At 39.7% G+C, this 72089-nt stretch overlaps 1 protein-coding gene across 1 annotated transcript; it reads right to left on the reverse strand.

Annotated features, from left to right (window-relative positions):
- Nucleotides 1-47265: 47265 nt before the first annotated feature.
- On the reverse strand, nucleotides 47266-48438 carry LOC149165640 (uncharacterized). The gene has a single exon (XM_089429892.1). It carries the CDS (start codon nucleotides 48436-48438, stop codon nucleotides 47266-47268), a length of 1173 nt encoding a protein of 390 aa, XP_089286018.1.
- Nucleotides 48439-72089: the final 23651 nt, after the last annotated feature.

The raw sequence follows: 72089 nt of genomic DNA on the forward strand, positions 1-72089 counted from the left end.
TTGGGGGCGCTCAGAGCGCAGTTGCAGGCATTACAAGTGCAACCTCCAGGAATGATGACACCGAACCTTGTAGAAGGTGCATTCGCAGTTGAGCAGATGGTACGCGCCCGCACAATAAACACTTTGGTGTTACCAGCAGGCGCCGTCCTAGCAGAGGCCGAAGGTGACATGAGGGGTCGGGGGTTGAATTTTGCCACCCTTCCTAAAGAGACCCTATACCAGCTGCAGGATGGGTAACCACTGAGCTCCACACTCGGGAAGGCCACGCCCTCCAGGTCTTAATGGAGCAAAAGGGAAATCTGGAGCAAATCAGTCTACAACGTGACGATTGGTTACACACAACCAAGGATTGGAATAGGCCATGAAGGTGGTTTGTAGCAGTGTAGCAGAACTAGCTATGCTAGCGGAACTCCCAGCAGCTGACAAGATTCATCACATTGCGACAGGATTCCGTAGGGCCCAAGAGGAGGCTACGAAAGTCCAGTTGGAGTTGAACTTACAGATCGCGGAGCTGAGGCTGAAGGCGCAGCCCTCTACACCCTTGGAAGTCAGAGAGCAGTGCCACCACGTAATTCAAGCAGGGTGGGAAGTGATAGAGCGCACTGTACAGGACTGCACAGGATTTTTGGATCAGTGCCTTCCTATGCTCACATCACTACAAGAAGACCCAACGTTGTAGCAGGTAGAGATAGAAGCACAGGAGTTGTAGTAGGCTTATGACAATGTCTGAGGAACCGCACAAACGATCGCCCTCACTCAGTGCTTGGCCAAGATGAGGGAGGCCCAGGCTCTGAAAGAACAGGTGGACGCTGTACGCCAGAAAGAAGCAGGGCTTAAAGCCCGCATCCAACCCTGGCTCAAGGAAGCATTCACGGTCACCGTTGCGATTGAGGGGAAGCTAGCCCAGATACAGGACGCATATGCGCTAAGGCAAGAAGGTGCCTCCGACAATGCCTCAGAAAATTGCGCACAATTGATACAACGGACAATGGAAGAATGTGTGGCAAATGTCAGCGTAGCGCAAATGTTGCTGGATGGACTCCGAGCAAAGATCATTGCACTAGCCGAGTGACTCGGGACGAGTCACGATGATTGTATTGGGGGTTTGTTGGGTAGCGAATCCCCCGTGTAACGATTTTGGGGCTTAAAGCCCACAATTTTTGGTAATGGTAATGTAAAGGTTCCACAAAGTGCGCGGAGCGCGAATTTTAATGGGTCAAGTCAAAAGGTTGTCTGCCTAAAATATTATAAATTAATATAGAATGTGTCGGCCTACCCATGGTCCGCAGACCATGGGAATGTATAAATAGAGAAAGGCTCTAAGTGTAGAAGGTAGCTGCAGTTTGATCTTAAGTATTATGGGTTTATGAAAGCGGAATTTGCTTTGAGTCTTAGTCGTGGTTGGTAGTAGTTAGAGTAGGCTCTGCAGCTGTGTGCGCAGAGGCTTGGTAGCATCCGCAGCTGTGTGCGCGAACCCCTATAGCTCAGTGTGTAGGGAGGAATTGGATTGAAATGGAACAGGAGATTAATAAAAGATAAGTTTTTTTGAATTGTTGTGCATCTGGTCGCAGATCTGTTTGTTCGTTCTTATGTTATGGTTTTATGCATATCTTTAAGGTTTATGTTTGCGCGCACTGGTTATAAATATTGAATGTTTGATTAAGACCATTGAATCAAGTCAGATCTATAATAATAATAAGGAATCTAGAAAGTGCCCCTTCACAGAGCTACGCGAAGGCTAGACAGCTGCGCACAGCAACGCGAGTGCGCAGATCGGATCGCGACCCCACCAGACCTCATCAAGACATCCCTAGGGTGGAGAAACCTGGTTCCAGCACCCTCCCATACTACTTCGAGTGAGACTTCAGTCCGCACTCCGCGAACTATTGCCTAAAGGGCTGGTAGTGTGGGATTTGTTTGGCGAAAACACTTCTGAACCTGGGTCAGGCCTCAATAAGCCAACAGTAGGAGGCCTTGGTAAGTCCGTAGCTGAGTGCAAGTGGAAGAGTCTGTAATATGAATATTGAAGATCAATAAAGATTGATTTTGAGGAATTACTGTGCAATCTGAGTATTTCTGTTGATTCTGTTTATGTTATGCTTTGCCGCTTATAATATATTTTCTATGGAATAATGAATGAATGCTGCGTGAAACCACTACATTTTTCCTAATTATGCATGATTTAAGTAGTTATCTAATTTCGCGAAGATAAGAGTTATTTCTGCTATGTTTTCTGATGAATTGATAGACCTATGAGAAATCAAATTTAGGGTTAATGACTGATGTGAAAAAGTAGACAAGTCGTCTGTTTAAGGTCTGCAAAGACTGGTTGTAGACCTTCACGAAGGTCTGGAAGCCATTTTAACTTAGTTACAGTGACGAGCCCTAGAAGGATACTATCTGCGTGAAGGCAGATCTGAACTGTCAGAGCCTAAGAACCATTTATCACATGTCCCTGGATGCAAAAACCTAGTTCTAGCATCCTCCAATACTGCTTCAGGTGAGACTGCAGCCTGCGCTACACAGGTTGTTTCTAATAGGGCCAGTAGTTAGGGTTTGTTGGTTGGCACAAACAACTCTGAACCTGGGTCAGGCCCCCTTAAGCCAACACCACCACACATACAAATAATTTAAACATGAGAATTGTAGCCTGCAACCTCAAAGCTACTTAACTTACAACATATTCACAAGGTATCTAAACTAAAGTTGAAGAGAAAACCACTTCCCAAACCATTCATCTAAGTGGATCATTATATAATATGTCACCTCATCTAATACTTTCTCAAGTGGAAAAAATAGACATGGATTTGGTAAACTCGTCTTAGGGACAAATTTTGATTTGGTTAAACACATAACAAAAAAAAATGTTGTCAAAGTCATGTGATGACATAATTAACAAGATGATTCAAAGTGTAACATCTATTGAAAATTTGTACATGTTTTAGTGTAAACTTAACTTTAACTAAATGTGTTGCATTCTTTCCTTCTAAATTGTTTTGGTTGCACATCCAACAAAAATAAACATACGGGCATTGCAATACAAGCACCTGTGAATTGCAGTAAGTTCTTCTGACTTGGATTTTAACCTCCACCCCTTCATTTAAAATTCAATTTGAAATCAATGAAATTTTCCACAGTGATATTTACAAGCACAATGAGTGTAAATAACCTCAAAAACATTCAACTATTATATCTCAAACCATGCAAATATTACATTTATTCATATACATGGAATGTCACACATTTGTCCATAAACTTGTCACCCATACAAAAGACCCCAATCATTGTAGGTTGGGGAAAAATAACATATCAATGGGTTCTTCTTTAGTGAAAGAACAATGCAATGATAGCCCCAAGGAAAATTATCACAAGAACATATTCACATACTAGGGAACTATGTTGATGTTGATCAATGACTTCTATTGCAATAGATGGTGATCTGATGACATCTCTTACACTTCCATCTACAGTTGACATTCCTCTGGAAAGTATATCAGTGGACAACTTATGAATGTTTGCATGGTAATGTATGCTAAAAGATTGAAACTGAGAAATCCACATTATCGCTTCCTTGTAAAGTGGTTTTAAATTCTGTTTTCGAACTTCATAGATGTTTTTGATTTGATTACATATGAGTTGCGAGTTTGTGCACTTCTATATTTCTATGTAGCACATTATTTCTTGCCGCATTATGAAGCACATATTTCATAATGGCTTGACCGGGATTTGGACGACAAGACACTTCAATGCACAACTTCCACTTTTGCACCATTCTCTACGCTTAGAAGACCTGGAAAATAAAATAATAATAAATTCATATTAGACAAGTAGGCATTTATCTGTCTTATACATTCAAACATTCAAACAAAAGAAAGGGGTTGGTAAAGTTATTACAAAATAAGCAATGAACCAAAATATAATAAACACATCATTTATATGGCCATAAAATTACTGCAGTTTCTAACTTTGTGGGCATTATTTTTCTACCCCAAACCCATCCCTAGAATAGTTGTTCCACTTGTACTGATCTGAAAATCACCCTATGAGTGACCCCAATTAATTAATTAATTAATGAAGGTATTACAGACTCATGTGTTGGTGTGTGTCTATGTTATTTTAGGCAACGGATCGATTAGATTGCAAAATACACAGACACTGGAAAATGGAAAACAGTAAGGAAAACACAGTAAGCAAATGCAAGAACACAACAATTAATAAGGAGTTCACCCTATTCTCCAGGGCTACGTCTCTAGTCCATCTCTCAGTGGTGGCCTTCTTTTATTGTGTCTTTAAAGCAGAGATTTACAATGAGGAGCTCAATTTGAGTCTCTTGAAACAGATAATGTTTGGTAGGGTGGTTCTTGGATCCCCCAAGCCACTAGAGTGCACAGACTCTTTTCCTTACCAAATCTTGACCTCTCTGGTCTTTAATGGGAGGAGCCCAATGTGGTACTCAATTCCCGACAGATCCTCTCAGGGATTTCTTGAACCTCTCAAGCTTTCTGTCTGCTCGATGCTGCCTAAGGTTAGCTCGGCTCTCTGTTTTCTGCTTCTTGCTTCACTGTCTTTTCTTTGCTCTCGCCTTCTCTGTCTTCGTTCTCTTCTCATAGTCCACTCTACAGTGCTTTGTACCGTGTTCTGTCTTCTGTCTATTCATGGCTTAAAGCCACTTTGTTTCATGACTGTTCGCTTCCTCTTCCGCCCCTTCGGATCTCCTACTGCTGTTCATTTGGAGTTTCCTGCCTCTGCGTCATCGCCAATGTCTCACAGGGAGTGGCCACTTGTCCTCTCACGAACTGCGCTAGCTCATCCTCAATGGTTTGGTAGTTTCAGTTATTTTCGTGCAATGATTCATCCGCCAACTCAGCGGTCAAATCGGACGTCAAACTTCTATATGCCACGGCTTAATCCATTGTCAAATCCGGTTCCTCCATCGGGCGCAATCTCTGCCATCAGATCTGGAGCCCCTAGATCCTACGACATTCGCTCATTTCGCGTGGTTGACTTACTCAACCGTTAGCGCGTGATGAGAGGCGGTTTTTTCTCTCATCTGCCGCACACGCGTCGTACGCTGAATGGAATCGCTCACTTTCAACAAAATCCGCTTACCGCCCAAGGATGCCTCTGATATACTACCTGTTTTGGAGCGCGGGTCCCGCCTTTCACCTTAGCGCCTTCCCCACGATTTCCCGACTTCCCATGCGACCGAGCGCTCGAGGCTTTTCCTTCTCGAGGGGTTTTTCCCAAGCGCTAATTGCGCATCAGAAATGGCCTCCATTTCCCAATCCGGGCTTCCCAACTACCAGTTTTGCCTCCTGCGCGATCTCCATGGGCCTCGGTCAGCGCGCTTTGACCAAGGTCCTCGTCGTTCCTCGCTGGCTGCAAACTGCCACTCTCTAGAGGTCTTCCTGATCGCTCTGTGTTCATAAATTCCAAGTCTGCCCTATTTTGATACAGTCATGGCACTTTGATAATCTTCATGGATCTAATTCGGATCACAGCCTTCCCACTGAAAAAGCTTTTGGACCACCAAAAGTTGGTTTTCAAGCATCGACTAAGTGAGGGTACAATTGTCTCACTTGTCCAATCTCTATCCATTTTGTAGTGCTCGGCTTTGAACCCTTAAGCCCAATTCTGAGGTACTCAACATCTCCTCTGTGCATCGTCCTCACCTTCCTGTCCAGAACTGTGTCCTCCTGCAATTCATTGAGATATTCAGGTAGCAGGTCATCAATATAAGGCAATTAAATCTGCTCTTCGGGATCCTCAATTAGTGAAGGTTCAAATAATCTCAAGTAATCTGCATTTACGACTGAGTAGATGTGCATGTAAGCTGGTAGATCAAAGCAAAAAGCATTCTCACCAATCTTCTCAACTATCTTGAAAGGTCCATACCTAAGAGGCTTTAGCTTTTTACCTTCACCTTGCATCCTGTCCTTGCTAATATACAGCCAGACTTGGTCACCAACTTGGAAACTATGCTCCATCTGATGCTTGTCATGCCTTGCCTTGTATTTGGCTTGGCTCTTTTCCAGCTGTTCATGTACTGCTTGGCGGATTTCTTGGATTTGTTCAATGAACCTAGTTTCCTTGTCCACATCACTATGTCCATCAACTGTGGTGTCTTTACCAAAGACAAAATCCAAAGGAGACCTTGGTGTGAAACCAAAACAGATCTCAAAAGGAGATCTCTGTGTAGAAGAATGTTTGGCTTTGTTGTAAGCATGTTGCATATAACACAAATGTTCATCCCAAAGCTTAGGATGTTTGCTGCAATATCCTCTGAGTAACTAGATCACTGTCATGTTAACTACTTCTGTCTAGCCATCAGTTTGTGGATGAAACACTGTGCTTTTCTTCAGTTTGGTGTCCATCAGTTCCCACAGACTTGACCAAAACTTCCCCATAAATTGGGTGTCTCGATCAGATACAATGGAAGTGGGTAATCCAAAATGAACCCATACATGTTGAAAAAACAGTTTTGCAGTTTGTTTAGCTATAATCTATTTACTACAAGGTATCAAAATACACATTTTGCTGAACCTATCCACAACAACATACAGATAATCACGACCTTTCCTAGATTTAGGCAGTCCTCCAACAAAATCCATGGAAACACTTTCCTAAGGGTGAGAAGCTACTGGTAATGGAGTGTACAAGCCTAGTTTTATATTGATGGGCTTGCTTTTAGCACACATAGTACACCCTCTTACATATCTAGAAACTGTCTCATTCATTTTTGGCCAATAACAAAATCTTTGCAGCTGTGCAACTATTTTACTTACCCCAAAGTAACCTGATATTAGAGAAGTGTGTGCTTCTCGAATTATCTTTACTCTTTCAGTTTGTGGAATGCATAGCTTCCCACAATGATATAGGAGTCGGTCCTTTACATGATATTCCAATTCTTATATTCTTTTGCCTTGACTTAAAGTTGCATATACATCTTTAAAGTCTATATCTTGAGCATATTTTTCAATGTAGCTCTCATTTAACACAGAATTATGCTTAAGTATAGTAGATGCATTTATAATAGGTCTAGATAACAGATCTGCAACTTTATTGTGTATGCCCTTTCTATATCTGATGACTAAATGAAACTATTGTAGAAAACCCATCCATCTATAGTGTCTTGATTGTTGCAACTTAGTTTGGGAGTGTAGATATTGAAGTGGTTGATGATCAGTATGTATTACTGTCTCTTTGCCCATTAGGTAATGTTTCCACTTTTTCACACTCTGTACTAATGCATACAATTCTTTATCATATGTAGGATAGTTAACCACTACAGAATTAAATGTCTCAGAATGATAACATATGGGTTTACCATGCTGTGTCAACACTGCTCCCTTGGCATAGTCACTGGCATCCGTTTGGATCTCAAATGTTTTTTGAAAATCAGGCAGTGCTAGTACAAGTGTTGTACTAATCTTTTCTTTCAAGGTGTCGAAGGCTTTCTGTTGTTTGCCTCCCCATTGAAACACCTTGTTCAATCCTGTTAAAGCATGTAAGGGAGCTGCAATTAAGGGAAAGTTAGAAATGAACTTTCTCCAATATTGTGTTGTCCCTATGAAGCTTCTAACTTCTGTAGCAGATTTGGGTTTAGGCCAGTTTATAATAACTGCCACTTTAGAGAGATCTATCTTCAATTCATCACCCCCTACTATATGACCCAAATAATTTAAAGATGTTTTGCCAAATTCACATTTGAGAGTTTAACTTGAAGTTTTTCTCTTTTCAAAACATCTAGTGTCTACTTAACACGCTTTAAGTGTTTTTCCCATGTTTTGCTAAATATCAGAATGTCATCCAGATACACAATAACAAAATCATCAAGAAAAGGTCTGACAACATCATTCATTATTCTCATGAAAGTAGCAGGAGCATTAGTCAAGCCAAAAGGCATAGCCAGCCATTCATACAATCCCTGCTTTGTTTTGAAAACAGTCTTCCATGCATCTTGTTTTGCCACTCTGACCTGATGATATCCACTATGCAAGTCTAACTTGGAAAAATAAACAGCTTCTTTCAATTGATCTAAAAGATCATCTATGCAAGGAAGGGGATAACGATTTTTGATTGTTAACTTATTCAGTGCTCGGTAATATATGCACATTCTCCACGAGCCATCTTTCTTTCTCACCAAGACAATTGGAGATCCACATGGTGATGTGCTAGGTCTAATGAACCCTTTCTCGAGCAACTCTTGCACCTGCTCCTTGATTTCAGCATTCTCTAAAGCAGACAACCTGTACATCCCAATGTTAGGCAATGGAGCATCTTGCTGCAAAATAATATCATGCACTATTTCCTTTTTGGGTGGCAGACCTTTAGGTTTTTTAAACAAGACATCATACTCTGAAACAACCTTTTCTAAATTAGCTTGTTGTTTAGCATTACAGCCCTCAAATACATTGGTTTTATCAGGTTTCTTTTCCTTTACAACCATCAATAAAAATTGTTTGCATGAATTTATCATTCGTTTCATCTGCCCTGAGTTTATGAGAGTATAACTATTCTTGAGCTTATGAGCTCTTACAAAGTATTTGATTCCATCTTTAACAAGTAGATACTTTTTCTTAGCTCTATAGAAAATAGCTTTTCTGTCATACAAGTAAGGACTTCCTAAAACAATTCCACATATATCCAAAGGAATTATGTCTAACTCAGCCTCATCTACAAATGCTGACCCAAAAGAAAACTTGAGTTTGCATTGTCTAGTCGCTTGTAGTTGTGCTTTATCACTTAACCATCCTAATGGGTATGGTTTCTTGTGAGGTGTAGTCAATAATCCCAATTTCTTTACAATTGCTTCAGAAATTAAATTTACTTGTGAGCCACTATCAAACAAAGTATCAATCTTTTGATTTTTGGAAATAACTCGAATATGGAAAAGCTCATGTCTTTTTCTCTCATTCTCTTCATCAATGGTAGATTGTGCAGAATTACTAGTAGATGCTTCAGAATTCTTACCTTTTATACCTGTGGCTACAATAGTTGTTTCATCTCCTGACTCTGACCCCAAATCTTTCTGAATAGCTGCAACAGTCTTCTTCTTCTTTCCCTCGAACTTCTTAGGTCTTATCTCTGGATGCAGAATCCAACAATGTTCATCATCATGCCCATCCTTTTTACAGTGAGTGCATGAAGACTTGCTCTTCTGTGAAGTATTAGCCTTCCTTGTTTTCCATTTCTGCTTTCTTTTCTCCTTATTCTTGCTTGTAGTGGGCTGGGTTGATCCCCCAACTTCTGGACTTCCATTCTTTCCTCTAGCTTCTAGATGAGTAGCTTGTACAGATACCTCATCTATACTAGTGGGATTAAACATGAGGATAGTACGCCTCATGTAGCTGTGTAGACCACCGATGTACTTCAACAGAGTCTTAGGTGAGTCTAATGAGATTCCTAGAATCAATGCTCTCTTCCTAAATTCTTGGGTGTATCCTTGTACACTTTGCCCTTTCAACTATCGAAGAGTTTGCCAGCTCATCATGGCTTGTTGCATGTAGGCCAATGGATAGAACTGCTTTTTGATTGCAGAAACAAATTCACTCTAGACAGAATGTTATGAAACCAGCTCAAGAAAAGATAGAAAAGATAGATCAACGCCTTAGAATTCAGCCTCTTCGAGGGGGCAACCTCCTTTACATTACATAAATGAACAATTCTTGGATGATACAAATGAAAAAACCTCCTTTCTATATATAGGAGTCTAAGGAGTCACAATATAATCCAGCCAACCTAACAATAATAATATAAAGCCACAAAAAAAACAATAGAGGGATTCTATGGGGCACAGAAATAACAATATGGGGGTAATAGGGGCACAACAATATAAATAAGGGGTATAACTACAATAGTAATGGGCTAATCACTAGTATTATAGGGACCCAACATGCCCCTTTCCTTCAAAAAGTGTTGTCCTCAACTCTTGAGTAGTTCTGGATACTTCTGCATAAAATTCTCATCCTCCCATGTGGAATCTTCAGCGGATAAGTTCTTCCACTTGATAAGATACTCTGAAATTGATTGATTTCGTAGCTGTCGAGTTCTTGTTTCTGTGACTGCTTCCGGTTCCAATATAATTTTTCCTTCCTCGTCAAGTTCTGGCAATATTGTTTGAATTGGGAGCTTGTCACCTATAACCTTCTTTAAACATGAAACATGGAAAACTGGGTGCAATCGAGAAGCTGCAGGAAGCTCCAATTTGTATGCCATAGTACCAATCTTTTGCAACACCTTGTACGGACCATAATACTTTGGTGATAATTTATTATCCTTATTAGCTTGCTTTAGGGACATTTGCTTATATGGTTGTAGCCGTAGGAATACCCAATCACCTACATGAAAACTTCTTTCACTGTGATGTTGATCTGCCTATTGTTTCATTCTATTTTGTGCCAACACGAGGTTATCGTTTAAGAGTTGGAGGACTTGTTGTTGATGTTCGATGTGATGTTTCACTGCCTGAACCTTAGAATTTTCTCTTAAATATGATGTGATGGATGGTGGTTGATACCCATAAAGTGCCATAAATGGGGTCATTTTTGTTGCTGTATGGAAGGAAGTGTTATACCACCATTCAGCCAGAGGCAACCATTTGACCCATTGTGTCTGTTTATCAGATACAAAGCAACGAAGATATCCTTCCAAACATTTGTTTACTATCTCAGTTTGCCCATCAGATTGAGGATGATAAGATGAGCTATGAGCTAAATGAGTACCAAGACAAGAAAATAATTATGTCCAAAAATTTCCAGTGAAAATGGGATCTCTGTCACTTACAATAATCTTTGGGTTTCCATGTAGCTTTTGAACTGTTTCCATAAATGCAGTAGAAACTGTACTGGCTTTAAATGGATGTGATAATGCACAAAAGTGTGCATACTTGGTAAGTCTGTCAACTACCACCATGATGACACTCTTTCCCTTAGACTTGGGTAAACCTGTGATAAAATCCATTGAAACCTCCTCCCAACGTTGGCTTGGAATGGATAAAGGTTGTAATAGACCCGGTGTCTTAATTGTTTCAACTTTATTTTGCTGGCAAACCAAACATTCCGCCACAAACTTTTGAATATCTGATTTAAGGCCATCCCAAAAAAATTCCTTCTTAACCCTGTGGTAAGTTTTTAAAAATCCTGAGTGCCCTCCTAAGGGAGAAGTGTGCAATTCCATAAGAATCTTTTGTTTTAGCTGGGAATTATTCAGAGGTATAAGCGATCTTTGTACCATAATGAATCATTTTGCCAGCTAAATGTATCAGAAGTACTGGAATCTTGTTGTAGCTTTCGAATAAGTGCCCACACTTCTTCGTCATTCTTCCATTCCTCCCTTGCTTTGTTTATCCAATCTGGTTGGATAATAGAAATGGCACAGAACAATGCTTCCACATCCTCATCCTTTCTTGCGAGTGCATCTGCCACCAAATTTTGCTTCCCTTTTTTGTAGATGATTTCAAAGTCATAACCCAACATCTTTGTGACCCACTTTTGTTGCTCTTCAGAGGATAATATTTGTTCTAAAAAGTATTTAAGGCTATCTGTCGTGGCGGAAAAATTCGTTTGTGCGAACACAACTGACCTCCCTAGGAGTCTAAACTCTCTAGCGACAAACAAGACAAAATGGAGCGATCTTTCTCTAAATACACCTTTTAAAACATGAAAACTACAAGTGTTTAGGCTTACCTTATTCCAAAACGCTGTTGTTGTAGTCCGTCTTTGCCGATCCGGATGAGCTCCTCCTTCACATCAATTCCTGCAACCACAAACAATCAAACAATTACCAAGCACTTGCATCTCATATAATAAAACATATATTCAACATGCAGACCAAGGAACACATGAAATAACTCATTAACACAAGCTATTGAGAAAAATGAACCAGTTTGTATTAATAACGAAACAAAGAAACTCTTACAACCTGGCCTTGGTGTTGTGCAAGTTCCTCCCAGGGTCCATCAAGGGTTTTCCTCTACTTTGACAAAGCTCACCCACTTCCAAGTAGAATCAAGCAAAGACAATCTCTCCTCACAAGGTTCTAAATGGGAGTCCTAATTCCTGCAGCATTTACCCAAAGAAAATGTATAGCTTCAACCTCCTCTCCCTCTGGCTCAATGCCTTTATTTATAGTGCTGTAAAGAGGTTATTCAGGTCCACCATCAATGGGATAATCCCCCTCTTTGGGTGGGATAGCTCCCTTATTGATGGGATAAGTTCCTCCTTAATAGGGATACATGAACCAACTGGAGGCGCATCCATTTCATCAAACCGACCTCTAGAAAGTTCTAGAAGTAACCACAAGTAACTTTTTTTAAGATGAAACTTGCGCATTTTGCCTTTTACAGAAGGACGCACCTGTCCCTTAACATAAAGAGCGTCCAAGGACGCAGTCTTTGTGAACATTGTGAGCGTCCCCGCAGGTAAGGCTTGAGAGAACCTGCGTCCCCAGAGATAAACACATTTTTTACAAGACTTTCTCTCTTTTTTGAGTTTGAGATGGATAGCAGAGGCATAAGACTTGCCTAAGAGGGTAGCATGACTATTGATTGAGCCATACTAACTGTAAATAGTCATGGTGACATTTTTTAGTGTAACAGATTGCCCCCTAAAGTGCGAAGCCTGGAATAGATTAGGGTTTTGTAATTCTAGGAAGGGTGAAGCGCTTTATCATTTCAAGGATTGTCTTGTGGACGACCTGGTTGGAACCTGCAATTTTCAACACAAAATACATGTATAAGATTATATCATCACTGAGGTAGGCATTCCCATACTCAGATTCAAAACTTTAACTAATGGACTAACTACTCTGATACAGGAATGATCTTGCAGTACATCATTTTATAGACTTTTGTAGACACAGTATGGACGCAGCCATCTGTTTATGATTAGTCTACATAGATAATGAATACAAAACTCCTCGCAGCCTGGATGGTAGAAACTAGATCCAGGGTCTTCACTTCTACTTCCCGAATTGGTACGATTCTAGCCATGTGATTAAATGATTTGATGTCGAACATGTTAGAAACCACTTGATTACCAGTCGATGATGTAAACTGTTAACAAGCGTGAGAGAGACCACCAGTAATGTCAATGGTTCTCAAAGTACCAAGCACAACCCGTGAAATGTGAATAGATGTTTTGATGTCGAACACTTCACGGAATCCTTTGATCGAAAGTCAATGATGTAAACTGACGTCAAAGGCGAGAAACCTGCCATTGATGCATGCAGACTTCAAGGTACTGTCGATTCCTAAGTCATCTTTCTAGATAATGTGTCGATGTCGATAGAAAGCGACCCGTTGAAGGCAAGCCCGCAACACGAAATCATTGTTCAAGTTGAAGAAATGTTGCTGTAAGGACTGACTCAGGGATGGTCAAATGGATGACAAGTATTTTGCAGATGAAAGTTTTGCTTGCAGACCTCTTGAACACATAACGACACGACAGATGGCTTGGTGACGAATAACTCAAAGTTAATCCCGGAACCCGGTTAAAGACTTTCAAAGTGGTTTGATCAACTGTGAGGTAAAATATTTCCCAACCCAGGTGAATGAAAAAGTGTCGTGTTCAAGAGTGGTAATAAAGTTTCTTTTGAGACAAAAGGTAACAAACAGGTTCATTCTTCTCTCTTTTCCCCCACCATTTCTGGCAAGTACCTCTTTATTTTTAACAAGCTTGAGGAGGATAACATATGCTTGATTATAAGCTCATCCTTCGGACGAGTCCAACCTAGTTTAAATTCGAACCCTAGGAAGGAGTGGTTCGTTCCTGTTTGTAATTGAACAGGTCCTCTACTGTAAAAGTTTAACGAGCCCAGTATAGGAGAAACTCGGCGTTTTTCAATTTTAGAGAGTCTGAAAAAACAAAAGGAGACTCCACGTTGAACTTTTTCGTATATTTGTGTCCCTCAAGCCCGAAAAAGTATAAAATAATACCTGGGGGAACCGCTTGATCTTGCGACCAAGGAGTACTTTCATAATAGTGTCGTTGACCTGAAAAGTAAAAAGCGATCAAGGACACGTCGTTTTATTTCCTTATCGAGTTTGAAACGACAAAAACCCGGCAATCTTTTCCTGATTTTGCGGTCAGAAAAGAGCCAAAAGGGGACCGTCTTTTAATTCCGTTTTAACGAGTGTAAAAGAAACGCTCGGCGATCTTTTCATGTTTTAGGAGTCAGAAAAGGGCTTAAAAGATGACTCTGATATTTTTGTTTGTGAAAAATGACAATTTCCCTCGAAATCCCTTTGTCCTGCACAAAAGCAACACATTACTCATACCTGTTTAAAATAGGCAAAAATACATCGAAAAATATCTTTTCATGGTAAAAAATGAACTAATTCATCCAAAAAACCTATAAAAAGACCTTTTACCATGTCATTTTTACCGTTTGATTGTTGAGGTTGAAAAAGGAGCTTTTGACAAGAAACTTCCCGTGGTCGCTGCGGAAAATCCGACCGTCGGAATCGAACGCCGTCTTATCCAGGTATTTTACACATCCTACTCTGCATTTCTATCCGTTTAGAATTAATTTTTAGGTCTTAGTTTCATTTTTTGGGGGGGTTTTGGCTTTGGAATGCGCCTCTCGGCGGACGCGGGTGCCCTTCGGGTGACCCGCGTCCCCCGACTTTTTCCTATACAGGAAAATGGTCGGAAGACGCAGTCCGCCTTCAGGCCAGCCGCGTCTGGGCGCCCTGTGCTGTAAAGGCGGGGTGCGTCTTCCGTGAAACGCGCATTTCAAAACCCCAACCCCCTCAAATAACTATCTAAAAATCCCCAAATCAATTTCTAATGACTATTTCTGGTGTGCAGGGCATTAACCATGTTAGATTGGAGAGAAAGAGAGCATGTAGAGGATGATGAAGTTGCAATAAATCATCAACCTTCCCTGGATGCCCTAAGAGCATGCGGGTTATACAAATACTGGACCATACCGGGCATGAGGGGCCAGGTAAGATTCTTGGAATGGCTGGTTGAGCGATGGAACGTTCAAGAACAATGCTTTTACATAGGAGGGCACCAGCTCGAGATAGAGCCCTCGGATGTATACTTTCTCACTGGCTTGCCGAACAGAGGCGAGCAACTCAGTCTTGCGGGGACTAGGCCGGGTGGCCAATCCCTTGATAGTCTCCGCGACGAGTGGTGCACACCTGGGGCTCACGATTCGAAAGGCATAGAGATAAAACACATCACTCTACGTGAACTCAAAGTCATAGCGTTCACGGTTACCAGAATTTGCGGCGCGGCCGCTTTACACATTGCTTCCGGATCCCAAATGCGGATGGCAATTGACTGTTACCAAGGCACCATTTTCAACTGGTGTGAAGCTGTGTCGGCTCATATGAAGAGCCAACTGACCAAGGCAAAGAACGGACGACTAAATACTTTTGGATATGGGCCTCTAGTCGTGAGCTTTGCCTTGGAGAGAGTTCCAATGCTGATCCCTCAGCAACTCACTGTTGATATCTTGGGTCCTCGGGAGCCAAAGCTGATACGATGGGTTGCGGTGATGGCCCGGCATCCTGACGAGGGTGCGACAGTGGTTCGATTCTCAGATAGTTACTTTCACTGGTTAGAGGACCAGGTTTTTTCGATACAGGACTTTCCGTATGCCGGAGTGGATTTTAGAGGTGATCCGGACATGGTTCTTCCACCGGGAGAACAATGGGATGACAGAGGTACTTTTATTTTCACAAGTTTTCTAATTATGTATTTTTTTATTTTTCATATATATTGTCTCAAAACTAACAGTAAAACTTTCAAAATGCAGATGTTGGTCCACAGCGTCCAGCCAACCTCCGGCCTTTTGATAGACTACATCCAGCTGCACCGGTATCAGCCCCACAGGACGCGGCTGCAGAAGTACTAGCTGAGTTGGAGGATGATCTAGAGCGTCTCACGGCAGATATACCTGAGACTACTATGGACGACATTCCTACCAGGCTTCAGCACTTCGTAGTCGCGGTCCCTGGACCGTTTAGGAGATTTTTGCGTAAGGTAGCCCGCGCAGTGGTGTCATACAGAGAGCACCTCCAGTGATTGACTAGTCACTTTTGTAGTCACATGTGACATTTTGACTTTTTGTACTATCATTTTGCCGATCATAAGGTGTTTTCAACCTATGATCGAAGACGATGTATATATTTTTTGACACACTTCTATCTATATATATCACTATTACCGGCTTATCCTATTTAACATATGTGATGAAATGTTTTTTAAATTTACTTGCATGATTATCGTAAATGTCTGTCCAACATTCGAGAAGCAATTGCATCTGCTAATGTATTCAAAGACCTTGGAATATGTTGATATTCAATGTAATCAAATTCACGTTCCAAGAGACGCACTCTCAAAAACAACCTTAATAACACAGGATTTCTAATGGCATAAACTCTATTAAGCTGTAATACAACAAGTTCAGAATCTAACCTCACTATCAAACGTCGAATTCCAAATGAAATAGATTCGGATAATAATTCGATCACTGCACTGTATTCTGCAATGTTGTTCGTTGTTTGACCGAGGCTTACCCCATGCATAGAAACTAACTCGTCAGAGGGCGAATAGATAACCCAAGCTGCGGAAGAGATATTCCGTGTACTACGACAAGAACCATCAGCAAATCCAATGTATGTTTGGAGAGGCGTCGACATCTGTAATATCAAGAGTAAAACCAAGATAAGCCAGAATAACGACGAAAAACCACACTCTCTAAGCTAAGCACACTGACTAAACTAACACACTTGCTAGCTAGAAAGAAAATCTAACCTATCTAAAAATTTCTCCATACCCATCATTTAAGCATAATACCTCTTTAGGTAAAGTCCATTTCTGGGTTTACCCAAAGAGTCCCCATCAAAGTTAACTAGCTCATAAGCCCCTTTTGCTAGCTTTCGCTTTACAATGTAGGGCCCATGCCACATGGGAACGAATTTTCCGGCACCTAGCTTATCGTTAGCTTGATCATATAATAGTACTAGGTCTCCTTCCGAAAAACTTCGAGGGGTTACATTTCTATCATACTGAGCTTTCATTCGTTTCGCGTGAGTCTCGATTGCCAATGTAGCGTCACGTCGAGTCTCATCTAATTTAGCCAAGTACAATAAACGTTTCTCCTCTTCGGAAGTAGCTGGAAGTAATTCGACAGCCATTTGAAGTGATGGGATTTCGCATTCAATGGGTAACACAGCTTCTAAGCTATAAACTAGCTGGAAAGGAGTGAACCCTGTTGAATTTTTCACTGAGGTTCGGTATGCCCATAGGGCTGAAAATAACATGTTGTGCCAATTCGACCGATGAACACCAATGGTTCGTCGGATCATGATAACTAGAACTTTGTTGATAGACTCAACCAAACCGTTGGCTTGCGGATAATAAGGAGTAGAGCTATCGTGGCGCAAACCAAGCTGGCTTGTAAGCTCAGTCATCATGACGTTTCGAAAATGGCTCCCATGGTCAGTAATGATTGCTTGTGGGACACCAAACCTAGTTATGATATGATTGAATACGAAAACTGCAGCTGTTTTGCCGCTTGCGTCGAATGTAGGCATCGCCTCGGCCCACTTAGTAAAATAATCAACCGCAAGGATGATATACGCATGCCCCCCGGCCGAGTGAGGGTTACAAGTAATAAAGTCGATACCCCATTTGGCGAATGGACCAACGACAATTATAGGGTGGAGAGGAGCAGGTGGAGCGCGCATCTTGCGATCAAACACTTGACAGTTGTGGCACTTCCTGACTGCAATGATACAATCCTTAAACATAGACGGCCAGAAATAGCCAGCGCGCAACACCTTCTGAGCTGTGGCATACCCAGACATATGACCGCCACATGCTCCAGAGTGACAATCATTCAAAACCCTCTCAGCCTCTTCGTGAGTTAAACAACGTCGAAAAACTAAGTCTGCCCCCCGGCGATAAAGTGTATCTCCAATAATTTTGTATGGCTGGGATTGAAACCGAATTTTTCGACGTTCCGCTTTGGAAGCTTCAGGCCGAAAGGTTTGGGTTTGGAGATAGATGATTATATCCCCGTACCACGGATCTACAGTACTGATAAGAAACAAAGATTCGTCCGCAATGGACTCTTCTGCCACAGTCTCTGTGTCAGCACTCGGGAAATCACACATCAATTCCGCGAAAACTAAGGATTTCTTAGACTTGGACTTCTCGAACTCCAAGTCGAACTCTTGCAGGATAACGATCCATTTAGAGTACTTGCCCCCTAGCAATTGTTTTGTCAAAATGTAAATCATAGGGTTGCAATCCGAAATAACTGTAGTTTTACGGAGAAGAATGTAGTGACGAAAACGCTGGACAGCTTGAACGGCTGCCAGGGCCAATTTCTCCACATGCGAATATTTTAGCTCAGTGGGATTCAAGGTCCTACTAAGATAATATATCACATGCTCCGCTCCGAATTCATCTTCTTGAACTAACACCATTCCAATGGTGGAATGCGAAGCTGCGAGGTATAAGAAGTAGTCCTGGTTGTAGTTGGGAGGATGCAATAACGGTGCATGGGTCAACGCGTGTTTAAGTGCATCAAAAGATTGTTGGGCAATCTCGTCCCAAAAGAATTGTGCGTTCTGTTTCAACAACCGTGTAAAACCTTTAGTGACCTCGGCGTAGTTTGGGATGAATCGGCGTAAAAAGTTCGCTTTCCCTTGCAAACTTTGGAGTTGGCGCAAACTCGAAGGAGGAGGCAATTTGATGATAGCCTCGACTTTCGAGGGATCGACGCGAATGCCGGCTTTTGAAACAACAAATCCCAGCAATCGACCTGTTTCTATACAGAAAACACACTTGTGGGGATTCAACCGAATTCGATAATGCCTACACCTCATAAAGATTGCTCGTAGGTGGACAAGGTGATCAGCTCGATGTAAAGAATGAGCAGGCAAATCATCGAGATAGGGTTGCACAATGTGCTTGATGTCATGAAATGCATAAGACATCGCCCGTTGAAAAGTAGCCCCGGCATTCTTAAGCCCAAAAGGTAATTTGCAATAAGCAAATGTCCCCCATGGACAAATGAATGCCGTTTTTGGTTGGTCGGCAGGTAGAATATTGATTTGATTATAGCCCGAGAAACCATCCATGAAGGAAAACATTTCACTTCCGGCACAATCATCAATAATTTGATCGATATAAGGCGTAGGATAGTTGTCTTTTGGACAAGCTCGATTTATATCCCTATAGTCGATACAGATTCTTATTGTTCCTTGTTTCTTATTGACCGGAACAATATTCGATACCCAATCCGTTAACGGGATCGGATAAATGAAATATCAATGGGAATAGTACGAGAAATATTCCCTAAATTCAACTCTGAATCAGAATGTTTCGTTGGATCCTGAGCGTCTTTGACATATTCAGCGGTAAAGATAGATGAAAAATCATTTTCAAATGCATCATCCTTAGGTAAAAACGAAGATCTGTGATGGAGATCCTCCCATGGTAGATCGTCTACACTTAGGATTTCGCGAAGTTGTTCGTCAGATGACACGACTTCGGGAAACGTTATCCGTTCTAAGGGTGAGGTGAAAAGTGACTCTTCACTGACCACATTCATTTGGTCGACTTCGGTTGAATGAAAGTCGGTAAAAGACATGAGAGCTTCATAAGCAATTTCATACGGACTCAAAGGCATAGCATTACCGAGTGAGTCGATCTCAGAGTCAGATGGGACGAACCAAGGATCATCATAAATAATGTTTTCTGATGTAATCATATGAATTGTTGCAAACGAAGGATCTGCGCTGAGTGGAGGGAGAGGAAAAGTTCCCAGTAAACCGGAATCCTTAACTAAACCTACACCAACGTCCCTATAAGGGATTGTCGTCTTACCGACATGCTGGATACTCTCTGAAGAGGCTGGGTCGGATGAAAAGTATGTCAGCTGATCAATAGTCACGATCTTACCGTTGTGTGGAAACTTAATTACTCTGAAGACCGATGAAACGACCGCTGTCATAGCATATGACCAACTTCGACCCAAAAGAAGGTTGTAGTCTAGAGGGGCATCAACCACTTCCACATCCAGACTAACGGTTTTACCTTCAACCCCTATAGGCAATTCTTGTAGAATACCAAACGGACGAAACCCACGGCCATCAAAGGCCTTAAGGATGGTGGGGGATTGGTTCAACGAAGGAGAACCAAGCGATCTCCAACATTGAATTGACATAATACACGTAGAAGCTCCCTCATCAATCACAGTCCGATGAATAGGCCTGTTTTTTACTATCACTGGAATTTGGAAAGCCATTTGATGGGGGAGACGTGGCGTACTATTTTCTAGATCAAAGATCATTAGGTTCGGGTCCTGAACATCGACAGCTCCGATAGCCGACAAAAGCAATTTCCGTTGTGCTGGGCATGATTGCAGCACTTCGAGTGCCGACATTGCTGAAGGTGAAATAGCTAAGTCCTCAACAATGTTGTAATTCTGGGCTGCTCTCGCATGTGGATTGAAAGCAGACCTTCGAAGTACACCCTTGGCGGGCGGCTTAATCACTAAGTCTGGGTTAGGTTTTTCGATCTGTAGTGGATCGGAACCAGGAGCTGAGGTTGATGGGTTAGAGTGAGAAGATTCTGCTTCCTTACCATCAACAGGAGCCTTACTACCATAATCTTGCGATCGAGTCGCAATCCTCACATGAGACATCATCAAAATGGGTTCTTCACTGGCATTCGAAGAAGAACCTATCATCTTATTCTCCTGCTCTGGAAATGGATTCTTTAACACAGCAGGAGTGGGAGAACCTTTGACTATTTTCACAACCTCGGCCCGATGAGGGCAATCTCTCGTAAAATGATCCTCTTCACAAATAAGACAAGGATATCGAGGTTTGCGTTTTTCGTCATTGGTTTCCGACTTTTCAGTTTTCTCCTTTGGAGCCTTGTCTGCTTTAGCCTTCTTCTTTCCTTTCTTCTTTCCACCGTTTTTTGATTTGGCCGTAGATGACTCTACAGCGTGAATGTCGGCGGTGAGTTCAGGAGAAGACTCTCCTGTCGGAGAATCAGGCAAAGTGATAATTGGAGTAGTTGAAGCCTTGGAAGACTTCTTCTTGCTCTTCGTAGTCACGATACCAATCATACCATCAGCGGCATGAGATCCCGAAGGAGCAGCAGCGATTTGATTCGACTTTGGAAGATCCGGAATCTTCTCGTGTAACGTACCCGACTGAGTGTAAACTAAGTCAAGGTATTGTGCCTGAGCAATGACTTGCTCCTCAGTAACTACTCCGGCCTTAGCTACATCTTCAGTAATCTTCGGTAATAATGATTTGACAAACCATTCAGCTAAGATTTGGTCCGGGATAAAAACTTTCACTAATCTCCTTCGACGTCTCCACTCATGAATGTGATCAGAAATATACGTGGACGTCGATTGTTTTAGTGAAGTTAATAACTCCATGCCGTTATCGTATCTGACCGGCAACTGAAAGTGAGTTAAGAACGAGGTAGCTAACTGGCTAAAGTTGTAAAAAGAGGCCCGTGGTAACTCAATTTACCACTTGGCCGCGAGACCAATGAGTGTACGCTGGAAAAGACGTAAGCGGATGGAATCATCTGAGATAGAATTTGAAGCACACCAGAGGTGGTAAGTCATCACATGATTGGACGGATCCTCTCCAGACTTACCTTCGAACTTGGGTATGTCGCTGGGCAACTTATTTGGCATTGGCGGCCAGAACTGAAGATATTGAATTGGATCATTAGTTAGGCGCGTCAAGTCGGGTAAATCCAAAGTTGAAATAAACGGTAACTGCCGGTTAGGATCTCTAAAACTCTGGGTCACAATACCAGCTCCAGGAGGAGGATATCCAGGATAACTAGGAACAGGAGTCGCATTTGGGATATTATATCCTCCTGGAAAACCAGGATTAACCGGACCGTACTGGGGTTGTTGAGGTTGTTGATAAGTGTACCCAGGATACGGTTGATACTGGTAAACCGGTTGTTGGACAGCTTGCCCATGTTGGTACTGTCCCTGGTACGGAGGTTGAACAAATTGAGGTTGAGTAGTGACAACCGTACTTATACCAGGCTGACCTACAGGCATCTGGACCGTGGTTTGAATCGTAGATCCAGACAACGGTAAAGATGTCTGAGGTGTGGTAATAGGGACAGTAGAAACTGGAGCCGTCGATACTCCAGAAGTAAGTATGGTAGATGTAGCGGTAGTTGCAGCAGCCGTTTGAGATGGAGTACTAGGTGCAATTGACGGCTGAGTAACTACCGAAGCTACAGAAGTTTGAACATTTGGCTGGACAGGTTGCGGTTGCTGGGTTGGACCAGAAACTACGGGTTGTCCAGCTTGAGGAACCATCTGTACACTTGGCTGCAACACCTGTTGACCCTGTGATGGATCCCACACTAACATTCCAGGGTATTGACCCGTAACAGGTTGAGGATACTGAGATCCATAACCAGATTGAGGGTAGGATTGATAATTGTAAGATGCAGTTCCCATACTTGGAACATATGACTGACCTTGAGGCGGTTGATAACCTTGACTTGAGTATTGACCTTGAGGTTGATAACCTTGAGGTAAATACTGATACTGGGGTTGACCTTGACCTTGAGGTTGGTACCCTTGAGGTTGATAACCTTGGGGTTGATACCCTTGAGGTTGCCATCCTTGGGGTTGCCATCCTTGAGGTTGATATTGATACTGAGGTTGACCTTGGGGTACATATTGAGGCTGAGGTTGACCTTGAGGCACGTATTGCACCATAGGTACATACTGACTTTGAGGTTTCCCCCCAGACACGATTTGTGTACCTTGAGGTTGCCCCCCAGGCGTTAACTGCGGTTGCCCCCCAGGCGGTAATTGGCCACCTTGAGGTTGGGAAACGGGAACTGAACCTGACATCATGTAAATGTCTCCTACACCCAATGGTATATTACCACTGTTTCCAGCAAATAACCCATGATCAACGGGTTGAGGAGATGCCCCCGCAAAGGTACCAGAAAGTGACTGATACCCAGTGGGAACAGAAGGACCGCCGTGTAAAAAAGATTCAGGACTTTGAGTAAACACGGACGACTGACCAGACATATTTACAGGAGTATAAATACCTCCAGGTGGAAAAGGAGTACGAGGTGTAGAAAAACCTACTGAGTTGTCTAAAAAATTGGTTAACGCAAGGTACCAAGAAGTACTTCTAGGCGGACTGTAAAAGATGGATTCACGCTCCCTTAGATCAATAGTAAGTTGACCTTCAAGGTGAGAGACACCTATATCTTCTTCTGGAGCAAGTTCTTCTATAGCAATCAAACCAGAAGGTAGATTTTCGGTGATAATTCTTTCTATTCTTGGTGAATCTGGAACACTAGAAGTTGGAGTAACAGGTTCAGATATTTCTGGTTCTTCGTCTGTATCACTAGCAGACGAAAAACTACCAACAAGCTCAGAAACTGAAACAGCTTCGGGATTATAACCTGTCTCTAAACTTTGGTAATCTGGATGGACTACCAAGGAAGATTCTCCTTCTTCAGGTGAACCTACTCTACTGTCACTAGGAGGAGTTACAAGGACCTTTAACCCTTTGTACTGACCCGGAATGTCTTCAGGAGATTCACCCCGCGATTTACGGAGTTTTCTTAACAAATCTATTCCGGTAACAATCTCAGGAGACTTGCCCCGAAGTCGACGGGACTGTCTCGGTAATTCCGCCACAATTAAAGATTTTTAACTACAACACACGAAAACAAAGTAAAAATTTCAAATCAAACCACCTAAAGTCTTCTAAAGAAGCAAACAAATTTGAAGCACACGCCTAAAGAATCTAGAGCGTCAAACCAAACACAAACAGTAGTCTTCCGGACCAAAAGCGCTAGTTGGTGATTAGGCCCAACCTCGCAGGATTCAGTACAGAAATGGCGGGTGGAACAGTTACCCCAGCAACCTGCTTAATGAATAGACCGGCACAAGTTCCTCCACTTTAACCGTCTCGAAGTGAAGTGAACCCCCCGGAAAATCCAAGTGAGTATAACCGACGCCTGCTCCAAGTACAGTGGGACCTTCCCTCCACCGTCACCTCGGTAGAACCCTAAAGATTATGGTCACTAAAGTTACCAATCACAACAATTACACCTGGGGGAACAGTCTAAACTCCGACAGCACGCAAGGGCAGAGTAACAAGCTCAATCCCCTTACCGGCTCCTTGACAGTAATCCAAGGTTTACCGATAAGTGACCCCTGGCTCCTCGACAATGGTTAATCCGAGGTTTACCGTTTGTAATACGTACTGTCTGGCGTCGTTCCCAACGAGGGGGGAATGATCCCCTCACTGGTTCGGACACGAGCTCGTGCTTCTCCTTTAAGAGGAGCTTTCCCAGAGTGCAATTGAAACAATTGGATTTAATCTACTCAAGATAAACTATCTGTTTGGTTTTGTAGTCTTGGAGAGTTAAGTACTCACCTACTCCAAGACCCTAGCCTAAGCTATGTTGGTGTTTCAGAGCCCTAGAAAAATAAAAATTACTAGATTGATTTTAATTTAAGCGTTACTTTTAAGGTTGTTTCTTAAGTCAAAAGGTGATGGAAGTGAAACCAGTGGTGTGTTGACTCGACTCGAAACCACTACAAAATGCACCTAGGATGATTTACCCACTACTTTACTTTTTCGATGAATTGCTTAACTAAAAAGTTGAGAGAATGCAATTTTTATAAAAGCAACTTCTTAATTAAAGACAATCAAAGAAACAATTCGTTTGTCTTTTCCAAACATAAAAACATGACCGCTCTTTACTTGCATGAAAAAACTCTTTTTCTTCCAAAAACTTTAAATGCTACTTGAAACAAAACTTTTAAAAGGAGATATTTTTGTATTTTTCTTATTTAACGAAAAACATAAATCTATTTTAATAAAAATCAATTGCAAACTATGAAATCTATGAAAATTCACTCAAAAAAAAAAAACAAACAAATCAAAAGGAAATTACCTTAGTTAATCCTAATGAGGCAAAGCCAACAATGATTATTCTAAGATGTTTTACTTGATCACAATCAAATCAAGGACTAGCTTATTGCAGAACCAAAAACTAGTCAAAACAAAACTCTAATCTTTTTGTTCTTTTGTAAAATGGAAATCAACACTTTATAAACAAGTAATTCGAAATTTGACCCAAAAGACAACTTAAATGGCAAGCTGCTCACACAAGGAGACTTTACGACAGGCCCGACTTCTAAGAAGGCTGACAAACCAGAGAGATCTAAGGCTGGACAACTTTCTACCGTCAAAGTCACTACAGGACCTATTCAAAAATCAAACCCTAGGCCTAAACTTCGTTGAAATCCACTAAAACACTCAAAGCTCACAAAACAAGTTCAGGTGAAAATTTTTGACAGGGTACTAAAGGATCTGGGCAGAAAATACTAAGAAAAAACAAAATCTAAAAGCAATTAAAGCAAAAATGGAGTTTTCCTAAATTTTTACAGGAAGACGCAGGCAACCCGTTAGAACAGGCGCGGGCCCGCTCTGTGCAAACGGCAACAGCGCGTCCAAAGACGCACTGTGCAGTACTCAGAGGGTGCGTCCTTCTGGAAAAGTTAAGAAAAACCAAATCTAACTAAATCTAAAGCTAAGCCACCCAAATACTAATTCTCACAGTCACAAACCAGAAAATAAAAATGATTTTCTCAGAGCAAAGTTCACACAAAGGAAAAGACTTTCTCATTAATGGCTTCCCCAGCGGAGTCGCCAATTTGTCTTGGCGGAAAAAGTCGTTTGTGCGGACACAACTGACCTCCCTAGGAGTCTAAACTCTCTAGCGACAAACAAGACAAAATGGAGCGATCTTTCTCTAAATACACCTTTTAAAACATGAAAACTACAAGTGTTTAGGCTTACCTTATTCCAAAACGCTGTTGTTGTAGTCCGTCTTTGTCGATCCGGATGAGCTCCTCCTTCACATCAATTCCTGCAACCACAAACAATCAAACAATTACCAAGCACTTGCATCTCATATAATAAAACATATATTCAACATGCAGACCAAGGAACACATGAAATAACTCATTAACACAAGCTATTGAGAAAAATGAACCAGTTTGTATTAATAACGAAACAAAGAAACTCTTACAACCTGGCCTTGGTGTTGTGCAAGTTCCTCCCAGGGTCCATCAAGGGTTTTCCTCTACTTTGACAAAGCTCACCCACTTCCAAGTAGAATCAAGCAAAGACAATCTCTCCTCACAAGGTTCTAAATGGGAGTCCTAATTCCTGCAGCATTTACCCAAAGAAAATGTATAGCTTCAACCTCCTCTCCCTCTGGCTCAATGCCTTTATTTATAGTGCTGTAAAGAGGTTATTCAGGTCCACCATCAATGGGATAATCCCCCTCTTTGGGTGGGATAGCTCCCTTATTGATGGGATAAGTTCCTCCTTAATAGGGATACATGAACCAACTGGAGGCACATCCATTTCATCAAACCGACCTCTAGAAAGTTCTAGAAGTAACCACAAGTAACTTTTTTTAAGATGAAACTTGCGCATTTTGCCTTTTACAGAAGGACGCACCTGTCCCTTAACATACAGAGCGTCCAAGGACGCAGTCTTTGTGAACATTGTGAGCGTCCCCGCAGGTAAGGCTTGAGAGAACCTGCGTCCCCAGAGATAAACACATTTTTTACAAGACTTTCTCTCTTTTTTGAGTTTGAGATGGATAGCAGAGGCATAAGACTTGCCTAAGAGGGTAGCATGACTGTTGATTGAGCCATACTAACTGTAAATAGTCATGGTGACATTTTTTAGTGTAACACTATCATGATCCGTTTTTACCTTGAAGTGTCTTCCCATTAGGTAGGGTCGCCATTTCTTAAGTGCATGGAGTATTGCCAACATTTCCTTCTCATAAATAGATTTGCTTAAAAACTTTCCCTTGATTGGATGACTTTCAAAAGCAATGGGTCTTTCATCTTGCATTAGAACAACACCAATTCCATTTCCTGAAGCATCACATTTCACAATAAAGGTTTTTGTGAAGTCCGGCGTAGCTAAGACCGGTGCTTGGCACATTGCCTCTTTAAGATGTTCAAAGGCCTCTGTTGCTTCCGGAGTCCATGAAAATGAATCTTTCTTCAATAATGTTGTTAGAGGTGCTGCTATTCTCCCATAATTCTTAACAAACTTGCGATAATACCCTGTCAACCCAAGAAATCCTCGCAGATGCTTTATAGATGTGGGGATTTTCCATTCCTTAATGGCTTTATTTTTGCTAGGGTCTACCTTAACTCCTTCATGAGATACAATATGACCCAAATATTCCACCTCCTGGACTCCAAAGAAACATTTGGATCTTTTTGCATATAATTGTTTCTCCTCCAATAGTTGTAGCACCCTGTCAACATGTTCAACATGATCCTTCCAAGACTTGTTGTAGATTAGTATATCATCAAAAAATACTAACACAAATTTTCTAAGGAATGGTTTGAAAATTGAATTCATCAAACCTTGAAATGTTGAAGGTGCATTGGTAAGGCCAAAAGGCATGACCAAAAATTCATAATGACCCTCATGAGTTCTAAATGTCATTTTCGGAATGTCTTCAATCTTCATTCTGATTTGATGATATCCCGAACGAAGATCCAACTTGGTGAAGTAAATTGATCCATGCAATTCATCCAATAATTCATCAATAACAAGAATGGGGAACTTATCTTTAATAGTGAGCTTGTTGAGCTCCCTATAATTCGGACACATGCGCCATGATCCATCCTTCTTGTGCACCAATACTACTGGAGCTGAGAAAGAACTTTGACTTGGTTGAATTATACCAGCCTCTAGCATTTCTGCAACCATACGTTCAATTTCACTTTTTTGGGCATAGGGATATCTGTACGGCCTGATGTTTGGAGGAACACTTCCTGGAATCAGATGAATAGCATGATCATGATCACGCATAGGTGGGAGACCTTTGGGAGTCTCAAATACCTTGGAATGATTGTCCAGGACATTTTGGAGATCTGGAGAAATAGATGATTCCAATGTGGAAACATCTAGCGAACATAATTGTGCAATTACACCTCTTTGCTCCTTTTTAAGAAGCTTAGTCATGCCATTAGAGCTGATTATCTTTCCTGGTTTCCCTGCAATACCCCTTAATTCAACTTCCTTTCCTTCCGTAGAAAATTGGATGAAAAGTTCTTGAAAATTAAAAGCTATTGTACCCAAGGATTGTAGCCATTGGACTCCTCGTACAACATCAGCACCTCCCATTGGAATGGAAAGCATTGGGCTAGTCAATACATATTCTCCCATGGATAGCTTGATATTATGGCACTTTCCAGAGCAATTTATTGTTCCTCCATTTGCAATCATCACTTGACACTCTAGTGCTGGATATAGGAAGCAATTCAATTCTTTTGCTACCCTACAATGAATAAAATTGTGGGTGCTTCCTGAATCAATCAACACTATTACCTTTTTCTTCTTGATTTGTCCTTCTATCTTGATGGTTTGAGGACTGGTAATTCTCGCCAATGCATTACAAGATATGGTCGGATTTATTTGTTCTTCATCTAGGCTTTGTTCCTGGAATATATCTTCTTCTTTTGACCTTTCTTGCTCCTTTTCTTCTTCCTCTTCACAATCTATGTAGAATAATTTCTTCTCAGCACACTTATGACCTTTAGTGTATTTGCTATCACAACTGTAACAAAGCCCTTTTGCTCTTTTTTCTTCCAATTGTTGTGGTGTCAACCTTATAGGTTGTGGAAGACTAGGGCCAACAACACTTCCATCTTTATAGTTGTGAGTGGTATGCTTCCTGGTTGCCATAATTTTGCTTTCCATTTTTCTTGCTAACCTGAATGCCTTCTCTAATGAATCAGGTTCTCAAAGGCGAACATCATGTTGGATATTATCCTTTAAAGACCCTATGAACACATCAATCCTATGCTCCTCTGGAATATCTTTTACCCTTATGTTCAATTTTTGGAACTCCTCAATGTGCTCCATTACTGAACCCTTTTGTTTGAGACTTATCAATTGGCTAAAAAAAGTGTTGCTTTTTGTATCTTCATAATGTGCTATCAATTCTTCCGTAAAAATTGCCCAAGTGATAAATTGTTTACGAGAGCAAAGCCATTGATACCATACAAACTGATTTGGTTCCAAATATACAGTTGCCATACGTACCTTTTGTGCGTTTTGCACATTATTGAGATCGAAGAATTGCTCCATCTGTAATATCCATGTGGCGGGATCCTTGTCATCAAACTTCCTCATATCGATTTTTGGAATATGGTGATTCTTCAATCCAAAATTAGCGTCTATGAAATCATGATTAACATTTCTTTTGTTCTCATCATGAGTTTCCTTTACTACCTTTTCACCATTAGTGACCCTTTCTTGTAGCAACTTCTTCAATTCTTCCATGTCTGTCTTCAAATCTATCTTCAAATCTGCCATTGAATCCTCCATCTTAGCTTCCATGCCCTTTATCTTAGATTCCATGCCACTTATCTTAGCTTTTGTGAGCGTGACATTTGTTGCACTTTTCTTGTAATTTTGATATATCATGTAGCATTTCTTCCTCTTCTTCATGAGTCATGCTAGAGCTTTCAGGTTCCTTACTAGGTGTTTGCATTTTCTTTCCTCGGGGCATCAGTTACCGATAATAATGCTTTACTATGCCCTTTGAATTCCGTTAAACCAAGCTTACACAAAAATTTAAAAAAAAACTACACACCTTTTTTCACTTTATAGAAGCCTGATATTGAATCTGATTTATCTCTATAATTTCGGATCATCCAGTTCTGAAATTTATACCTGTAGTAGCCTTCTGCATCCTCTTTCCAATGCCACAAGTCTGAGCCAAATTGGATTCTCCAAGGAAGAGTTATGTGAAATCTCCCACAGTGACTTGCTTTTAGAGTAGTTCAGTAGAGCGAACTTGTATAACGTTCCACGAGTCACTGTTTCAACCTTTGAATCTGAAACACACACACAAGAAACTACAATCCGTCCTCTTTTTGTACCTTCTTACGAAATTTCAATCTGATCCCCAGAGAGAAAGTTATGACGAGTTTCCCCAGGTCACCTGTTTTGAATGTAATTCAGGAGTCTGCAAAAAGACCAACTTCCTCAGATCATATCTCCGCAAATATCGTGCAAAAAACTCTGAAATTCGGACTCAAGGTTCAGCGCGGTTTCTTCTCAAATGGGTTTTTTTTGCAACTTCTGAAATGTCACAGAAAAAAAGTTATAGCGAAAATTCCACGATGACCTGTTTGGAGCAGCGAAACCCTAGAATCTAAAGCTCTGATACCAAATGTTATGAAACCAGCTCAAGAAAAGATAGAAAAGATAGATCAACGCCTTAGAATTCAGCCTCTTCGAGGGGGCAACCTCCTTTACATTACATAAATGAACAATTCTTGGATGATACAAATGACAAAACCTCCTTTCTATATATAGGAGTCTAAGGAGTCACAATATAATCCAGCCGACCTAACAATAATAATATAAAGCCACAAAAATAACAATAGAGGGATTCTATGGGGCACAGAAATAACAATATGAGGGTAATAGGGGCACAACAATATAAATAAGGGGTATAACTACAATATTAATGGGGTAATCACTAGTATTATAAGGATCCAACACAGAAAGAGTCTTACCATGTCTCTTCAAGTCAGCTTGGGTCCTGCCTTCCCACCAAACCAAGGCAGTGCCTCCAAGTCGTAGGCTTTCTAGCTGAATCTTGCTCTTGTCTGAATCAATACTCTGCACTCTACAATACACATCAATTTTTCTAATCCAATTGTCCAAATTTTCTGCATCCAACTCTCCATCATATATTGGTAAATCAAATTTAACATCTAGTTTAATCAAAGATGTCTTCTTTGTATGTTCAGGGCTATTAAGAGGCGGGAGAAAGCTTTCATCTTTCCCTTTACCTTTTGAGTGGTCATGGAAGTGAGACTCATCTTCTCTTTCGTCTTGTTTAGAGCCTGACGTGTCTTCATCCTTTTGTTTTCTAAAATCCTTATCCATTTCCTCTACCATGGACCGCATGCCTAGGAAATTGTCTATGAATTGAGGGTCTGGCCCTACAGAACCTTCCTATGACATTGTCTTCTAAAGATAGACTCTTCCAATCTCAATATTAGTTTCGACCAACTCTCCTTCTCCTAATTTGAGCTTTGATCTAGTTAGCATTCAACAGCTAAACTAACACAAGCTTGTCTAACCTTAACAACCTAAAGCTCTGATACCACTTGATTTGAAAATCACCCTATGAGTGACTCTAGTTAATTAATTAATGAATGAAGGTATTACAGACTCATGTGTTGGTGTGTGTCTATGTTATTTTAGGAAATGGATCGATCAGATGGCAAAATACATAGACACTGGAAAATGGAAAACAGTAAGGAAAACACAGTAAGCAAATGCAAGAACATGACAATTAATAAGGAGTTCACCCTATTCTCCAGGGCTACGTCTTTGGTCCAGCTTTCAATGGTGGTCTTCTTTTATTGTGTCTTTAAAGTAGAGATTTAAAATGAGGAGCTGAATTTGAGTCTCCTGAAACAGATAATGTTTGGTAGGGTGGTTCTTGGATCCCCCAAGCCACTAGAGTGCAAAGACTCTTTTCCTTACCAAATCTTGACCTCTCTGGTCTTTAATGGGAGGAGTCAAATGTGGTACTCAATTCCAGACAGATCCAGGGATTGCTTGAACCTCTCAAGCTTTCTGTCTGCTCGATGCTACCTAAATTCAGCTCGGCTCTCTGTTTTATGCTTCTTGCTTCACTGTCTTTTCTTTGCTCTCGCCCTCTCTGTCTTCGTTCTCTTCTCACAATCCACTCTACAGTGCTTTGTACCGTGTTCTGTCTTCTGTCTGTTCATGGCTTAAATCCACTTTGCTTCATGATTGTTCGCTTCCTCTTCCGCCCCTTCGGATCGTCTGCTGTTGTTCGTTTGGAGTTCCCTGCCTCTGCGTCATCGCCAACACCTCACAGGGAGTGGCCACTTGTCCTCTCACGAACTGCGCTAGCTCGTCCTCAACGGTTCGGTAGTTTCAGTTATTTTCGTGCAATGATTCATCCACCAACTCAGCGGTCAAATCAGACGTCAAACTTCTATATGTCACGTCTTAATCCCCTATCAAATCCGGTTCCTCCATCGGGCGCAATCTTCGTCGTCAGATCTGGAGCCCCCAGATCCTACGACATTCGCTCATTTCGCGCAGTTGACTTGCTCAGCCGTTAGCACGCGATGAGAGGCGGTTTTCTCTCTCATCCACTGTACACGTGTCGTGCGCTGAATGGAATCACTCGCTTTCAGCCAAATCCGCTTACCGCCCAAGGATGCCTCCAATATACTGTCGGTTTTGGAGCGCGGTTCCCGCCTTTCGCCTTAGCGCCTTATCCATGGTTTCCCGGCTTCCCATGCAACTGAGCGCTTCCCAACTGCCAGTTTTGCCTCTTGCATGGTCTCCATGGGCCTCGGTCAGCGCGCTTTGACCGAGGTCCTCGTCGTTCCTCGTTGGCTACAAACTGCCACTGTCCAAAGGTCTTCCTGATCACTTCGTGTTCATAAATTCGAATTTTGTCTTGTTTTGATACAGTCATGGCACTTTGATAATCTTCATGGATCCAATTCGGATCATGTACCAGCTAACATTGATAGTATCTACTAAAAGAATTCAAAAGAAAAAAATTTCCCCCTCTAATATGGCACTACAAACCCACCTTGGCTTTCCTCTTTCCTAGGAAGGGTACAAAATTTGTGGCAATGGATTCACAAACTATGCCCATTGTTACTCTTCTATTTGCAAAATAAAACGAGATACTGGGGCATGACCTTCTAGATTTGTGTCTGAATGAGACAAGGGAAAAACTATACTCAATAGTTATAAGCCAAACATTCTACCAATGATTTGATGCCAAAACTTGGACAAACATGGAAAACACCTTAAATGCCACACACAAATAGATTATGTAATGAAGAGAAAGGGACCTCAAGGTTGTCATTGTTTTATGAAGCTAGCAAAAATAAATGTCATTTATTCACAAATGAGATAAGCCAAAAGTATAAAAGAATTTGCATCATTGTTGTTTCCTTAGTTACCTCTCGTTTTCTACTAAGTGGATATGGTAGTAGGATAAGGGTCTAGGCCAAAATTTAAATATACTTGACAAACAACATAGTTTCATCATAATTTCATCTAGACTAACGTGGCTTGATTAAAACCATGATTAATGGGAAGCTTGAAGTTGTAAATATATAAGACGTAACATCTCTACTTTAACCCATTTCCAACAATCTCCTCACAGTGAGATGATGTGATGATGTGTGTTGGTCTGTTGGGGATTCGGTGTGATACTATATTAAGTTGGAACCACACAATGCTGCAAATTATGTGCTGATGTCAAACATGTATGCTTCATCTGGAAAATGGGATGATGTTGCTAGAGTCATGAAAATGATGAAAGGCAAGGGAATAAGAAAAATTCCAGGTTGCAGCTAGACTGAAGCAAAGAATAGGGTGCATGCATTTGTTGTAGGAGATAGATCTCATCCATAAGTAGAAGAGATTTATGCAATGTTGGAAACACTATCTAAGCAGATTAAGAAGGCAGGGTATGTGCCTGACTCAAACTTTGTTTTGCATGATGTGGAGGATGAATATAAAGATGATTTTCTCAACTATCATAGTGAAAAGATAGCGATAACTTTTGGTATTATCAGCACACCCAATGGAATTCCAATTAGAATTGTAAAGAATCTCTACGTCTGTGGTGACTGCCACGTCACCATTAAGTTCATTTCAAGAATTATAGAATGAGAAATTGTTGTTAGGGATGCCAACTGTTTCCATCATTTTAAGTATGGAGTGTGCTAAGTTTTGTTATGAAAATTATTATGCTTATTAATTAATGAAGATTTTCGGAAAAAATCACATTATTATGAAAATTATTATGCTATTATCATTTCATGCAGAAAGGAGGCAACATAGTTTTGATATGATGCCATGCATGGATTTTCATGGACTGTTTTTGATAAAAATGAAACAATGGTAGGAATTCTTTGATACCCACTCACATAGACTGAGAAAATTGATGTTTGTACTTTGTCATTTGCTACAACACTTGGAGCATAAATTGGAAAGCATTTTTCCATTATATGGACTTGGGAAATGGTATATTGTCTTTCAGAACAGAGGAATTTAAAGGTGTTGAAAAGGGAAATCAAAGAAGAATTGAGACTCCTTCAAAAAGATATTTCAAATTTGTATGAATTTATCCTTAAAGAGTTGTTGCCTAAAATCAGTAGGAACAACTTTAGAGCAACAATAAGAGAACGCCCAAGACATGTGTTGTAGCAACAAGAGGCACCTTAAATCGCCAAGTACAAGGTCATTTTGCAAAGTAAAGCACAAGGAGAATAAGGTTATCACCATCATGGGACCTCTGCTTTAGAGCTCAATTAGGGCAAGTGGGAGATGGTAGCATGGGATACTAAAACCCTGATTTTATTAATTAGAAATTTTTTATTTTTGGATTAATGATCACAATTCTAAATTATCAGCGTTGGATTATTGGATTAACGGGGGATTATCTATGATCAAACTATAAAGATAACATGTAGGTGTACATAATGTTGTCTTTGTAATATATGAAGCATTTTTGCCCAAAAAAAGTACCAGCGTATATAAAATGTTCATCCAGAGTTTACTTTAGATGATTCACAAGCGTTAACAAGCATATGAACACGAGAATGTGTTGATGGTATCAAATTATTTCATATAAACCATCAATACATTGACTTGATACATGATGATGTAAAATCAATATAGTTGACATCTACAGTCGGGAATGCAGAGGACATGAAATTACATGATGCCTGGAGCTCAACACCAACTTTTGCAGAAGGATGGCCTACTGGATAGTAATCTTTATGGAACTCCATCATCTGTTTCCCAAGTGTAAGACATTTTGGTCTACAACACAATCTCTTTCCATTGGAATCGATACTACTCAGGCCAATGTTTGCTTCCAGAGAATCATTCAAATTAATGGACCTACTTATTTCATCCATACCATTTGGGTGGAAAGTAATAGAGGGAATTACTCTATCTTTAACTAGAGGGAGAAAGAAATCAAAAAGGACACCAACAACCACACTTTGCCTGTAAGCTGATTTTGGACTGCATTCCAAAGGAATGATAGACACTTTAAGCATTTGAATTGCTTCCAAAAGAACAACTGAAGTTATAACTTTACCAACTAAGAATTCCTCCACATTCTTTGCCCTTAGTGCATGTCTCACACCGGAAGCACCAAAAGAAAGTTGAACACTCTCTATCATCCATTTACCCTGAGATTTATTGGGTGAAATTTGAGCCAAGAAGGCAGCATTTACATAGGAAATTGCATTACCAAGGGGACAAGGGGATACCTTGTATGTCTTGAACAACAAATTTTCGTAAGATCCAACACTACCATCGCTCTTAAGTTCTTTAACTAGGTGACTAGATTCATTCCAGTATGGAATGCATACTAATAGTAGTAATGACCCTGAATCTAGAGGGTTGTTAAGGAATCCCTCAATGGTTAACATGGATTCTATTCTCCTAACTGAAATAATTTTGACTAATGCACCCACTCCCAAGAGGATGGTCGCAACATCTGAATCAAAGGGATCAAATCAGCCCAGCTTTGGCGATGATCTATTATCATGTGTTTTCATGTGATCAAATCGTCCCAGCCTACTCTTTTTTGGATTTCTGACAAGAAAATCAAGAAAAAAGAGAAGTGGAGGGCAGAGCAAACTCAATCTAGAACTGAATACAGTTTGGCTGGTTTGTGGTCCAATTTAAAGTAAACTGCAAAATGAATCAATAGATCATGGGTTCATGAATTCTTGTTGCTGGTAAGACGCGATCTACTTCTTGTACAATTATATTGAATGAGTGGTCTTAAAGAAAGTTCATTAAGATTTTAGTATACCACTTGACCTACATAAGCGAGTATAAATACCTGGTTTGAAGATGTAGAGTTCGTTGTGTCAATGCTCGATGGTGGACAGGGTGCTTGAGCATAGGATGATCGTCGGAAATGCACAGTGCTAGGTGAATTGGGGATTTCTGTGTGTGCGTGGAAGCAGGGGATGTTGAAATTCTCGATGCTCGGTGCTAGATAGGGTGTTGGACAGGGTGCTCTACAGGATGCTCGATGGGGTGCTCGACAAGTTGCTCAGTGCTGCAAGCAGGGGATGGAGGGGATGACGATTATTTCAAAATTGACATTGTGCGCGATAAGGAGTGCTCTGAATTAATGCATGCAGGCGGCAGGCGAGACGGTGGACAATAACGGAGAGGGGTCCCGACGAGCTCAGCTAATTGACCGGCAGCGGAGGGTAACAGAGAGGGGTTCCGGTGAGCTCAGCTAACTGATCGACGATGTCGAATCGGTGCCAGGAAAGTGCGCTTTTTGGATGAACGAAATCTCTGAAAAGTCGCACTATGGCCTACTCCCTTTAAAAATATATAATTTTATGTAAATCATATCATATTTATTAATATGCTAGCATCAAGAATAGTGTAAAAAGCATGCCTAAAATGGCTTGTTTAAATCAAATTTAATTTAAGGTGTTTGTTCCCTGTATAGGGAAGCACTACATCATAGGTATTATGGATTTTGAACATAAAGTTCCATAACCACATCCTAAAAATGAATATATTTAGTTTTTATTTATGATATATAGATAAATATTTGAGTGCATGTAACATGAATCAGAATCAACCTATATAAAACCCTTGTACCTTTCCTTGTTCCAAGATGAAGAGGATTCATTATATTTTAATAAAATAATAAATGTTTTCTTGTAAATGTTTTTATGACTTCAGTAATTGACATAAATCAATTAAAAAAATAACTAATTTGGAGATAAATCTTAACCCTTGATTTGTGAATATTACTATCAATATTATGAAATATTCTACAGAGATTAAATCTCTACCATCCACTTAATAATAAATAATAATTAAATAAAAAATATTTAAAACATATTAGAATAAGAATACTAAATAATTAATATAATATTATTACAATTTAAATATTATATAAAATATTTTATCAAACACCAATTAATCAAAATAATCCATATATTACAAATGGGAGATATAATATACTAATAATAATTCAATGCTCTTTAAATTATTTTATACATATATATGTATTTCAAAGAGATTTTCGATGAATCTATGTTAATTTATAAGCCATTCCCCAAAGCCGCTGGCTTTGTAAAAACACGTGAAACGACCTAGCTGTTGTGCTGTTGCCGCGAACCAACGGAGGCTTGGCTGAGTATGACAGATGGTTTAGCAGAATATGCCACCTTCGATTCCATTCCCGCCGTTAAGAGCTTGGCTTGCAGCGTCTAAGATTATAACAAAAATAGAGAATTTAACGGAAGCCGTTATGTTATGGGCTTTGCATCCAATAACGTGAGGGTGAGCCAAATTTAAGGAAGAAAGAGATTACCAGATTATTTTAGCTGTCATTTTAAGCATATTTAGTTAAATCTATTGTTTTTTTTTAATACATGGTGAATTGGTAACTGCCAGTCTTAATTTATGGGAAACCCAGGATCAATCCTCGTAGCTGCCTCTCTATGGGAGACCCAAGATCAATCTTCGTAGCATCTATTGTTTTTTTTTAACACATGGTGAATCGGTAACTGCCAGTCCTAATCTATGGGAAACCCAGGATCAATCCTCGTAGCTGCCTCTCTATGGGAGACCCAAGATCAATCTTCGTAGCTGCCTCTATAACACCAGGGGTACATCCAACTCCCTGCAAGTCGGATATACTAAGATCCTATGATTTTAGCAAGAACAAGACTCACGGGAAAGGGGAATCTGCTCCTTTAGCTACCACCAAAGCAGGTCACTGTACTCCGTGGGATTTGAACTTCGGTCTCCCGAGCTTTGCCCAAATGGACCTACCAACAAACCGCACATCACTGTACTAGTTAAACCTATTGTTAATGTAAGATTAAGACTTAAGTGATGGCCACTTGGCCCCAATGCCAACCTCTAGTCTTAGAAAAGGTTACGCTGACATGAACCTAAGCCTCTTCATTAAAAAAGATTCCACTTTGGATGTTAAGAGAGCAATTTTACTAATGTGTCCATCTCATCAAGTTTATTCTCCACATCATTGGAGGTTTGGGATGCCACGATATATGCACATCATCAATCTCATCAGCGGTTTTGGGATGTTACATAGACTAAGTCAGCGACATTGTCGGTGTGTTATATAGCTTTCGTCATGTTTTGCATGCGGTGTCCAATAAAATTCACCGTGATTGAGTCTAGAGGCTTATTCTACAGTTCAATATAATGTGTACGAGTGTCCGTCTTGCATGCAGTGTCGAATAAAATTAATAGTGATTGAGCCTAGAGGCTCATTCTACAACCTAGTATGATGTGTAAAGGTGTCCGTCCGTCATCAAAATTGCAATTTTACTCATGTCGGCCAAAATTAAAAAATTAAAAATTAAAAAAAAATATCTATACAAAATATTTAAAATATGTATAGTAACTATAACTATGCAAAACATTTAAAATAACTATATAAAACATTTAAAATTTTAAAGAAATGAAGAACTTCATTTTTCAAAAAATATGTATTATTTTTATATATTTCCATCTCAAGAAACAATGCAAAGAGACATTTATTCAAAGAAGAATCTCTAAGCTATGTTTTTGCAATATGAAAAAATAATAGAATAAATTAATTTTACAACAAACAAACTCTCTTTGAAGATACATATTTCATAAGAAACCTTTCAAGTATGAAAAAATGAAAAATATATATATATATATAGATGTGTATGTAGGGGGTCTTTAGGGGATTTGGCCAGTTTTTTATTAATTAATATTATTAAAAATCTAATTAAAGCTCTAGATTAATAAAAGCTTTAAAGTTTTGTACATTCACAACTAAAAAGAAATGTGTTATGAGATTATACTATTTCTATTTAAAGCTAATTACAACTTGAAATTTAAAATAGTGATTTTAAAATAATTAAACATTTAATTTATAATTCCAAATTTTATGACAAATTATTATTTTCTCTTTTTTTGTTTGTTTCCAAGGAAAAAAACGCAATTTTCTTTAAGTAACTTAAGAAAATTACATGTTGTGTCTTCAACATGTATGAGATGCATTCTCCGGTGAAGCAGAACAATTATTGTTCATTACAATATTTACGGTTATCATCATAAAATAGCATAAAGAAATATATAAACGGTATTTACATGATCCAAATGGAGTCCATAAACGTTGAGTAAGACAAAAATAAAAAAACATGGAATAATCGTGAAGATTATTCTGAAAAAATCTCATCCAACTCAATGAATGGACGATGAAAAAACTAGAAGAAGTCCCCATCTCTGAATTCCTGGATTATCTATTGCCCCCTGTTCAGCTATGCGGCCTCTTTGGAAAGACGATCAACAATCTCATTCCTTTCCTTGTATATGTGAAAGCATACAATAAAATCAAACTGTGGTTTTAAAGTAATGATATCATCCAATGTATCCATAAGTGTGTGCAAGTGACAGTGATAAACCCCGTTGATCCAGTTTATGATAGGCTGTGAATCCCCAAAGATCTGAATCATGTGACAATTTTGTTTCATAGCAAAAAGGAGAAGATGTCAAACACTGTTTAGCTCAGCATAATTATTTGTGCCCCTTCCCAACCCCACTTTGATTTTGAAAGAGAGGTGCTCGATTATGTGGAGAACCCCCGCCCCCCCGCAACAACCCCTAGCCTGTGTCAAGCCATCAAAATAAGCCCAAAGAGAGCTTTTGTCAAAACTTTCAAAAGTGATGACCTAGGTTTGCTGACAGTTGGTATCTTCAAGAATGAGGTTGTAAATGGCCGCAATGTTATTACAGGTGATGGACCAGTTGAGTTGAGCATTTTTGAAATATATGGTTGTTCCTATTTAGCCAAATTCCCCAGCAAACAATCAGAGGGAGGTTTCTTGCTTTTTGGGAGGAAGCCTCAAACCACCAACGCAGCCATGCTTCCTCAACATTTTGGCCTTCCCATTTTTTCTTCAAGTTGAGAGAGTTAGTAGTGGATGACCAAACTTGAGCAGTGATGGAACATTGCAGAAATAAATGATCCGTGTCCTCAGGGCTTGAAAGGCAAAGGCAACATCTGGAGGGACCTTGGAAAGCCCGCTTCATAAGGTTTAACTCCGTTGGAACCTTGTTCGAGAGAATGCAACACATGAATAACCTCGTTTTATGGATTTTAGTTTCCAAAGGTGGCGCCACCACCAGCATGTGATTCCCAAGTCCTGTGCATTCATCATTGTCTCATAACCAGCTTTTGGGGAGTACCTGCCATGAGGATCCGGGGCCCAAATGAGTTCGTCCTCTCGCCCAGATAGTATGATGTTTGCTTCCTCTAGTGCACCAATGAACCGGTGCCAAACTCTACTCCATCTATCTGGGAGGTTCAATTTCCTAGAGGCCAACCAATGCTGCAAGCCCAGGGAGGATGCCCTGCCTCGGCTACTTGCGCAATCTGAGTGATGTCGGTGCCTGAAAGAAAAAGTCTCAAAGCCCTCGGAAGAATGTGAGAATTTCCACTTCCAAACCAGGCACTAGTGCCTATTCTAATCTGTTCACCATTCCCAATCCTCCACGCCAATCCGTCCTTGATTATACTTAAGGATTGGGTAATGGCCTTCCAGATGATGGAAGCACCAGGTAACGATTGGCAGGGTCTGCGGATCCAATCAATAATTGAAAGGGGATGGATATATTTAAAATAGACCACGTATTTCCATAAGCTCTCTGATTTAATGATTTGCCATCCCATCTTGGCCACCAGAGCCTTTGCAAATTTGTGGAGGTCCTTTATGCCCCAACTACCCCAATTTTTAGGCTTCCCAATCCTTTCCGAGCAGACCCAGGCAAACTTCCTACCCACATTTTGACCCCGCCATAGGAATCTGCAACAAATATGTTGTATCCTGTTGAGAATACCTTTGGGAATCCAAGCCAGAGTCATCCAGTAAACTGGGATGGTCTCCAGCACTGACTTGATCAAAGTAACCCTGCCAGCTTTGGAGAGCCAACGTTACTGCCAGATATTAATGCGGCTTTCAATTTTTGCAATGATCCAAGACCAATCAGTGATGCGATACCCATTTGGTTTCAGCCTGAACCCAAGGTATTTTAGGCCGGAGTGCAACTATTATCTCACAAAAGCGAAATGATGTAACGAATACCTCTCCTCATTTTGTAGGCATGCCGCACAAATGATGGTGGATTTGTCATAATTAGGCTCCATACTTGTAGCTTTACAAAACAGTGATAGAATGCTTTTGAAACAAGAGGAATCACTAAAAGAACCATTTAAAAAAATAAGAATATCGTCAACAAACAAAAGGTGGGAAGAGTTATCATGTCAAAAATCATGACTCCCCCTAATTCAGCAACAACTCGAGCCTTTTTTATCAATCTTCTTAGACCTTCCATGATTAACAAAAAAAGCAGGGGGGAAAGAGGGCATCCTTGTCTCAGACCACGTTCAGCATGGAAAAATCCAGAAGCAGCCCCATTGATGAGAATACTATAGGAAGTAGAAGAGATACAGCACATGATCCAATTGATGAAGGAATGAGGGAAACCAATATGAGTGAGGATGAGGTGTAGATAATACCAGCTAGCTTGATCAAAGGCTTTGGAGAGGTCGATCTTGAGAATAATAGATTTTTTGTTCAGTTTCTTGATTGAGTGAAGGCCTTCCTGAGCGGTCCCTATGGCTTCATGGATCTGATGGTGGCTAAGGAAAGCAAACTGCTTCTTAAAAATCATCCTGGATAATATAGGTTTAACACGAAGAGCAATGATTTTGGAAATAATTTTGTAGATGCAGTTACAGAGGGATATAGTTTGAAAATCGTCATAAGTAACGGGCTTGTCAACTTTAGGGATGAGTGTCAGGAAGGTCGAATTTAACCCCTCATACATTCTGCCAATACTTCTGCAATCCTCAATGGCCAAAAGGAGATCCGGCCCAATGAGTTCTATAAAGGCACTTTAGAATTCCATGGGACACCCATCCAGACCCAGGCTTTTGTCCCTGTTAAAGCATTTCAGAGCAGCTTCCAATTCCCCCAGTGAAATTGGCTGGGATAAACACTCCGCTTCTTCCATCTCAACAAATCTTGGGAGAACCTATGCAATGCGGAGAATCTTGGGGAGGGTGGCTCCCCTGGGTGCCTTGAAAATATGAGAGAAATGGCGCATACCCATATTCGCTAGTTGATTGAAAGTACTAGCCTCCATGCTCGAGTTATCTCGTAATTCCCAGATTGTATTGATGGATTTTCTTCCTCAGGAAAATTGCTAAAAGAACTTGGAATTCTCATCCCCTGCTTTTAACCAGATTGCTCTGCTTTTTAAACACTAAGTTTCCTCTTTCTGTCTCAGCAGTCTGATTTTTTCTATTTCCAGTTTGATTAAATGTTCCTTAGACTCAGCTTATGAATAACTGGAAAGCCCTGTGTTTTCCAATTGATTAAGGACCCCTTCAATCCTTTTCAGCTCAGCCTCATCTAAACGCTACTTGTTCCTCTCCCATATGATGGTTTTCGATTTTAAACGAGTAAGGTTGTTTGCAATAATCTCAGTCAGGGGGACTCTGATATCTGGGCTACAGTGAGTCCAATTTTCTCTTACTAGGCTGTGGAAAGCTGCTTCAGAGAGCCAAGTTGAATTGAACTTAAATGACGAAGGGGGTTTGTGGTTTGCATCCTGAATCTCCAAGAAGATCGGGGAATGGTCGGACAGCCCTTCCCCCCCCCCCCCCCCCCCCCAATCCCACCCATTGACGAATGCAATCCAGACTGGTTATGAGAGGAGCCCTTATTAGGAAACAGTCTAGTCTTTTGCCCAAAGCATCCATCCCAGTTCTATGGTTCCTCCAAGTGGGTAAAAGCTTTGTCGTTACAATATTCAGAAGGTCATGTGAATCCAACAAAACTTCGAAGAAGGTCGTTAAGGGGTCGATCTAAGCTCTATTACCCCAGGATTCTACCAGCCCTAAGGAGAAATTTAGGTCCCCACCGATGATCAGATTCCCAACTTGCATGAAGTCAGCTTCCAGTAGTCTTTCTCAAAAAAATTCCCTGTTTTCGCAAGGCCCATACACATTTATGAGCCTGAGGGGAGTACTGATATCTGTTGAGATTATATCAGCACTTAGATAGACCTCCCCTCCTGATACGCTATCCAATCTTATCGCTCTTTTGTTATACCCCAGGGTACAACCTCCCGATTGTCCTCTGACCTCCAAGAAATGAATAGCCCAATCCGGAAGAATTTTTAGGAGCACATTATTTAGAGAGCTCCCTTCCTCCGGAGTTTCTTGCAGGAAAATTACATCCAAACGTTCTGAATGACACAACCTTTTTAGCGCCAGTTTCTTGTCCATGTTGGGCAAATTCCTGCAATTGAAAGAGATGCACTTCATGGGGTAACCTTTGCGGGGTTTCCTATTGCTTTAAGGACCCAATCAATGCGGGACTGAATGCCCGAGGCCACCTCAATGTCATCCCTCCTGATGGATTTGGAAAAACGAGATTGTCTGTCCCTGGGGGGCTTCAAGGGAAAGGATGGGAGAGGGTCCTCATCCAGGCCGAAAGAAGAGGCTCGAGAGATGGGTAAGGATCGTAGGTTATAATGGTGAGGACCACTAGAGAAAGGGTTGTCTCTAGGAGCCAGGGGAGGGACATCCTGAGAGATGGTCGGGGAGGTGCTGAGTGGAGGGGGGCGGGGGGGGGGGGGGGGGGTGGGGCAGAGGGGGGGGGAGGGCAGTTACCATAGGACAATTTATAGAACACAGATTGTTTACCCCAGAACCCAGACCTGAAATTAATACAGAAGCATTACCAGTAAACATACAATCATGAGAAAACAGAGGTGAGGGAGGAAGAGTACCCGAAAATGAAGTTGATTCTCTGGAGCGGGATCTGGTGGCTGGAGTCGCAGATGTCCCAAAGTCCAAACGATAAGGTGCTACCCTAGTCACGTCCCCACTCGGCTCTAAAATACCAGGAAGGACCACCAGAGAGGGTATCTCCACCTCCATTGTTTGGGTGCTTGTCGAAACCAAAGACCGAGGAGGGTCTGGTTGTTTCCCAGAGAGCAAAGGGCAATCTTTGTACAAATGTCCTATCTCGTGGCATCGCCTACAACGAAAGGGGATGCCCTCATACTCTAAGATTTGCCACCTGGTTATCTCATCCATCTGAAGGCAGTAGCTCTCCACCAGTCCTTCCCTGGTGTCTAAATGTACTAAAATTCTTGCGATTGCCATGCATCCTGTGTCTTGATAAGAACAGTCGTGGTCCAAATAAACTCCCATGTCATCACCAATTCATCGGAATATGTCCTCTACCCAAAATTGGAGAGGGAGGCTAGGGAGACCCACCCAAATCGGACATACTCCCATATTTTCTTTCTCTGGACCAAACAATGGCGACCAACGAGCAAAACAGGAGTCATTTCAATGTGCCAGTATTGGTTCAAGGACCAGTCCACCTGTTCAGGTTGTGAAAAAATAAGAGCAAACTAGCCCCTAGACATTGTGATGACGACAGTGAGTTGCATCATCAGGTTTCCCCAAACCTATGTTGTCCATTTTTTTAGTCTTGTCGGGGTATAATTCTGTCCACAGACTTTGCCTACCAAGACCGTGCTCTCCATCAGCACCGCTTGGTCCATGCTAATGCCTGCCCCAAAAACCAGAAGCCGACCATGCTCCCAAATTTTAGAAAGCTTTGATTATTTTTTCTCCACCAATTATGGTTTGAGGATTTAAAGGTTGTGGAGTTCTCTTAGGCTGAGGGTTTTCATCGGAATCCAAGGCCTTGTTATCTTCTGGCCCTAAGTCCTGCCTGGAGATGTCGTCGAAAAACCTCGATGGATGGGAGGCTACGCCTGTAACCGAGAGCGAAAAACCATCCAGAGTCGCCCCAAGAACTCTGTGGGAATGAGGCAAAGTACACCGCGATGCCTGTGCCGAATCCCAGTCCCCCGCCGTAGTCACACCCATGCATCCCAAGATAGATTCAGAGTTTTGCAATTTCGAAGGAGAGGAAATAGAGAAAAAAGGGCGATTCGGTTCCTTCACCCAGAGATAAAAGGCCTTCTGAGCCTGCTGTAGCCGGTTGAGAAAACCCTAAACCCTGAAGGGATGCCTTCATATCTTCCATCAACGAGGGTAGTTCGGCGACTTGCGTATCCGACTGAGGGGATGTTTCTAGTTCCATCAACACACCCGACGAGTGTTTCTCTTCCACGCAGATGTCCGATGGGGCCAAGGTGTCAAATGAATAGTCAAGCTGCTATGTATCCATGCATGAAACCAAAGGTCGTTGGATGAGCCGTTGTCGTTCCGAGATAACTAGGTGAAACCCCCGACAGAAGAACCCCAGAAGAAGACTTCAAACACCCGGAGACGACAGTCAAAAACCGACCCTATCCGCTGCATTCGTCAAACTGCCAAGCCTAACTGTCGCGAAATAAACCTCAAACAGAAACCCCAAGTAATAAACAAGGTTGTTCCTCTCTGTCTATGTAAAAAACTAAGGGAAAAACTGGGAGGGAAGGATAAATTAATGATACTCGGTCAGAAACCTTGTGTCGACCGCGTCCCGAGTTCAAACGCAGGAAAAAGGAAAATACTGTCACCGGGAAAGGAGAAACAAAGTCACATGAACCCCCAATGACGGTCACACGAAGGTTATCACCGAGAGAACCTCCTTCGCTGAGCCAAAACCTGCAAAAACCTGCAAACCCTAACCTTCCCTTCGAAAAAAATTCTAGCCGCTATCAAAGGTCCATCGTATATCTCCAAAAAAAAAACCAAATTATTATTTTCTCTTATTTCATTTATATCATCAATTATTTAAAATAATTTAATATAATAATAAACTTTTATTTATTTATCAAATTTACTAATACAATAATTTAAAACTCAAACAAATTAAATAAAAATTTAAAATATAATGTTATTTTTCAAAAAATTATGTATTAACTTACAATTTTTTTATATACCAAACTATTTATTTAAAATAAAAAATTATAATATGATATATAATTTAAAACTCAAACAAATTAAATAAAAATTTAAAATATAATATTATTTTTCAAAAAAAAATGTATTAACTTACAATTTTTTTATATACCAAACTATTTATTTAAAATAAAAAGTTATAATATATATATCATATTTCAGAAAGATCCTGGAATTATAAATCTAACATTTAAACTTAATTTTATAGATCTGAAAAAATAATGCAATTTAAAAATATAGTTAATTAAATTTTAACATTATGCTATTAAAATGAATACATATATTAGTTAAAGACTTTTAAACCAACTATTAAAAACCAAAGATAATATAGAAACTACCGATTAACATTACACATTGATATTCTTTTCAATATTTCATGAGTTTTTTTTCAAATTTTTACTAAATCTAAAGTGATATTTTGAGATTGTTTTAAGTTGGTAAAATTTTCTCTTATATGGTTTTTATTGAAAAGACTGTTCTTAATATAATGTGATCCTCTTAATACAATAGAGATCACAGAAACCTGAATTTAGAGCAAATACTTGAATTCAGAAATTACTTTAAATTTTTTGTTTTCTTCATTTCTATTAAAAAACAATATTACAAAAAAAAAAATGTTAAAAATACATAAAAATACAAAATTATTATTTTTCATTTTAGTTCAATAAATATTTTCAACCCCCATTAAAAACCAATGGCCTTATCCAGTGAAAATAATAACCAACGATAAGAAACCGTGGAAGGTAATTAGGGACAAGAAAAAACCTCTTCAAGTACATTGGGGGAAGGGCAAGAAGCAGACTGGCAACATCGAAAAATGATCTGTTCATACTGAAAAAATAATTATCACTGTAACAACAAATTTGGAAAATAACTAAGTATAAGCTGACAACCAAACAAAACTGTGGATATATGAAAATTGTTTCACTTATAGATACATAGGGAGGCTTGCACTCATTGCCCTGGTCCTCCCGCAGGTATTGCTCAGAATCTATTGACTAGGTCATTCTGTACAAGAGCTTGTGAAGAAATTATGCCCGGAACAGTTGTTAGGCATATATATTCTGTTTAAACTTGGACTATATAGACCATATCTTCCTGCCTAATCAACTACATCCTTTTAAGAGCCACTTACATGAAAAAATGTTTCTGTGTGGGTTTTGATCAGAGTTTCTTTGTGGGTTTTGCTCAGAGTTTCTTTCCAAATGTTGTAAATCCGTCTTTGCTCAACAGTAGAGAGGGTTTCAGCAACATCAATGATACTTTTTTCTAATTGATTCTTGTGATTGAGATGCGCAACAATGACAGGAACCCAATTTGTGAGAAAAGAAACCCTAAATAATGTAGAAGTAATTATTTCGCCGCTGCCCATACAATTTAGGAACCGATCTATTAGGTCCAAAAGTGGGGTATTTAGACCAAGAATTGGCTTCTTTAGACCAGAATATGGACTAACACTACCAGAATATCCACTGTAAGAACGATTTATTGCGATAGGAAGTTCAGCATCTTCGCAAAATAATTTGAACGATATTTCAAACAATTGCCCATCACATCGCTGAATCACATTGACAATCCATAAAAGTGCAGTACAAGCAGTAAGGATAGCATACTTATCAGATTTAGCGCGTTCGATATTGGTACTAAATTCTTTCAGAAGTGCAGACCCACAAATTTTTGCAAAGGATGCATTTGCCTCAAAGAACCCTACGATATATTCCTCAATATATTCGCTGTGATCGTATGAACCACTCGAAATTGTGGAGAACATTCTTTTCAGAGAATGTTCCAGCATCTGTAATCCTCCATAATCTGATTTTATTTGGCTAATCCCGAGTCTAGTAGCTAAATCCGGCAAGGTATTGATCTCCAAAGACAGTAGCAGGGCTCGAAGTTTGACTTCTTGTTTAGTAGTCCATCGAACAGCATTCAAATATCTCATACATTCCTCCACACAGTTATTAAGGAGGAGTTCAGCAGCAATTGGTAGAATACAGAGGGCTTCGTCCACACTAGAAAAACGAAAACGGTTCCCTGATTGAGAAGAATACATAAGTTGAATACATTTAATATACATCTCGATGCTGTGAAAAGTTGTTAGCTCCATTTCAATAGGTGGTCTCTCCGAGGACCATCGCTCACATAACAACGTTGCAAAAAATTCAGAACTTTTCAGAATTTGAGAGTGGAGATACAGAGCATTTCTTCCATGCTCCCCTCCATCTGTACTAATTAAGTGTAATATCATGTCAGCGGTGCTCTGGTCTCCAAATTGTAACAACTGTTCTTCCATTGCCATAGATTGCCAAATATTCGAATTGAAAACCACTTGAGAAAATAGTCTGAATCACTGTTAAAACGAGCAGGGACAACGCCATTCCCTTTGCGTGCTCTGGAAGGATTCTTGCGTGCAACTTCCTCTCTTTTCATATGACAGAACATTGGGACCAACACTTTGCGTGCCCTGTTCCTTGCAACTTCCTCTGTTGTCATATGACAGAACATTGGGACCAACCACAAAGACAGTGATGTCATAAAATTTGGATACATTTTTTAAAAATTTAGATTTGTGTTTAATTTTATTCATAATCATCTATATAGAGGTCAATATTTTTGGAGAGCTAAAATTTAAAGTGTTTAATCTCATTCATAATCATTCATATAGAGGTTAATAGTTTTGGAGAGCCAAAAGTCAATGTGTTTAATTTCAATCATAATCATGCTCTCCAATATTTTTGGAGAGCCAAAATTCTTATTGCTCAATAAAGGACTAAGGGTCATGGAAAAGGCCAAAAGAAGTGTGGGAAGAAAGAGTAAGTATTTTTTGTTCTTCCTAAAAAGTGGAAACAGAAAAGCATTGCATTTAGAATGTTGAGGCCTTCAAAGACAACAGAGAAAATTATGCAGAATTACACAGATATTATGGCAGCGAGCTCTTAGGATAATCTATTTAGCAAGAGATTTGTCCAGAAGCTAAAAACATTTATAATGAAACTTCACAGATAAAAAAAAAACACAAAAAACAAAAAACCAAATACATCAACCAGTTGAAAAAAATATGTCTTATAAACTATCTTTAACTTTATGAACATTAAAATAATTTATTTATTTTTTCATAATAATTATTTCCTTTTCTGTCATTTTTTTTTTCAGGGAGGCCGGACCCCGCTGAAGAAGCTGTATATTATCAAATACATCATCTGTATGTAGTACATACATCACATCGCTGGCCATGGCCATGGTCCAAATACGCTGCAGCGCAGCCTCCTGCAAGACTCGATACTGACCCAGAGACGTGAAAACCGACCGCCCAAACCATTACAACATGCACTCACGTGCAAAAACATGAGATTATCTCAAACTTGTGGTTATCTCAAACTTTCATATAATTGCTGAGACTGAAATTTTGGCGTTCGCTGAATAGTATTAAGTAAGTTGACCCCATAACTTCTTTTTAAAATTATATTTTTTTGTGAGATGCACGCAATTGATAGAGTTATTTATTTGGTTATTGTTTAATAATTTTTGCTAACTCGATTATCTGGGTAAGTTGTTTATAGATGCTTTCAAATATATATATTTAACATGAGAATGTTATTGTTTTTAAAACGTTTATTTAATATTTTTAATTTAGATGCTTTCAAATATATATATTTAATATGAGAATGTTGTTGTTTTTAAAATGTTTATTTAATATATTTTTTTGGTTGTTTGTGAATATTTTTTAATTTAAGATATCTTATTTAAAAAATTAAAATATGACTTATTTTAACATAAATACAAGTGTATATGTATAATTTTATTTTAATTTATTTAAAATGTAATTTTATGTAGATGTTAAAATATTGAAAAATTAATGAATATTAAAATTATAATGGTAAATTTGGGAGATGAATATAAATCGGTATTTTGAGTAACTATTAAAAAGATTAAGATCAAATTAGAGGAGTTATGAAAAATAAACATTTGAAACAAAGAGATATCTTACATTTTTTTTTTGTCATAATTGAGTCGATTTATTAGGACAAAGCTATCATAGGAGATCAATATCCATAAAATTGACAAATAACTAGGGATTTTCATAAATGAAACAAATTTTAAGTAACATTAGATGTTCAAATATTTACTCAAGACACTTCTTTAATTTGATCTATTATATAAGCACTACAAACAGAGAAGGCTTCAAGGCATTTGGAATAGTAGAATTGTTTTCCACTACATTCCTAAAAGGCATTGGTTTTGAAATTCAAGGCACCCTAGAAGTATTTCTCCAATGAATTATAACTCCAAAAGAGGATCATAAATTTACCTAGCAATAGATATATAATGAATAGTGTTCATAAGTTGTTTCTGCTCCCATAGAGTAAATCTTTTATTAGCCACAAGAATGCCTATGATAGCTCAAATTTCATCTTTAAAACCGATATAGAATTTTCATAATGCACCCACAAACTTAGAGTGTTCCCAATAAGGGACTCGAACATAATATGAAATGTTACACTGAAATCAAAGTTTACAACAAAGTAATGCAAACATACCTTTGTTATGAGGCTGAAGGTGGAACTAAGGAGAAATATAGAGTAAAGCATATTATATTATATAACATAATATGTTCCAATATAATAGGTGTTGGACAAACCTTTCATCCAACACCTTGTAAATAGAAAGTATATCCAACACTATACTAAAAACCCTCCAGTTGGTTCTTGATAATGTTTTCTCCTCTTTAGTAAACACAAGTTGAGTAGTAATTTTAACAAACACTTCTTCATAGACATACACTTGGCATGCAAGTAATTTGTCAAATACTTGCCTTACACCCTTTGATATAATACCTAATGTGTCACATTCCCTCATTAAAAGAACTTTGCTCTTTACATTAAAGTTATTTTCCCAAATTATTGTCCCTATTCCCCTTTACCAACAATTATTAATAGTTTTCTATGGCATTACTGATAAGCATCTCGATGATGGTGGAGTATTTGATATAATACCTAATGTGTCACATTCCCTCATTAAAAGAACTTTGCTCTTTACATTAAAGTTATTTTCCCAAATTATTGTCCATATTCCCCTTTACCAACAACTATTAATAGTTCTGTATGGCATTACTGATAAGCATCTCGATGATGGTGGAGTATTTGATATAATACCTAATGTGTCACATTCCCTCATTAAAAGAACTCTGCTCTTTACATTAAAGTTATTTTCCCAGATTATTGTCCCTATTCCCCTTTACCAACAACTATTAATAGTTCTCTATGGCATTACTGATAAGCATCTCGATGATGGTGGAGTATACATTCATAGTGGATCAAATGGAAGCAATAGTACTTGAATCAGTTTACTCAAAACTAGAAGCACCGTCCCTTCTAGTTTCAACATTCCAAAGGCTAACTAGAAATTGTGTAATAAACACTAAATCTATTGGTTTCAAAAATTAAAAAAGTTACATGGATGCTATGTGAATCAATGACATCATTGAAATCATAAAACAAAATCTCAATATCAAATATTATTAAATAATTTTTACTTATAAGTGATATTAAAATATTTTATCTAAATTTAAAGTCTAAATAAGTATATGTATATAATTTACATGTTAAATGTCAATTCTAAATAAACATAAAATCATGTATATCCGCATAATCTATTATAATTAGAAGTCTAAGTCAGTACATGTATATAATTTAATTGTTATATGTCATTTCTAATTAAAAATGAAATCATGATGAGTAAGCTGACAGAGATGGCTCTGGACTGCAGCTGCGAGGATAACCATGGTGGAACCCTAGCTAGGGTTTCAGATTAGGGTGCCCGGTTCATGGCGGTTGGCACCTGGAGCTTCACAGATACGACAGCTCTGACCGCCTGAACACCGACAGAGGTTTCGATTTTCACGGGGTGACTTTTGTCTGTCTCTGCCGCGGTCCCCTCCCTGTTTTTCCTTCTGGCACTGACCTCCATTCCTCCCGCTGGACGGTTCCCGTCTCGTTCTCGGACTCAGGCTCTACTCTTCGACTGTTACGATGGGCGATGAGGATATTGTGGATTATGAAGCGGGCCCCATGCCCCAACAGGAAATCTGGGCACACTCAAGCAGACCGTGCATATTTCCGAGGAGTGTCGCGCTCAGGGTCGAGACAGGTGCTTCTTCGCGACACCCGCACTTGCCGCTCAAAGGAAAGGATAAATCCCCTGAGTTTACGCTCGCCGACGCTACTCCGTTGGATTGTCCGCCGTTATCCCCGGCTACCCTTCAGATTTTGGGATCCTGTTTTCATTCCTCGCCTTCCCTGGACGCTCCGCTTCAGCTCCCTGTCAGACCTGACTTCCCTCCGCCCCCGCCCCCTCTGCCCCACTCTAGCTCCCACTCCCCCTCAGTCTCCTTTATGCCGCAGACACAACGGCTCCCCCCTCACTCCTCCCTTCCCTTACCCCTGGGTACTTCTACCTCGGCTCCCCATTCCCCTATTCGGTCAGGCTGCTTCACTACGCCGTTGATACCCACTTGCTCTGCGGGCTCCGCTCAACACAGCTCCTCGGACCCGTGCCGCAGACTTCTGAAGGAGACCCCTTTTGGTAAGCGCTCGGAGAAGGTAAAGAAAGGTAGATGCCTGCGTGCCATTGATCCTGATTACAGTCTTATTTTTGGGCCTGAAGCTTCGCTGCCAGACGTGATGGACGCCTCTAGCAAAGTCCTGGTGGGTCGGGTTCGTGGACGCACCTACACGGCTGAACGATTGAAGCTCTGGGTGGAGGAGATTTGGGGTTCACTGCTCAAGGATTTACCAGAAGTTATGGTACTCACCCGGGGCTGGTTTGCTTTGCACTTCAATCGGCCTGACCTCACCCAGTGGATTCTTTCACAATTCTGGCACATTGAGCTCGCTCCTGTCATGCTCAAGCGATGGGATCCCTTATTTGACCCGGAAAGAGAACAATTGGGTGCTGGCCCAATCTGGGTTCGTCTTCCAGGGCTACCATGGCAATTCTGGAGCCTGTATGTATTCAAGATGATTGGGAACACACTCGGCACATACTTGGAGCACGACTGTTCATATGTGAAGTCGGGCAATCGGTCCATGGCTCGTATCCTTGTACATATGGATATCAAACCGGGCCTTGTGGAGAAGATCACTCTGCACCATGGCCATGTTTCCCGGAAACAGCTACTGGATTATGAGGGCGTCCCCTTCCGCTGTCGTAGATGCCATAAAATCGGTCACCTGTATAAGGATTGCCCATTGGTTACAGGGGTGACATCGGAGGATCCAAAAGGCCAGCGACAACAGTCTACAGGGGATCAAAATGCAGGAGATAACATGCCTACTACAGGTGGTCTGGCACATCGGGAGATTTCTACAAAGAAGCCGGGTGTTAGTCCAAACAAGAGCACTCAAAGAAAGGAATTATCTTCCATAGAGCCGCCGCGTACCCGATCCAAGACTGCAGAGGCTGCACCAAAATCGGCGGAGGCAACATCCACTCATTCGGGTAATGCTACAATTCCTATCTGTAATCCTTTATTTTCTGATGAAATGCAATCTTATATGCACTCTTCCTCTCGGTCTCCCTGCACTGAACATGTCTCTCTACCCTCCATTCTGTGTACTATTGCCCCGCCTCCGCCCACTCTCTCTACCACCCCCCCCTCCTACAATCCTACCTTGGATTGGCCTGCTTCCCCTCCCTCCCCGGTCGCCTCTGGAGCTCATCATTACCATCTGCGGTCCCGGGATCGTACCAATGTCCTGGGACTGGGTTCATCCCCTGGTCGTCACCGTAAGCAAAAGCGTGGTAGACCATCCCAAATCTCTTCTGCTAAACTTAATGCGGTCGCGGACGTCGCCATGGGCCGACAGGTCACTATAGAACGGGCACTTAGAGCAAATGAGCCCCTGACCTGTGTTCCCCCATGATCTGGCTCTCCTTCAATTGCAGGGGACTAGCCAACCCCAAAAAGCGCTTGGCTCTGAAGAGGCTCATTCATGATTCTAGATGTGACATTATCCTTCTCCAGGAGACCCTCTGCAATGCTGAGACGGCGGTGAAAACTCTTCAAGCTATGCTCCCTGGTTGGGTTCTACATGGGTTGGATGCCTGTGGTAGATCTGGGGGGCTTCTTATTGGCATAAACCCTAGAAAATGTAGACCTATCTCGGCATGGGGGGGCAGTGGATTTCTTGGAATGGATATTATTCTGGGAGAGCTCGACATCCCGATCAGATTTATTAATATCTATGGGCCAAACCAGAATAGGTTAAATTTTTGGCAACATTTCCTGTCTGGTCACCATATCACACAGAACACTATCATTGGGGGTGATTTCAATTTCTCATTGGGGGCTGGGGAAACCTGGGGTCATCAGGCGCAGTATGATCCTCTTGCGGAGCAGATGAGCATGCTACTAGATGCTCACCACCTTGTGGATATCCCTATGAACAAGAAGCTCCCCACTTGGCATAACCAAAGAACGGGAGAGGCTGCTCTTGGAAGGCGACTTGACAGATATATGATGCATGAAGTGTTGATTCAGATGTTCCCCTTATACAGACAGTGGGTCAGAACTGGGGGCCACTCTGATCATCACCCGATCCTCCTTCAGATTAGTGGCAACAATCCTAAGCCGCGCACTCCTTTCAAATTTTTTGCCGGTTACCTCCAAGACCCGGAATATATCAAATTGGTCACTGACTTCTGGGTATCTCAACCCCCATTGAGAGAGCAGAGGAAAGCGATGGACTTTTGTGCTCGGCTAAAGAAGCTCAAATCTTTGACTGAGGTATGGGCAAGAGCTAAACGGGATAGGGATGATCAGTCCCTGAAGAATATGGAAGCACAGATTGCAAATCTAACTGATGAGAGAGGTGCTGGATTTCATTTGGAAGCCACAAAAACTCTATTGTGTCAGTTGATGGAGCAAAGATCAAAGATATTGCAAGATAAAGAGGAACTATGGAGACTCAAAAGGAGGGCCATCTGGCTCAAAGCCGGGGATAATAATACAAAGTACTTTCATAATCTTGCAAACGGCAGGAAGGCATCCAATACCATTTGGAAGCTTCCAAAGGAACCAGATGGATGGGCTACAACACACCAACAACTAGCTAGTTTGGGGGTTGAACACTTTAAGAGACTCTTCACGGCCCCAAACTCTATCAATCTGCCTGATATCATCAGAATTGCCGGAAAATTCCCTCGCTTTGTTGGGCAGGAAGACAGAGAAGATCTTTGCCTACCTGTCTCACCACAAGAGCTAGAAAGTACTCTCAAATGGTTTAAGAAGGATAAGAGCCCAGGGCCTGATGGATGGCCAGTGGAGTTTTACCTAGCTTTCTACGATCTGATGGGAGAGGACTTATTGGCTGTCGTCGAGGAAAGCAGGATCACAGGGCACATCCATCCCCCCATGAACCAGACTTTCATTGCCTTGATACCTAAATCAGATGACCCCACATCCTTTAATGATTTTCGCCCTATTTCCCTCTGTAACTGCCTTTATAAAATTATCGCCAAGATCATCGCCAATCGCATCAAACCCATCCTATCTTCGCATATCTCAGCTGAACAATTTGCCTTCCTCCGTAACCGGCACATCCAAGAGGCCATTGGCACTGCCCAAGAAGCCCTTCACTCCATAAAACTGAAGAATCTCAAAGGTATCTCATTAAAGATCGATCTAGCAAAGGCATTTGATAAAGTAAATTGGCTCTACCTTAAAATGATCCTTACTCATCTGGGATTCCCTCACCTTCTCATAAACTGGATTATGGGATGTGTCTCCTCGGTCTCTTTTGCTATCCTTATCAATGGAGCAGCCTCGGACAGATTTAATATTAACAGGGGGATCAGGCAAGGATGCCCCCTCTCCCCACTTCTCTTTCTCATTGTCATGGAGGGTCTGAGTAGACTCATAGCAGAAGCTAAAAGGAATGGTGATAATAGCGGCCTCAAAATCACTGAGCAGTTCTCCCTCACCCACTTATTGTTCGTTGATGATATCTTAATTTTCCTTAATGGAAGTGTCCGAGACATTATTGCTTTAAATGATATACTGCTACTCTTTTGTAAAGCCACGGGCATGGAAATTAACAGGGACAAATCCACCAGATCTTTGATGCGATGCACACAACAGGAATCTTTGCTAGCTGCACAGCACTTTCCCTTCTCGGAAAGCCAGATGATGGATGGTATCAAATACCTAGGTTTCATATTAAGACCGGATGGATATAAAGCGGCTCACTGGACTTGGCTCATAGCTAAAATTGAGAAGAGGATTATTGGCTGGCAACATCGTCTACTGTCAAAAGCAGGCAGACTTCTATTAATCAAATCTGTGCTCGAGGCAACACCGGTCTATTGGATGTCGCTTACTTGGATCCCAAAAGGAATTCTACAAAAAATACAACAAATCTGTAATAGATTTCTGTGGAATGGCAACAAAAAGGGCAAGATATTTGCTTGGACCAGATGGGCTCTTGTTACCATGCCGAAGAGATGGGGAGGATGGGGGATAAAATCTCTGTCAGCTTTTGCACAGGCTCTTACTGCAAAGCAGGGTTGGTCACTTATCAAGATGGACAGCTTATGGGCAGAAGTTGTTCACCACAAATACATTTGGCCTTCCAGCATTACAGAATGGCTTCGCAGACCTTCTTGGAACCACTATGGCATATCCACAATATGGAGGGCTACACTAAAAGCTATGCCCCTAATCCGAGATAACCTGCTATGGAAAATAGGGAACGGCTCACAGGTGCGCATTGGACTAGATCCTTGGCCCGGCTCTGGGAATGCTCATCTACTGCCTGAAGGATTAATCCGCCATCTCAATGACAGAGGCATCAAATACTTGGCGCAGATCGGAGACCCTCATCGATCTACTATATTCTCACAAGCTTGGATTACGGATCGGCATTGGTTTCTGCCAGAGGATTGGTCTGCGCTATGGCAAGGGTACATTCGGGCCCTCACCGAAACTCACATCAAGTTACAGGAGGAGGCAGAAGATGAAATAATTTGGGCCCCAGCAAAATCTGGTTCATATGCACCAAAGATCGGTTACTTGAAGATAATTGAAGCAAAGAAACCGGATATCCTCAAAAGCTGGTGGAGGGATGTCTGGCGGCTACAAGCACAGCCCCGTACCAGACTTCTTATGTGGAACATCATAGCCGATAAGCTCCCAACAGGTGCCATTCTTAAGAAGCGGGCTTTCACCGGACCAACTTGGTGCGTCCTCTACAAAAATGAGGAGGAATCGACGGCCTATCTTTTCCTGCAATGCGAAGTTACAAAGAATATATGGGCTCAAGTCACACAGGTGCTCAATATCAATACTGCCTGGCAGGGTGTTGATATACTCTCGGCCTGGGATCAATGGTGGATTGCGGTGTCCACAGAAAAGGCCAGGAACCTTCCACTGGTGGTTTCGTGGTACATTTGGAACAGCCGAAATGCCATTATCTTTGAGGACTATAAAGTAAATTGGCATTTTCTTCCGCCTTCTATCTGCGCGGCCTACACTGAAATCCCCTTTAAACATAAATCAAATATCCCTCGGAATATACAGCCTGAAACCATTAATAAGGATTTGCCCTGGGCTTATTTTGACGGGGCTGCACCCCTACAAGGATGTGGGGGGGTATTGTTCTCCATCTAACAGAATCACACTATTATCACTTGAGATTGGGATTAGGGACTGGCTCAAATAATTTTGCTGAGCTGATCACTTTGAGACATCTTCTCTATTTTGCTCTTACCAAACATTGCAGACAAATACAAATTTTTGGGGATTCAAAGATTGTTATTGATTGGGCAAACAAACTCTCTATTTGTCATGCATATTCTTTGAAACATATCTTGGAAGAAATTGTTTTTCTAAAAACACATTTTGACCAGATCACTGTTTCACACATCTACAGGGAAAGAAATGCACTTGCTGACCGGCTCTCGAAAGAAGCGGCGGATCGTCATATAGGAGACTGGCAGATTGATGAGTACACTCCAGAAGGCATGCACAGTTACTACCATCGCCCGTACATTGACGGCCTGCAACAGGGGGATCCCCCCTACTTAGAAATTTTTTGATCTACATGTTTATATTATTGTATATATCAGATATGCACTATCGGCTCTATGTCTATTTTTCACAGTATGAGGATGTTATATGCCTCAGATACCAGTTTTATATTTACTGCTACATGAACTCTGTTTATTCCGATACTTTTTGATTGGATACTGAGCACAGTATCTACGGTTTTTGGACATTACAGGATATTTACATTGTAAAACCTTTGATCTGTGGATTATACCACATTACAGCATATGCTTCGGCATCTACAACATGTAATCTCTGTTATTATCTTTTTAATAGAAATTACGAACTCTATTTCTTCGGAAAAAAAAAAAATGAAATCATATATATCATCATAATCTATTATAAAAACCACATAATCATTTATAAAAATAATAAAATATATTTCTCAAAATTAAAACTCAATATTAAGTTATTTGTTTTTTAAATAATTTAAATATTTATTTATAAGGTAAAATATCCACTTTAAAGGCATCTAAGAAAATTGACCTAGCAACCTCCCATTGATGAAGTGCTTTTAACAACTAGAACTCAACTAATTAAACCAACCTTCAATAATTTTAGTATTAGCTCAACCACCAATTTAAAATTTAAATTATTTTTTATCACTCAAAATAATAATTAAAAAAAATAATAATAAAAAATTTAATAAAAAATATTTTAAATTATTAAAACCCTAAATCTTTAAAAGTAACATTTTACCATTTAACAATAAAAATATTCTAAAACAAGAGGGGTTGTGGGGTAACTAGTCCCTGCCCTAAGTTGGAGGAACTCAAGCAGGATGAGCTCTTCATGTAATTTTTGTCACCAGGGTTTGATCAACAACTAGTAATTCCATCCATGATGCCAGTTCAATTGCCAAGATCCCCTTCAAATTTGAGATTACATGGCCTTCCCATCTAAATTTCATGCAAAGGATCAGGGAATGGTGGCAGGAACTCAGAAATTAAGGCTCCAAACTCTTAATTTTACATAAGAAACTCCAGTTAACAAAGTTGGAGGAGTTGAATAGAGAAATATTTAGCAATATCTTTAGAGAAATAGAAAGACTAGAACAACAAATGCAAGTCCAACAAACAACAATAGAATCTGAAGGCTTAACTGGAATGCACTCACCAAGTATCAGACCATATCCTGTTGAGATTCACAAGAGATAGAGAGAAATAAACGGAACCGACACAATCCTAATTATGCAATAAAGGGAACCTCTCATGTGACTATTATACTCCTCCTTGTATAGCTCTCATGTGACTTCACAAGGGAAGGAAGCTGAGATTAGGTGGCTATAGGAAGGAAGCTAGGGAAGGAAAGATTAATACCTATCTAGCCATGCGCGGTCCATTTCGTTCACCCAGGGAATGAAAGCAAGCTCGGGCTTGTCTATCGGAAATAAAGGAGTAACCCAACCTAGCCCGCCTGGCATGCATGGGATGGGAGAGCCTTCCCTAGTAGCAGATACCTTACCCGTCGGAAATAAATGAGTAACCCAAGACAAACCAACAGACAAAGATACCAAGAGACAAGCAGACGACAATACTACATAAACCATTAGATCTATGACACTTAAGGAGGCCTTCGGAGGCCTTCCATGCTCGACCATTGATACCCTTATGAACATGTAACCTCAAATCATCTTGATGAGATCTAACGAAGCCAACACCTCAGCAATAGAAATTATAAATTTGCTTGGGAGGGTCTGCACGCAAAATCATTTACTAATCTGGCTTATCGATTTCTATATACGAGTATAGATCCAACTAAGGCTTCGATTGAGACCATTTTGGCTTTACGACACTATTATGCGTTTACCCTTTACCCTTGAACCGGCGTTCGACCGACCTAGCGTTCGGCAACATAGACCCTATGAACCAGTGTTATTAACCTTCCCTCGTGGCTGGGGAATCCGTAGTTATTAGAAACTCTGCATTAATACAAGCATACCTAAACTATGCATTATTATAAATAAAGCCTTGATAAGTAAATCTCTGAAACCTTCGTTCGTGGCTGGGGAATCCGTAGTTATTAGAAACTCTGCATTAATACAAGCATACCTAAACTATGCATTATTATAAAGAAAGCCTCGATCAGTAAATCTCCGATGGTTGTAAGGGTTTTCCAAAAGCATTGAAGCAACTTGTGAATCTAAGAAGCATCTCTTGATGCCCGTCCACTTGTCCAAAGCCCAATTTTAGTGCCACTAGGCACCTTTTCAAGTAGGGCATCCGAAAAAAAGAGGTGGCTCCGAAACACTTAGGGAAGAGTGGCTTATTGTCGTTCCTATACCTAATCGATCATTCCAGAGGTGTGTTGACTGAACCTACCTCTTTCCACCGATAGCTAATTGCAACGACTCGAAATGAGTGATCGAAAAAGCGACTAGAGAGATTAGTTTCCCACTAGGCCAGAGTAACCGCAATTACATGTTATTAAGTTGGTAAGACATCACGCACGAGAAGTTATTGGTACTTATGCATTCCTGATTCTAGGGCAGTTGATCTAATCTAAGGAGAACCAGAGTAGGTACGTCTTCCTCCATAAGTTATGCCACTACCTAAACTGGTTTTTCGGCTAGATCAAGGGCTTATATCCATGTTCCTTATGCGATTGGAATGAGCTCTGATTTATCCTCTGTTTCTCATGGCTTACCTATTATTCCTCCTGCTGATGGTTCAACTGCTAAACGAGATAATGAGTACAGTGCTATTGACCAAGCCAATAAAAATAAATAGTTGCAGGCCCCATAGAGTTAGCGGCAATGATTGAAACTCACTGTAGGGACTCACACCTCACAGAGGAAACCACGTGGTCAGAGAAAGAAAATGAAACGTGGATGCTCATAGATGAAACCTGTCTTCATGCGTCTGAGGAAAATGAAACATGTCTTCATGTCTCTGAGGAAGACGACCACGTGGTAAGAGAAAATAAAAACCGTAAAAACACCAGCTTATCAAAATCCCAACAACAACGGTTGTTTCAGCTTACCTGCCCTGGCATTTTTGCGTCCCGTCATAGCATAGAAGAGTGGAGAAATAGACCTCTTTTCGATTATTGCAGCGTTACTTACAGAATGACTGGGAGGGTTAGAATGTACGTTACTATTCTGAAGAATACTTTTTCCGTTGTTCGGGTTTTAGTCATTCTGTGCCTTACTATATTTAAGAGCTTGTTCAAGAAATGCATGATGCTCCTCTAACCGGCAGAGTTTGAGTAAGGAGATGTTAGCCCTTGTTCTCTTCATGTCCTTAGCCAGATTCTAATTGATACCCAGCGGGAGCTCAGGACTAGAAGCTTTAATAAAGTCTGGCCAAGTGAATTCGGGCCTTGGTTACCAAAGGCAACATCAGCAACAGCAGAGACAACTCCTCATCTAGACAACCACCAGCACAACCGCAGCAAAGGCAACATCAGCTCCTCATCTAGACAACCACCGACGCAACTGCAGCAAAGGCAACATCAACCACCGGCACAACTGCAGCAAAGGCAACATCAGCAACAGCAGAGACAGCCTCACAAGCAACAAAGGCAGACAAAAATAGCAGCCTCACAAGCAACAAAGGCAGACAAAAATAGCAGAGACAGCCTCACCTGCAACAAAGATAGATAGAAACATCAGAGGCCTGCACAACAAGAACCCCTGAGGAAATCGTGGCCAGCAGAGGCACGCTCACTAAGGCTGCTAGACCGAAGGACCAAAGGGAGAGGTGGTTTGGTAGCCTTTTTCTTCTTGTGAGCGCACAGTTTTAGGATAGTTTTTTAATTACCAGATTTTAGTGTCCAATTCGCTAAGGTTGGTCTTCAAGATGTGAGGTGTCCAATCCACCTTAACTTGCCTGTCCATGCCACGGAACATGCACTCATAGATGGCCGAATGAAATATGACTATGGTAGATGCAACCGCCATGTGGTGTAGCCAGCGAGGTGCTATGCCCTGTTGCTTATATGCTTATATACAACATGTTCCTGAGCCTGAGCTGAGCTTAACATCTAATGCCCTAGACTAATGCCAACATTAGTTTAGGTACTATTTTAACAGTCAAACAAACAAAAAAGTTATAACCTATTTTGGCATGATAATGTATTTTTTTTACTAAAAAAAAATAAAATCTATCCAAAGTTTAACATTATGAAATTAAATTTATTATTTTTAAATAAAATTTATTTCTATTTATCTCAAATATGATATGCTGAATTGTCTCTCCTCTTATTTTTAATGATGGCAAGCATTGACTTTTGTGTTCTCTATTATTAATTACTATGTACTATATCACTAATTACTATGTACAATAAATATAAATAATTTGAAAAATAACATTATATATTAATTATTATGTACCATAAACACAAATGGTTTGTAATTAAATTCAAAAATTCCATTTTTTCATTGGTGTAAAGTATTGAATAGACAATTTTTATGGTTTTTATTTTTTAATTTACAAAAAAAAATTAAAAAAATATAATTTTGAAAAAAATATGTAAAAATAACATATGTACAATTTGTACAACTCTCATTATATCAATCTATACTCTAATGACATGACATGTGTACTATAATATGAGCATTATATAAAAAAATTGCCATCATTCAATATTAAATAAATAATTATTAACTTGTTATCATTCTCTTCAATGTCAATTATATATATATATATATATATATATATATATATATATATATATAACTTTTATTTAACAAAAAAAGTTTAATTATATTAAAAAAATTAATAAAAAAAAAAGTTAAAAAAATATTCATATACCTCATTTTACAATTTTATTATTGTTTGGAGTACATACAACACATTATGACGTTAAATTCTTTTATTAAACTAAGCGGCAGGGAACGCTAGCTAGGCGACCTTGTTCATGGATGTGGAGATACATTTCTTGATTTTCCTTTCAAGGTATAAGATCCATAAATGTGGGAAAATATTTTTTGATACTATTTTTCTCAATAATGATCTATTTCAATGTTCACTAACGATAAGGGTTGTAAAGTAGTGAGTTCATGCCTAAATTATAATAACAAAAACTCGTGTGTGAGTGAATATATATGCAATTGTTTTGGCTAAATAATCAGGGTTAAAGAATAGGTTACTTAGTGGAATAATGATAATATTTAAAATACTATTATACTTGAATTTAAGGAGAACTTGTGGTGCAATAAAGAATTATCTCCTAAAAGAAAATTAAGATACTATGAGAAGGTGATGAATCCTAATCAACAAGATCAAAAGTATCTCTATTTTGACTAGTCTAATGAACAAAACCAACTTTTTAAGATAGGAACAAATTCTCATGAGCTCCATGCAGTGAAATGAGGTGGTCAAAATTCCTATTATGTCATGGGTCGAAGGAATTTGTCATCTTTGTGACACTAAGAGGGTTGAAGGTGAAAAGCACTTTCTCTTAAAATGTCTTATGTACATCCACATTAAATAACAACGTCAAAATATTTATTACGATATTGGTCTTCCTAACTATTTAACTCTTCAAAACTAAGGTGATTTTGGAGCACTTCCTTTAAATATTTTCTAGCACTGAAATAAAATTCTAAAACAAATCAAATAATTCCTTATCTTTTTTAAAATCTAATAAATCAAATCACAGTAAATAATAATAATAATTATCGTCAAATTCATATAAATAATTAACATGTATCCTACAACGCTTGTATAATTAAAAAGGGAAATGTCATATATAAAATCCATGCAATACCCAAAATTTTCCATCATATGTCCATGTACTTACCCCATGTGGTTTTATCAATTGGTCATAAGTAATACAATGACTCATGTCTTGATTACTTTCATAGATAAGTAGCTCTTCACTATATCAAATTTAGGAAGGATCACACTTAATGAGCAATAAAACTATTCAAGACAGAATACTTTTAAAGATAACTTAGGTCTTCATATATCAAATTTAAGGAGGAAATATGCTTTTATGCACTCTAAGAATCCAACATTGAAACTATATTATAATGAGTGTTTTTTTTTGTTTTAAAGGTCTTACTATTGGTAAAGTCCATTTCCTTCCCACTATACTTGTGTAAATTTAGCTTCACATCTTTTTTTCATTTTACCACTTATTCTTCTATATTTGTAGAATATTTAGTTTTCAAATATTCTATTATTCTATTTAAGTATTCAATTGTATGTTGATATTTTTATTTGACTAGATAACTTCAAGCATCATCCTATTTAGCTTATTTTCCTTAAATAGAAGCTTATTTTGTATCTTCTCGTATAATAATTACTATGGGAATATAGTCCTTCCAAGTGTATTTCCCCATAGACATTTTGGATCCAATCAAACTAACACATTTCTCATAAGAGAAACATTTATAAGGAGTACTAATTGTAGGTTGTGAAGAATAATAACTCAAGCTTGTTTTCTTAAGTTTTCCTTTTTATTCCTACTCATTGTTGCTTTACATGCTATGGATTGAAGCAACAAAGGAATCACATTTATGGTAGAGACTTTTAAACCAAGCGAATGTTGTTATATGTTTAGATTTATTTTATCCAAATGGGATCTCTTTATTTTTCTCTAACTTACCTTTTTATTTTTACATGTCTATTTTCTCTTTAGGATGTTTAGAAATTATTGAAAACATTGAAAATCAATTTTTACTACCTATTTCCTAACTTGGTGAAGATTACTTATTTATCTTTTACTCATTATTATATTTGGATATTTATACTACACTAACCTCCCAACTCAGGGAAAGAATCTAGATGGAAGGATCTAGTTCAATCATAAGGATAATAACAATGGAGAGTGCTTTACTTTATTTACTTACTTTTTGGGCAATTATGAAAAGTCACATAGTCTAATTCGCCACTAAGCGTCTCAAATGTCAGCAAGTGAAGAATATCATCATCACTCCGTAAGACTTATACAACCACATCATATTTATATGTCCAAGTTGAAGTAATTTCTAGGGATTTCAATGTGGGCTTTCCATTTACATCACAATGACACATTGCCATACTCATCATAGTGGTTAAGTTGACCAAAAACACCCATTTCATTGCATTCATATACATGTATGATCTCACTAATGTGGCATGCATGTTTATAAGTGAAGTCATCCATATACATGGATTACCCAAAAGTTATATAGAGACTCTTTTTTTTTATGTCCAGGCCTTGGACAAGTTCGCAGTCAAACTTGGGAACTCATGTCAACATGGGAATAACATATTTTCCTGAAATGGATGTCAACATAGAAAAAGTGAATCAATTTATGGAAGACATGATTAGGATGTATGTTATGGATAACCAAACCTATTGGGAGAAATAAATACCTTTGGTGAATTTTTCTTATAATAAAAGTTACCGCATTTTAAGCGGGGTGCCTCCTTATCAAGTTTTGTTTAGAAATCCATGTGGGACAATGATAAGTTGGGAAGTGCCTCCTTATCAAGTTTTGTTTGGAAATCCATGTGGGACAATGAGAAGTTGGGAAAGGTTAGAAGAATGAGTAATAGTAGGGCTTGAATTGATTCGAGAAATGGAGTAAGTGATTCACATTAGACAATGGTTAAATGAGACACATGATAAACATAAGATTTATGCTGATGCATCAAGGTTTACTTGTAGCCAACCTAACAAGAGTACCATTAAGTTAGGAAAGGGATAATGTTGTCAACTTAATTTATAAGAATGTTGAAGGCTCGAGAGAGAATTGGATCAATTTACCATCCCACTTGCATAAATCTCATGATGTTTTTCATGTATCTATTTTATGATACTATTTTGATATTGAAACTCACAAGCTAAATTAGAGGGAATTGTATGTCTTGGCCATGGGAACCATAATGGTTGGACAATTACACATATTGGACCATAGGGTTCAACATCTCATACACCATTGGGTGGACCATTTTAAGTTCCAGTGGAACTTGTATATCCCAAGTTTTTCTCCCTAGGAGGTTGCAAAGACCATACATCATGATCCCACCTCACTTTTTAAATCAAATCTTAATAACGAAGCTTCACAAAGGATGTGTGTATGTATTGACCCATTTTTACCTAAGTAGTTACATCCACTTATGGCATGTGTATTTTCATTATGCACTTAAATTGATGGACATGTTGACCTATGTATATCAAAACACTTGATTTGTAAATTTTCATGGAATCATATTCCACTAGAAAATTCATCACAACAAATTTGATAAAACATATATTTGAAAATATGACATCTACATTATGAAGGTTAATTTTTCCTTAGACTTCTGGATTTGTTAACTATTGTATTTTGGTTATTCAAACAATAGATAAACTACGGAGAATAGAGAACAATAAAATTAGACTCAAAGACCAAAATGAACATAAAATATAATCTGGGAAACCCTTTCGAGAGAAAACCCAACTGAAAGGTGAGTATGATTTGCTCTCTCTTTCTCTAATGTAAATGGATGCCAATACGAAGGAGTGAGACTTGTGCCCCATGGATTTTTATAATACAAAAACCCTCGCTATTTTCTCTCTCTCTATATCCCCTCTTAGATACTTTATTCATCTAAGGAACAAAATGCATTCAAATAGAATGGAACCCCTTTTCCTCATAATGACCGAATTATAACACACCTCAATAGCCTATTAGTGATTAAGTTTGACTCCTTCAACTCTCATATAGAGTTACAATGTACTATTCTCGAGTCTTATTCATAATTTTCTTGTGGTTAGCTCCCTTCTCCATCAACAATGGGAGTTGATTTGGCATCCTCTCAAATTATGGTAGTCAAAATAGGAAGGTCAACTTCTAGAAGTCATTACATACAGACTCCAATTGAGGTTATCCTTGCATTGATGGAAAGGTATATATGTGTAGAATGGCGGTAGGGGATGAAATGCTTATGTGAAAATTAGTTTCCCCAAAAATGTTATTTAATGCCTTAAATTGCTTTCGGAAAGTTTCAAACCCCTATTTTCCAAAGTAGGACCTGCCAGTAAAAATGGTCTTGTGAACTAATTCCATTTTTTCCATTTGAGAGAACCAATATGGATTAAAATTAATATAATAATGTAATCTAAATCATGCCTCCCCATTTTTGGAGGATTTTGATCCTCAAATTTTTTACTAAATTAGGTGAGGAAATTTTTCCTCTATTATTTCTCTAGAGTATTAGCAAGCCTTTTTTGTAAGTTGTCCTTTCAACCTAATCAGTCAAAGGTCATGTTATCCATGTATTGTAGTTTTGTATCTCTTCTGCAAAAATATATCCTCTCTCAACTCTACCAGAGATTCTAATTCCCAATCTTGTAATGAAGATTGGACCTATTCCTCTTCCTGGTCCAACAAGGAAGGCTCGTTGAATTTCAATTTTTCTATATTCAACACTAATTGAATGTGCATGTATCGTGGTAGAATGAGTCTATATGCATTATACCCTTGCTTATTTATTATCTCAAAGGGACCTTGTAACCACCCTCCTCCCATACTTACCCAAGTTCACCAGTCCATCAGGGTAAATATGTGATGAGTTACTATGATATGAATCATCCTCCTAGGTGAAATTAAGCACATGGAATCGACATAGAAAAAACCTTACTGACTTCCTTCGGGTGCTAAAGGACCCCCAACAGCTAAAATACCCTTCCAGGTGCCCAAACCCTGAGTTAACCTACTTTTTCACTGATCTAGACTCCCAGACGTTGGCATAACCCTCTAGTCACATGCATAAGCCTACAAGTGAGAGACTACAATATTTTTCACCCAGTTTTTTGCCAGCGATTGTGAGATATGAGGCACTTTTTCAGGGATAGTATCCAGACCACTACTAAGAACTTAATGAAACTTTTAGAAAAGATAAATGACACAGGGACAAAGCCTTCCATACAAACTTAGACAAGAACTTGACCTAACCAAGCCTAACCATGACATACATTCTATCAAACACATCATGAACATGTAATCTATAGGTCATAATTACACATCTGAACATAGGGATCTCATACTTATCTAAGAATCATCAAAAAGGTCTAATTCCCTCTCATAATAGTTGCATTAAAATCTATTAGGTCATGCATTCATTAACATTTCATTTACTAACGAAAACATGATGAGAGCCATAACTCAAGTTTGTCATAAAACCATGCTTATAACAATGATAGAATATCCATTAAAGCCACATAATAACAAGTACATTTACTCATAAAATACAAGAGGAAAAAAGCTCTTATTAACATAAGCAAAATCCAACCAAGTCAGGGACTTCCACGTACCACCCGACCATAGATTGGGCTGAACCAAATCTCTCTTTCATCCAATCACCCCCATGCCATATTTTAAGCATGGATGTGGGATCTCATGGAATAAACCAAACAAAACTGAACTAGAGCTCCCAGAGGCCAAACCACCTCAATCCTCAACCAGTGATTCCACCTCATGATTGGACATCACTAAACATCACCAGATTGATCTCTACCAAAGTTTTCTAAGGCTCTAGAGCATTTGTTCCAACCTAGCTCTAGGACTAGGAACTCAACCCACAACTACCACAGGGCTCCAAAGTGTTTGTCCAACCAAGGCTCCAGGACCAGTATCTCAACCCACAAAGGGCTCGAAAGAATTTTTCCAACCAAGGCTTCCAAGACTACTAACTCAACCCAAGTTGTTACAGTGCTTCCAAAGTATTTGTCCAACCAAGGCTCCAGGAACTAATAACTCAACCCACAACCATAAGAAACATGAGCACCAATCAAGAAACAAAAGGGAAAACCCACAACACCATGGTTATCCAGGAAATGGAAAGGCTAGGAAAAATCATTGTCAATCTAGGCAATCCTCCATGCAAATGGCAGATCCTAACCAAATAACCACATGCATACACAATGCATTTCAAAACTAGCAAGTAAACCATACATGAAACTTGGTGGTATCTGCAAAGTAATCCAGTTGTAGCTGTTGATCTTGTTGTCCTCTTGCACTTTCCTTCTTTCCTTTTCTTTTTCTCTAGATCCAATGTGCTCCAAGAATGCTCTAAGAAAACTCTGTGTGCAAGAGTGAGAGAGAGAGTATAGAGAGAGAGCTTCAAGCTAAAACTGACAAAAAGTTGTACTAACCAATGTTGTGTACTGATCCTCAGAAGCATTTTTATCATTGAGACCTCTATTTTCTTCAATTTCCATTATTTTTCCTTCTTTTTCCTCCTCACATGCAACCTGTGACCTTTCACCTTCCTTTTCTCCTATTTTCCATTATTTTCATAAATAAATTCCAATTAATGTCACTTTGCCTTTCCAAATCCTTTACCAATTCCTTTGTCAATTTCCATAGCCATTAATTAATCACCATTGATCCCCATCACTATGTTTTTTCCCAACTTTCATCTTGGATTACATGTCCCATGACCTTGGTCTTATTTTTTCCTTAATTACCTTTATTACTTGGATTTTTAACTGGGGCTATTCCAAAACCCTCCCCTTGGGGGAACACTGTCCTCAGTGTTCAATGACACTTTTAAACAAAAAAAACATATGTTGCCCATGGAGCTTTATAACACAACTCAATGTAGCATTTACATCATATCCATCTGCTAAAACATAACCAACACATCATGAACAACATACAACTTATTGGAGCTTTATAACACACCTCGATGTGATATTTACATACATATGCATATATAGACATAACCAAACACAACACCAAAACATATACCAAAAGACATGCACTCAACTAGCGAATAGAGAAGGATACATACACCGCATTTGATCATCCATCTCCCATGTAGCTTCATCAGGCCCAAAGTTCTTACATTGCACTTTAAATTTCTCGATTGCTCGATTCTGGAGCATGGGCATCTTTTGCTGCAAAATGCACTGAGGTTTCGGTTGGAATTCTCCTTCTGGCTCCACCTATAATACCGAATAGTCAGTCACATGATCAATGTCTTTCACATACTTCTTAAGCAATGACACATGGAAAACATCATGCACTTTCACTGTCGGAGGTAGTGCAAGTCAGTAGGCTACTAGTATAGTCCTCTCAAGAATATTGAAAGGTCCACAATACCGAGGTGCCAGCTTCGCACATGAACCTATCCTCAAGGAGCTCTTCTTGGGCTTGATGCACAAGTACACCAATTCTCTAACCTGAAATTCCTTAAATACCTTGTGCTAATATGGATAACTCTTCTTCCTATCTTGTGCTACCTTTATGTTTTTCCCTATTACTTGCATTTCCTATTAGATCTCTGCCAACTTGTTCAGTCCAATAAATACCTTGTTCACTGGATCACTCCAACTGATAGGAGTATTGTAACTCCACCCATAAAGTGCCTCAAACAAACTCATCTTCAAATATTTCAGATACCCATTGTTATATGCAAACTCCACCAGTGGAATATACTCTTCCCACTTTCTTTGTTGATGCATAAAGTACATCGTCAACATGTCCTCCAAAATCTTGTTGACCCTCTCTATCTGTCCATCTGTTTGCAGATGATAAGTTGTAATGAAGGCAAACTCTATACCCAAACCTACAAATAACTCTTTTAAGAACCTGGAAGTGAACTTAGCATCTCTGTCTTGACACAATCTTCTTTGCAACACCATGCAACCTCAATATATCTCTGATGTAAACATGTGCTACCTCACTAGATGAATGAGTACACGTCACTGGAATAAAGTGTGTTGCATTTGTAAACTTCTCAACCACAACAATAATAGAATCATGTTGTCTAGATGTCCTTGGAAAACCTATGGTGAAATCCATAGAAATGACCTCCCATTTCCACTTTGGAATCAGAATTGGCTATAGTAACCCACCTAGATGTTTACACTCTGCCTTTGCCTGTTGATAATCAAAACATCTAGCCACAAAATCTACCACCTCTTTCTTTATATTTGGCCAATAGTATAACTTCTTCACCGCTCTTAATGTCTTCTGATATCATGGGTGACCTGAATACGACTTAACATGAAATTCCCTCAAGATAAGCTTCTTGAGCTCACTATTGTCCAGCACATAGATCTTGTCCCTAAATCTCACCAAACCATATGTCATGAGATGATAGTCCACATCATGTTCACCTATACCCCGTTGTTGTAACCTGTGCCTAAACTCCCCATACATGTCATCTTGTTGTCTTGCCTACAAGATCTGATCCAATAAATATGTCCCATTTAAAATCATAGATGCTATGTGATTTACCTGTACTCTCCTGCTAAGAGCATATACAACCCTACTCTCTTTACCCTTGATGTATCTGATCTCGAAGTAAAACTCACTGATCATGGCCAACCACCTAGCTTGTCTGGCATTCAGATTTGATTGGTCAATTAATTATCTCAATCCATTGTGATCACTCATCAAGATGAATCATCTACAACGAAAATAGTTCCTCTGCATATTCAAAGCATGAATGATTTCTGCCAACTCAAGATTATGCGCCACATAGTTCTTCTCATGCTCATTCAATTTTCTTGACTCATAGCATACTACCTATCCTTCCTACATCAAAACCCCACCAAGTCCTCTTTTTCAAGCATCTATACATACCAAAAACTCTTTATCTGGATCTGAAATATTTAAAACTAGAGCGTTGGTAAGCAACTGCTTCAATTGCTCAAAATTGGCTACACATTCCTCTGTGCAGATCTGAGGCACATTTTCATGGCTAGTCTCCAAACCACTGTGGTGAGCCCTAGTATTGCATCAAGAGTGTTGTAACTCCCAAGGGCTCCTCAACTCAAATTATAACCCTAAGGTTCGTACAAACTTAGAGGTCATGGTGTAATATGCATAGTAGGTTAGGTTCTACTCATGTGTTGACGGTGTTGGAAATCTGTCAACCAAGGGGTCTCCTCGATGTGAAGTCCCAATTAGA

The sequence above is a fragment of the Pinus tabuliformis genome, chromosome 5_1 (assembly GCF_031772625.1).
Source record: "Pinus tabuliformis cultivar Carrire ecotype Pingquan chromosome 5_1, CPIR1, whole genome shotgun sequence".
Taxonomy (NCBI): domain Eukaryota; kingdom Viridiplantae; phylum Streptophyta; class Pinopsida; order Pinales; family Pinaceae; genus Pinus; species Pinus tabuliformis.

What these genes read in the sequence shown, in the direction of transcription:
- LOC149165640 (XM_089429892.1), bottom strand. Translation starts at nt 48,438, where the DNA reads ATGGAAGAACAGTTGTTACAATTTGGAGACCAGAGCACCGCTGACATG.